Source organism: Schistocerca americana, chromosome 1 (assembly GCF_021461395.2).
Source record: "Schistocerca americana isolate TAMUIC-IGC-003095 chromosome 1, iqSchAmer2.1, whole genome shotgun sequence".
Classification (NCBI taxonomy): Eukaryota; Metazoa; Arthropoda; class Insecta; order Orthoptera; family Acrididae; genus Schistocerca; species Schistocerca americana.
Window position 1 is genome coordinate 181,679,672 of NC_060119.1, and position 72,089 is coordinate 181,751,760.

The window sequence follows — 72,089 nt, forward strand, 5'->3', positions numbered from 1 at the left end:
TGCACTCAAAACAACAGCAAATCTTGGACAAGACGGATCAGTAAGGTGACATGTTTTACATATTTTAATTTAGTAATGTTCTGCTTTCCAACATATTCATTTCTTAATGATTTTTTTTTTTTTGTGCACTGTCCACCTTAGTTCAAAAGGAACAATGTTGTATATAATTACAATACCAGAAGGAAAAATGACACACATTACTCCACAATGATGTTGGCTTCAGCACAAAAAAAAGTGCACGATGCTGTAACTAAATTCTTTTGTCACTTACGCAACGGTATAGAAGACTGACAGACAGAAAAGTAAAGTTTGAAACGAATTGAAAAGAATAACTACTTTTTCTATTCCATATAAGAATTTCTGTTATGGTAATGTGCAAAAGGTGGCTGGTAGGAATTACTAACTCAGACCTTCATATTAAAAGAAAACGAGATCAACGTTTAGCCACATTTAAAAATTAATTTGTTATGAGAATGTAAAATGACTCACTCCACATCATTATGATTTATCTTGCAAATGATCTGTGAAACATGAAAATAACTAACAATACTATATCATCCATATGCCTGAAGACATACAATTGAGGTCAATTTCAAATTCCTCATAGTGCTATAAAATCTTTATTTTCAAAATAATCGTCCGCTTCCGCAGTGATACGCGTTTCAAAAGATCTTGGAGTCTTTTTTACAATTAAATTTTGCAATTTATCAAAAATCCAATATTGTGCAACACTTTCGTGTGCACGTCTGAAGTTTCTGTATCCACTGTTGCTAATATTTAGCGTTGCAGTTTTGCCAGTGTTGTTGGAAGGGAAGGTAAATAACGGAGTGTTAGACGAGCTCCCACAAAAATGTATGGCCAAGCCATTGTGCTATGCGACATTAGTAAGCCCCCAAGGTCGATACCATTTAGTAAGAAATGTTCTGACGTTCAGGTACCAGCGAAGTGGTGTTCCGCGCTGTAGAAAAGCGAGGCACATTTTGTTGCAATTGTATCTCCATCTCACCTGTACAAAATTGGGTGAAGAGCGAGAATATGAGCTAGATGTAAAAGAGAGACTCCTTACCGGCAATCACATGGACCAGTAAATTAAAGCTGGCGCTAAGGTACTCAAGGTACCATCCGCCACACACCGTCAGGTGGCTTGCGGAGTATGGATGTAGGTGTAGATGTAGATGTTATAATTTCGGTGCGTAAGTTAAAATTCAGCCCAAATTTCTGTCTTCATTCGCGTACAGGATATGGTCTTGTAAAATCTGATTAATCTTTCTGAAACCCCTTATAGACTTATTCGCCAGAACATTATGACCACCTGCGTAATAGGGGTACGTCGAGTTTTGGCATGGATAACAGCGACGACTTGTTGTGGCGTGGTAGCCTTGGTCAGGTCGCTGCACGGATCTGACACCACATCTGCATACCTGTTGTTGTTGTGGTCTTCAGTCCTGAGACTGGTTTGATGCAGCTCCCCATGCAACTCTATCCTGTGCAAGCTTCTTCATCTCCCAGTACCTACTGCAGCCTACATCCTTCTGAATCTGCTTAGTGTATTCATCTCTTGGTCTCCCTCTACGATTTTTACCCTCCACGCTGCCCTCCAATACTAAACTGGTGATCCCTCGATGTCTCAGAACATGTCCTACCAACCGATACCTTCTTCTAGTCAAGTTGTGCCACAAGCTCCTCTTCTCTCCAATTCTGTTCAATATCTCCTCATTAGTTATGTGATGTACCCATCTAATCTTCAGCATTCTTCTGTAGCACCACATTTCGAAAGCTTCTATTCTCTTCTTGCCTAAACTATTTACCGTCCATGTTTCACTTCCATACATGGCTACACTCCATACAAATACTTTCAGAAACGACTTCCTGACACTTAAATCAATACTCGATGTTAACAAATTTCTCTTCATCAGAAACGCTTTCCTTGCCATTGCCAGTCTACATTTTATATCCTCTCTATTTCGACCATCATCAATTATTTTGCTCCCCACATAGCAAAACTCCTTTACTACTTTAAGTGTGTCATTTCCTAATCTAATTCCCTCAGCATCACCCGACTTAATTCGACTATATTCCACTATCCTCGTTTTGCTTTTGTTGATGTTCATCTTATACCCTCCTTTCAAGACACTGTCCATTCCGTTCAACTGCTCTTCCAAGTCCTTTGCTGTCTCTGACAGAATTTCAATGTCATCGGCGAACCTCAAAGTTTTTATTTCTTCTCCATGGATTTTAATACCTACTCCGAACTTTGCTTTTGTTTCCTTTACTGCTTGCTCATACAACTGCATACCTAATATTCGTGATTCAGGGGGTGGTGGGGAGGGGGGGGGGGAGGGGAAGATCCATGAGCTCTGACGCTATGTTCAATCACATCCAAGATCTTTTCGATCGGGTTCAGATCTGGAAAGTTGGGGGGCCAGCACTTCAATTAGAACTCGCCTCTGTGTTCGTTGAACCACTCCATCACACTACTGGCCTTGTGACATGGGGCATTATCTTGTTGCAAATACCACTGCACTAGGGAGACATAATCGTCAGGAAGGGGTGTACGTGGTCTGCAACTAGTGCACGAGCTCCACTGGACCCATGGATGCCCACGTGAATGTTCCCCAGAGCATAATGGAGCAGCCATCATCTTGTCTCCGCCCCACAGTACAGGTGTCAAGGAGCTGTTCCCCTGGAAGACGACGGATTCGCTTCCTTAGCCTGACGAAGAAGGTATCGGAATTCATCAGACCATGCAACGCTCAGTCACTGCGCCAACGTCCAGTGCCGATGGTTACGTGCCCATTTCCGTCGTAGTTTCGAAGTTGTGGTGTTAACATTGACACATGCTCTGATGTTAGTTCTGCCACGGTCAGCCACCTGACCTGTTTTACCAGTCGGCTCACTCTACGTCGCCCAATCCCGCTACGTCTGGACATGGTTTCACCTTGGTTTCGCCATGTGTTGAAAACTCACACCACAGCTCTCCTCAAGCACTCGACAAGAATGGTTCAAATGGCTCTGAGCACTATGGGACTTAACTTCTGAGGTCATCAGTCCCCTAGACTTAGAACTACTTAAACCCAACTAACCTAAGGACATCACACACATCCATGCCCGAGGCAGGATTCGAACCTGCGACCGTAGCGGTCGCGCGGTTCCAGACTGTAGCACCTAGAACCGCTCGGCCACCACGGCCGGCAAACACTTGACAAGTCGTGCATGTTTCGAAATGCTCGTGCTCAGCTCCCGGTCCATCACAATCTGCCTATCTGCCCTCGGTCAAACTCGAATACATCGCGCACCCTCCCCTTTTGCACACGGGCAGCTTGCTCACTGTTACTACATGCGTGTAATTGAGTAGTAATCATTACCCGCCAGGTGACTCTGCTGTTCACTGGGCAGGTTTATATCGATAGTAGGTCGGTGGTCAAAATATTCTGGCTGATCAGTTTATAATATTAAATCTTCGTGGCTTAATTCGGCCTTGTGTTCCGGTCTCGATGATTCAAAAATTCAAAAACTCGTTTCTTTTTTTGCATATTTTGACTCCTCATAGTCTTAATAATAATTGATCAAAAGCATTTACTCGCGAAGCTATTCTTTACACCCGAAAATAGCGTTACAATGTAAGCACGAATACGCTCACTCTAGACTCTCTCGGCGCCTGGGCTGTTTTCGACTGCGATCGATTTCCGTTTCCCTGTAAAGCTATTGTAACTATCTAGGTCGAAGAAAATATCGATATATCTGCTGTACGAGCCCACCAGACGTCTGGTGTATAAGCTTTCGCCAACAATGAGATGAAAAAATATGTTATGGGGATACGTAACCACAGGAGTTCAACGAACGGGACGATTGTTGTGAAAGTTGATGTAAATGGAAGCAAGCTGAGACGAACGGAGCACGGAGTACTTTTGATCATAAGTCACCACTGAGCAGTGACGTTATTGACGCTACTGCTGATGTGTACAAGCATCTGACTGATGAAAGTTTGATGGAGAGATGCCTTTGGGGCCTACACGCAGAACAACAACAAAGCACCGAATTCATTAACTTGGACTTACGCTCCAAAACAATCGTTTTTAGCGTAAAATTCATCCAAATTGCTAACATTCGAGTGTGCGTCAGTTTTAATTAGGAATTTACGAGTATCCTGCGTAACATAAACGTCAAGAGGGTCGTTATCGGCACCACGATTTGATTATTCTCCTCGAAAAGTGGCGAGAAACACCACAAGCGTTCGGGGCACGCTCGTTCCAGAGCAGAGTCGAGGCGAGAATTGCGGCTACAGAAACTGTCGCTTTAGAAAACGAGATCTCCGAAGAAGAAGAAGGTTTATTGTATGTCCCAAGAACAGCAGACTGATGGTATTGTAAGATGAAAAAAATTGAAGTTATATGTACAAAAATCGAACGCAAAATTTTAAATGCGTGTTTCTCGAAACATTGTTATTTAATCTGGTTCGCGTGATTAAAAAAAGTACTTAGTAAAATTGGATGCCATTCTGGAATTAATGAAAGAGATACTTGTAATTTCGGCGTGAATCTAAAAAAACGTACATTTTTGATAATGTTTGTTATTTAGTTATATTTGAAGGGAATAAAATAGGTAGGTTTTCAATACCTACGTCACAAGAATTTAATTCTGCCCCATGAACCATGGACCTTGCCCTTGGTGGGGATGCTTGCGTGCCTCAGCGATACAGATGGCCGTACCGTAGGTGCAACCACACCGGAGGGGTATCTGTTGAGAGGCCAGACAAACGTGTGGTTCCTGAAGAGGGGCAGCAGCCTTTTCAATAGTTGCAGGGGCAACAGTCTGGATGATTGACTGATCTGGATGTGTAACACTAACCAAAACGGCCTTGCTGTGCTGGTACTGCAAACAGCTGAAAGCAAGGGGAAACTGTAACCGAAATTTTTCCCGAGGGCACGCAGCTGTATTGTTAAATGATGATGGCGTCCTCTTGGGTAAAATATTACGGGGGTAAAATGGTTCCCTATTCGGGTCTGCGGGCGGGGACTACTCGGGAGGACATCGTTATCAGGAGAAAGAAAACTGGCGTTCTACGGATCGGAGCGTGGAATGTCAGATCTCTTAATCGGACAGATAGGTTAGAAAATTTAAAAAGGGAAATGGATAGGTTAAAGTTAGATATAGTGGGAATTAGTAAAGTTCGGTGGCAGGAGGAACAAGACATTTGGTCAGGTGTATACAGGGTTATAAATACAAACTCAAACAGGGGTAATGCAGGAGTAGGTTTAATAATGAATAGGAAAATAGGAGTGCGGGTAAGCTACTACAAACAGCATGGTGAACGCATTATTGTGGCCAAGGTAGACACGAAGCCCACGCCTACCACAGTATTACAAGTTTATATGCCAACTAGCTCCGCAGATGACGAAGAGATTGGTGAAATGTATGATGAGATAAAAGACATTATTCAGATATTGAAGGGAGACGAAAAGTTAATTGTTATGGGTGACTGGAATTCGACAGTAGGAAAAGGAAGAGAAGGAAAGGTAGTAGGTGAATATGAAATGGGGGTAAGAAATGAAAGAGGAAGCCGCCTGGTAGAATTTTGCACAAAGCATAATTTAATCATAGCTAACACTTGGTTCAAGAATCATAAAAGAACGTTGTATACATGGAAGAGGCCTGGAGATACTCGAAGGTTTTAGATAGATCATATAATGGTAAGACAGAGATATAGGAACCAGGTTTTAAATTTCCAGGGGCAGATGTGGACTCTGACCACAATCTATTGGTTATGAAGTGTAGATTAAAACTGAAGAAACTGCAAAAAGGTGGGAATTTAAGGAGATGGGATCTGTATAAACTGACAGAACCAGAGGTTGTACAGAGTTTCAGGGACAGGTTTAGGGAACGATTGACAGGAATGCTTCGAAAGCGGATTTTAAACCGTAAGTATGTTGTAAGGTTGCCATCACGACAAATCCCATGCTTGTCAACGAAATTTGTGCACAAAGAGAGAATTCCAAACAGCTGTAGAGGGAGATTATAAGTAAACTTTCGCTACTTGAGCCATTGCAGACGAAAAACTTATTAGCACGGGTACTCAACTTTGTAGGAATGATATTCAGATTGTGCGTCGCAGGATTTGCGTTTTTAGTAGTGTTAGTGTCACGAATCGCCTCTAGACGCTGGTATTGGTATGGCGGCATACACTATGTGATCAATAGTATCCAGACACTTGGCTGAAAATGACTTACAAGTTCGTGGCGCCCTCCATCGGTAATGCTGGAATTCAATATGGTGTTAGCCCACCCTTAGCCTTAATGACAGCTTCCATTCTCGCAAGCATACGTTCAATCAGGTGCTGGAAGCTTTCTTAGAGAATGGCAGCCCATTATTCACGGAGTAATGCAATGAGAAGAAGTATCGATTTCGGTTGCTGAGGCCTGGCACGAAGCCGGCGCTCCAAAACATCCCAGAGGTGTTCTGTAGGATTCAGGTCAGGACTCTGTGTAGGCCAGTCCATTACAGGGATCTTACTGTCGTGTAACCACTCCGCCACAGGTCGGGCATTATGGCCGAGCGGTTCTAGACGCTTCAGTCTGGAACCGCGCGACCACTAAGGTCGCAGGTTCGAATCTTGCCTCGGGCATGGATGTGTGTGATGACCTGAGATTAGTTAGGTTTAAGTAGTTCTAAGTTCTAGGGAACTGATGACCTCAAATGTTGAGTCCCATAGTGCTCAGAGCCATTTTTGAACCGGGCATTATGAACTGGCACTCGATCGTGTTGAAAGATGCAATGGCCATCCCCGAATTGTTCTTCAACAGTGGGAAGCAAGAAGGTGCTTAAAACATCAATGTAGGCCTGTGCTGTGATAGTGCCACGCGGAACAACAAGGGGTGCACACCATAACACCACCGCCTTCGAATTTTACTGTTGGCACTACACACGCTGGCAGATGACGTTCACTGGGCATTCACCATACCCACAGCCTGCCATCGGATGGCCACATTGTGTACCGTGATTCGTCACTCAGTTGGTTCAATGGCTCTAAGCACTATGGGAATTAACATCTGAGGTCATCAGTCCCCTAGAGGTAGAACTACTTAAACCTAACTAACCTAAGGACACCACACACATCCACGCCCGAGGCAGGATTCGAACCTGCGACCGTAGCAGCCGCGTGGTTCCGGACTGAAGCGCCTAGAACCGCTCGATCAGATTCGTTTTTCCACTGTTCAATCGCCCAATTTTTACGCTCCTTTCACCATGCGAGGCGTCGATTGGCATTTACCGGCGTGATGTGTGGCTTATGAGCAGATGCTCGACCATGAAATCCAAGTTTTCTCACTTCTCACCTAACTGACATGATGCTTGCAGTGGATCCTAATGCAGTTTGGAATTCCTGTGTGATGGTCTGGATAGATCTCTGCCTATTACATATTACGGCCCTCTTCAACTGTGTGTTTACTGACGGTCTCTGTCAGTAAACATCATTTTTGATTCAACGGCCATATACCTACACGACGTATAAGAGATACATTGATTTTTTTTCTTTTTAACTGTCTCATTCGATTATTGCTTAAGTATGATCTCATTCTGTGTCTGTTCCTGGGTACGCCACACATTACAGTAACTGTTTTAGGAATCTCTGCCTCTACATTATTTAATTCACCTGGAATCTTCCCATATCTCCAGGCCTTTTCCTAGTATACCTCCTCCTTTCGCGTTTCTTAAACAGTGTATTTGCTATTGCTAATTGAAATTTATTCCAGAAGCCAAAGAGCGTTTCTCCTGTTTCACTAATACTAATGGATTCATACTTCTCTCTTCCGTTCCTTCCCCTCCTGTAGTGTTCGAATCCATCATGATTCTAAGATTTTCGTCTTCGTTTACACAGTGAATTATCCGTTCAGTGCCTTCGTATACAATGTCTATTCATCTTCTTCTCAAGGCGTCGGTGAGTAAGTATGAGACACGTAAGACAGGTCTCTTGAATATGTCATCCATTTTTAGTCATAGACAAAAATTTGGCACCATATGATTTGTCAATATGTCCAGTGGGATGTACCTCTGCCAAGAAATCAAAATACGTTGCACTATTTAGGTTCCCATAAATAAAACAGGGACCAATAATTCGATTAATTAGAAGCCCACACCACGTGTTGACTGAACAAAGTCTTTGTTTGTCCACTTCTCTCAGCCACTGTGGCTTTTCAGAGATCAGGTAGAGCATGTTACGAAGATAAACGTACACATTGTTTGTAATTGATGTTTCATCAGTAAATAACATGTTGGTCAAGAACTTGTCAGTGAACATCATGTGATCCTCAAAGTCATGTGTGATGTCACTGATGATCTTTCGCTCACGACACAAGCAATCAATTAATCAATAACTGGAAACGAAAACTACCATTCCCCTCCCTAGTTCCCTCTTTCTGTTCCCCCTCCCCCCTCCCCAAAAAAAAGCTCCAGCCAATCATTATACAGTATTAAAATACCAAGAAGGTGGAAGTAGCCCAATTTCATACCCTTAAATTAGTCACAACACAGTACTCCTTAAAGCCAACCAATCACACTTTTTTCCGGGTTTTTTCTCACCTCCAGTTTAAACAGGGATCTAAAATAATGTATCACAAGAAAGAAAATAATTGGGGACAGGTGTTACACCTGCAGAATTATGTCTTGCTAAAAAACCTGCCATCAACTACAACCCCATCTAATATAAGCACCATTACACAAATCTAATTTTTATAGGGAAGAAACGAATAAGGTGTCCCTTTGTTAGGAAGGAAGAAACTGTTTTATTACCACATACAGCTTCAGCTGTTGAGCGACGTGGATTGCTTATACATAAACTCATCGCAGAAGACCAGATATGGTAACATGAGAAATGTGACATCTCCAAAGTCAGAGTCGATACCTCGGAAATAAATGAAACTATTTATCATTTATGATATGGTATGTGATATGTCTCACACTTTGCAAGCATAACGAAGCTTCAAATTAAATATTTCAGCCTCTAATTGGTTTGTATTACTTACTAAAATACTTGAAGGTACATTCTGGCACTACCAATAAAAAACTTTTGGATTAAGTTGCGCTCTCAAGAGTTAACAGGTGTGTTACACCTGGGTCTGATAATATAAAAAATGATCATCTTTCAACAATAGTGATATTTTTTCATAGTTCACACAGAGCAAAGATGCATATTAACAGTCCATTTATATGTCAAAACTGTTCGTTGATTCTGAATTTGTTGTGACAAATACGCTCGTACTGTAGATGGAGCATTATTCTGACCCACATTACATCAGTCAAGGGAAGACGCGCTTTAAATGCAGACATCAATATGTCTGTACAAGAAGAACAGTATTCCTCTTTCGTCCTGAAAACAAAATTTTACACAGGTGACCATTGTCAAAAGTCCTCAAAATCTTAGGGTAAGAGTTACATGTTTCCTTCATCACGGTTAGTAACACTGCCTTTAGTGCTTAAGCACACATATTTGATTCCCGGCATCTCCCAAGATTTTTCTGAGTTAGTGAGGTGCGGAACTTAGTTCCAAAAGCAGAGGTCTGTAACTTGGTTTCACAGGAGCTCCCGATGATTACAGCTGCAAAGATGCAACAGAAATTTTGAGATAATTTGATACAGTTTGAAGGGTCAGTGTGGTAAACTTTTAGGCAAGTTGATACAGTTTTGAGGTGTGAAATGGTGCACTTTTGTGCAAGTTGATTCACTTTTGGGGCAATCTGATACCCTTTTAGGGCAAGTTGATGCACTTTTGGAGCAAGCTGATACACTTTCAGTGCAAATTGATATGGTGTCAGTAGTAATTTGGTACACTTTTGGATCTAGTTGATACACTTTTGGGTCTAGTTGCTATACTTTTGTGTCTAGCTAATACACTTTTGGGGCAAGTTGATACAGTCTGAGTGGTAATTTGATATGCTTCTCATGTAAGTTGATACACTTTTGGGGCAACTTGATACAACTTGAGAAGTAATTTGAACAGTTGAGGTTAAGATGACACAGTTTATTAGTGCACACAACACCAAAAAAATTGCCTATAATATTTGTACACCTGCCTCATAATTATTTTTCTGATACATACACCTCATTAAATCTCTTCTTTTTCTTTTTAATGCTTATCTTAATGAGACAACAAACTATAATGTCTTGTCTTGATAAGTGTACATTTTCTTACATTTTTGCACCTGCAGAAATAAATCCCAACTCGCTTAGTGAGTATCATGCTGTTATCTACATATGCACATTGACATAGTCTCCAAGCATGTACAAAAAGGCGAGGTACTATTGTTGTGATTTGTTATAAAGGCAGCATGAGTAACTTCCAAAAGGAGACAAAGAGAGACACAGTACCAAAATGAACATATAGGAAAGCAGGAAATTTGTGGTAACTGGTTCTTCACTGAGGAAGCCCACTAATAAATAGGGAATACTTTTCATGACACTTCAGCAATGCTGTCGAAAAATTGAAACCGATTTTGCTGGTAATAATATTTTATATAAAGTAACTGAGCAAATGTATTAATTTTGTGTTATCCATAAGAAATACTGTGAATCAATAAGATATGTTCAGTTATTTGTAGAGACTCTTACCATCACTAAATGAAAATGTAATAATCTCAATTTTAGCTCTAATCTGACTGTACCAAATAATGGACGCAAAAACCCTCAACAAATTTTGGCAGAGCAGGAGAAGGTGTGAGCACTTGAACATCCCATGAAACTCGTGAGTGAAAATGTAAAGTAACAGTATTTAACTATTCTCCAACTAGTACTTAATGGGGATATTAATGATATATTGTTTTGAATTTCAGACCCTAATCCAACTTTTCCTTATTTTAAATGCAAGAAATCTCACCGAGTTTTGTCAAACGAGAAGCTGTAAGCACTTAAACTTCCCATCACAGGCAGTGAGTAAAAATTTAAAATAAGAGTATTTATATAGTCTCTTATCACTATTTATTCTCCTTTGCAGACCATGAAACAGTGGTACCTAAAAATCGCATTAGGTTTTGATAGGTGAGAGGACCATGTGGATTAAGATGACGTGTGCACTTCAACTTCCCATCACACCAGCTTCTCACAGATTAGGACAGCTATTCCAAAAGAAGACAGGCAAAGACGGTAAAAATTTGTTCATGAAAGCAGAAGAAGAACATGAATATAGTCGTGATGGAGGTGAAGAAGAAACAATCAGTCAATTCACGCCATCTGTTTTTGTTGAATGAACAAACAAAATGAACGATACTGTATACGGTATTAAGTTTGAACCAACAGCAATAGTGTGGATCATGGGTGATTCGTCTATAGCTGTCGATGGAGATGTTTTAATAATTCACAATGTTACATAGCTGAGACAATAGGATTATGTAAACTATTGTTTAAACTTTAACCTCCTGAAAAGAGTTAATCAGAACAAGATCTTTAAATCTGTGGTAAAAATCTCAAGGCTACCAGTGCTTATAAGCAAAGCTATCTCGCCTACATACAAGGAAATTCGAACAGATGTTATAAATATATGCATGTTGTTAAAGCTGCGTTAGACACAATTGGTGAATCGTTATTGATAATAATTATGACATACATATCAGCTTGGGAGAGAACGAAACTGTAGATGCGCCTAAAAAATCTCGCCAGGTTTTGCCACAGGATAAGCATTAACTTCAATCCACTCCAGAGAGATTGGGACATCTATGCCAAAAGGAGCAGCGCGTGATTAGCCGAGCGGTCTCAGGCGCTGCAGTCATGGACTGTGCGGCTGGTCCCGGCGGAGGTTCGAGTCCTCCCTTGGGCATGGGTGTGTGTGTTTGTCCTTAGGATAGTTTAGGCTAAGTAGTGTGTAAGCTTAGGAACTGATGACCTTAGCAGTTAAGTCCTATAAGATTTCACACACATTTGAACATTTTGCCAAAAGGAGACGAATGATGACGTTAAAAGCGTTGTATTTATGTAAGCATAAGGTGGAGAAGAAGAAGATGATTACGATGAGGACGACTACGATGTAGAAGAAGAGGATTATGACATTCACGTTTGGAAGACAGTCTCCAACAAACTGCTATCAGATATCAACCTGAATGAACTGGTAGAACGATTAGTATTCTTGTTGGCTTCAAAACTGGGGACGGTGGGAGGTAATAATTCACATGATAACGAGAATACTATTGAAGAGAAACTATGAGAAGCATCGTTTATCGTCTAAAGTTGGAAGATAAATAAAGTGAAGTTGCATTTAAGAGCGTAAAATCTATAGGATGATGAGGGAAATGTTTAACTCGCGCGCCTTCCCTATCCCTTTCCATGTACTGTGTATCAGAATCCTGTTTTAGCTACAGTAAGAGCATATTTGTTGCGAAAATTCATTATCTGCGAACAGTTTTGACACATAGAATGGATTATTAATTACATTTTTGCACTTTGTTAACTGTGAAAAATAAATCACTGTAAAGTGAAGAACAATCTTATGTTTTATACTAGCAGACATAGGTATGAAGAGAGCAAGTCCTTTGAACCGGCCTTTCTTTCTTTCTGTTAATTCACTCAAGCAGACACAAACAATTACGGTAGTTTCATTAACTTAGGAAGGACCTATGGTCAATAAGTCTGTTAAAGTGGGTTGACAGTGATTCTAAAATTCAATTGAGTGGCAGTTTGGTGCATGAAGTTATTAGAGTTGGTGAAGCTGAGCACTTGTTTTGTCAGGCAGCCACGTCTGTTCAAATGGTTCAAATGGCTCTGACCACTAAGGGACTTAACATCTGAGGTCATCATTCCCCTAGAACTCAGAGCTGCTTAAACCTAACTAACCTAAGGACGTCACACACATCGGTTCCCGAGGCAGGATTCGAACCTGCGACCGTAGCGGTCGCGCGGTTCCAGAATGAAGCGCCTAGAACCTCTCGGTCAAAGGCCGGCCGCCACGGCTGTGACAGGGGAGGTTTATTGGTGCCAATTAGGAGAAGATGGCATGACACGAAAGCATGTACCCACAGAGCGAAGGGAGACTCTGGCCGGCATTTTCGCACAGTGGAAGCCATAGCAGAGGCCAGGGCCACGGCCTAAAGGTCAGTTCACATTGGAAAACGCGTGACGTCATGTCATGTCCTCATGTCCCGTCAAACATTCTGCGATGCACTTCAAATGGCGGCATTCACAGCGGCCGTTCGGTTACGTCACGTCACGTCACCATCAATGTTTGCCAGGGAGAAAGTTCTGACAGCTGATGTCATCTGTCCATTGTTGATCAAGTGACACCCAAGCTTATTTCCTCCCGATACACAGCCATCGTTTTTGTTGTTGATATCAGTTGTTTGTTAGTTTTGTTATTCGCTATAAATTGTTTCATTTCGTTAATTCTTTTGTTAAAATTTGTAATTTTATAATAAATGACGATAGCTTAACTGAAGCTGTGAGGCAGCAATCTGAACTGTGCTATCTGAGCGTACTAAATTATTTTCCCTCTCTTACATTTATAAAGTGGATTTTTATACATATTGGTACCCTATTTAATATTTACAATGAGATGGATTGCAATATGGTTGCAGCTTGAAGTGAAAATGTACTGTGGGTAGAATCAGGTTGATTAGTAAGTGGATGATGCTTGTATACTGTCAGGCATTTGTGATATTTCATAAAGCAATGGACTGAAACCTTCAGACATTGCAACAGTGGCAAGATACTTTTTTATATAGTCGAGTATTAAAATTGTTTCTGTAAATGTGTGTTTGTGGCAGGCTTATTATTGTTAAGTAGCTCCCTTGATTGTGTGTGAAACAGTTTTGCAAGCATCAGCGGTCAACAGTTAGAGGGTTTTACTTGCTAACCTCAGTGCAAATAAGGCATTTGGATTACGAAAATCCAAATACAAGATGTAAAGAAAACATATAAATCTTGAATAGAAAGGTTTGAGGGAGATATGCCTAATGCAAAAAATTTGCGGTGGACTGACAACTAAACTTAACGTTAAACAAAGCAGCTGTTCGTGGGAGTAGATGGCAGCTCGTAACACTGTGTTCCTTTTAGCAATTATGGGTGCACTTTGACGTATAAAATGAAAAAAATTGGTGCTTCTACTTCCTAAAATACTTATAAAATGCAGAACTCTCTTTCTGGAGCTCCTTGTGTAGTGTGTGAAATTCCCTTTCTGTATCATGTAATGACATTTTTCGTTTGGTGGTTATCAGCTGTTTGGTGCGTACTCCATGTAGAGTGATTTGTGGCCACGCATGAAGTGTGAGGAATTGTTGACTCAGTGTTGTGACCTGGTAGAGATAGGTGAATTCAGTCGGGTGCCATGGAGCAGGGAAGAATTTGGTCAGGTGCTGTGGATTAGAGAAGCCGGATTCAGTCTTGTGCTGTGCTTCTACATGCACATCGTCATCATTTCGTAGTCCCGGCCACTGCACTGTACACTCTCAATAGCAACAATCGCTCTCCAATTTTTGTGCGTTGTGGTAGTATGTTCCGCTCAACAGTTCACAAAGCCTGGCAATCATTTTAGCAATAGTCATATATTCTATGATAGGAAAACGTTCGTTTGCCTTTGAATAGACCGCCACCAGCATTCGCAATAGGCTTTTTACAAATACTGAACTATTGTTTGAATGGCAGCCGTAACACATCAATTTTCACCTAATGCAGAGTGCTGGATCACCATTCGTCTTTAAATATGAAGTTTGAGTTTTACGTTAAAAAGAGCAATGTCCTTGATTGTACTATAAAACAAAAGTACTTTAATGCTGATGCTACCCATTTAGCAGACATGATGGTCGTCATTAGCTTTCAACACCTGTACTGCACGTGCACGAGCTTACGCTCACTTTCATTGGTTCGTGGTATCTAACACATTATGACGTTTGTGCAAATATTACTGGACTCTGACGTGAGCATACAACATTGCCGTTATGGAAATCTCAATATTCATTTCAACATACACTTTAAACTATTTATTTCAACCATTTTAAGTGGGAACCATTATCTGAATTTATACCAATGACGCATATTTTCAAACTACATTTAGGTGATAGTGACCTGCACACATACAGATGGCGGCAGTATCGTGTACACAATATATAAAAGATTAGTACATTGGCGGGGCTGCGATTTGTACTCCGGTGATTCATATGAAAAGGTTTTCGACGTGATTATGGCCGCACGTCGCGAATTAACAGACGTTGAAAGCGGAATGGCAGTCCGGACTAGACGCATGGTATATTCCATTTCGGGCATCGTTAGGGAACTCAATAATCTGAGATCCACAGTGTCAAGACTGTGCCGAGAATACCAGATTTCAGTTATTGCCTTTCACCATGGATAACGCAACGGCCGTCAGCCTCCACTTAACGACCTAGAGCAGAGTCGTTCGCGTAGAGTTGTCAGTGTTAACAGACAAGCAATAGCGCGTGAAATAAACCCAGAAACCAATGTGGGACGTACGACAAACGTGTCTGTTAAGACAGTGTGGCGAAATTTGCGCTATGGCAGCAGACGACGGACGCGAATGCCTTTGCTAATAGCACGACATCGCTGCAGCGCCTCTCCTGGGCTTGTGGTTATATCGATTGGACGCTAGAAGAAAACTTTGGCCTCATCCGATGAGCCCCCACTTCAGCTGGTAAGAGGCGGTGCTAGGGTTCGAGTGTGGTGCGGACTCTATGAAGACATGAACCCAAGTTTTCAACAAGACACTCAGAAAGCTGCTACTGACTCCATAATGGTTGTTGTTGTTGTTGTCTTCAGTCCTGAGACTGGTTTGATGCAGCTCTCCATGCTACTCTATCCTGTGAAAGCTGCTTCATCTCCCAGTACGTACTGCAGCTTAAATCCTTCTGAATCTGCTTAGTGTATTGGTCTCCCTCTACGATTTTTACTCTCCACACTGCCCTCCATTACTAAACTGGTGATCCCTTGATGCCTCAGAACATGTCCTACCAACCGATCCCTCATCTCCCCAATTCTGTTCAATACCTCCTCATTAGTTATGTGTTCTACCCACCTTATCTTCAGCATTCTTCTGTAGCACAACATATCGAAAGCTTCTATACTCTTCTTGTCCAAACCATTTATCGTCCATGTTTCACTTCCATTCATGGCTACACTCCATACAAATACTTTCAGAAACGACTCCCTGACACTTAAATCCATACTCGATGCTAACAAATTTCTGTTGTCACTAACGTTTTCCTTGCCATTGCCAGACTACATTTTATATCCTCTCTACTTCGACCATCATCAGTTATTTTGCTCCCCAAAAAGCAAAACTCCATTACTACTTTAAGTGTCTCATTTCCTAATCTAATTTCCTCAGCATCACCCGAGTTAACTCGAGTACATTCTATTATCCTCGTTTTGCTTTTGTTTATGTTCATCTTATATCCTCCTTTCAAGACACTGTCCATTCCGTTCAACTGCTCTTCCAAGTCGTTTGCTGTCTCTGACAGAATTACAATGTCATCGGCGAACCTTAAAGTTTTTATTTCTTCTCCACGGATTTTAATACCTACTCCGAATTTTTCTTTTGTTTCCTTTACTGCTTTCTCAATATACAGATCGAACAACATCGGGGAGAGGCTACAACCCTGTCTCACTTCCTTCCCAACCACTGCTTCCCTTTCATGTCCCTCGACTCTTATAACTGCCATCTGGTTTCTGTACAAAATGTAAATAGCCTTTCGCTCCCTGTATTTTACCCCTGCCACCTTCAGAATTTGAAAGAGAGTATTTCAGTCAACATTGTCAAAAGCTTTCTCTGTATCTACAAATGCTAGAAACATAGGTTTACCTTTTCGTAATCTAGCTTGTAAGATAAGTCGTAGGGTCAGTATTGCCTCACGTGTTCCAATACTTCTACGGAATCCAAACTGATCTTCCTCGAGGTCAGCTTCTACCAATTTTTCCATTCGTCTGTAAAGAATTCGCGTTAGCATTTTGCAGCCGTGACTTATTAAACTGATAGTTCGGTAATTTTCACATCTGTCAACACCTGCTTTCTTTGGGATTTGAATTATTATATTCTTCTATATTATATATTCCATAATGGTATCAGCTGTGTTTACATGGAATGAACTGAGTCTCTGACCCATCTGAACCGATCACTGACAGGAAATGGTTATGTTCCGCTACTTGGGGACCTTGGATTTCATGTTCCCAAACAACGACAGAAGTTTTATGGATCACAATGAGTCATGTCAGAACATTCTGGACAATTCTAGAGTATGATACTTCCACCCATATCGCCCAACATGAATCCAATCGGACATTTATGGAACATATAAAATCACAAAATCCTACACTAGCAACACTTTCGTAATTATGGACGACTATAGAGGCAGCATGGTTCAGTATTTTGCACGGGACTTCCAACGACTTTGTTGAGTCCGTGCCATGTCGAGTTGCTCCACTCCCCAGGGCCAATAGTCCCACTCGATATTAGGAGGCATCCCGTGACTTTTGTCACCTGATTGTAAAGAGGATATAAGTTGAGGCTCTAATGTCCCGTGAAGGGCATGAGCGTTAGAGACAATACACTGCCTTCTACCAAGGAAATAGTGGGATATAAATCGCCTCTGTTGTTTTCAGTGGATCATGATGGCACACGCGATTTAAGGACACCACAGAAAATGTAAATCTGGTTGCTGAGGGGTGGATTTCAACATCCATCCCGCAAAAGGAGGCGCACACTTTCCATCTCCGTACTGACATCCGTCTTAACAACGGTTGCCTGCTGTACATATTTCCCAACTCTGCGTACTTCGTGCCACGTGTGTCTCGTTGGCTCTCCGTTATCACCTTGTCGGAATTTATACATTGATGTCTGACTTTAAGCAATAGATAAGTTTTACTTTAAAACTTTTACGAAAATACTTGTAACTTATCTGTAATTCATAAAAATTCTAAAAAACGTTTAGAGATATCTCTTGCTTATGGACATTAGCTGCTTACTTTATGATGGCCCAAATGATAATAATTCAGATCCTCTTCTGACACAGCAACATAGCATTCTAGACAGGATTTTAATTACCACTCCTCGCTTGTCAGTCAGTACAGTGCTCGGATTTTTAATCCGGATTTGATAGAAAACAAGCAAATACTTATCTGTGTCCTTTATACCGTTACAGAACTTCCGAGCGTCGTTTGGTTTGGTACAAACACGAAATCAAACTAATTTACTCGTTTGTTTACAGATTATCTCCACTAGTCTTTTGAAAGGCGATTAATCACTGTCAGTCAGTAACAACGGCGCATACACGTGGCAGTATAAATGATTGATTGACAGAACGAATATCGTTATATTGTCATCAATTATGAATCCTCTTCAGAAGCAAAATCGTGCTTGACAACATGAAACACAAATAAGCTACTTACACTCACAGTCTATGAAATCAACGTATCCGACATGAAAGCAGCACTTTCTTATCGTTCACATGTGACATCGCTATTTATGAAAATGTATTTTGATAATAGCCGTCTTCTTAAGGTATGTTACTGATGTTTACTAGTTCGTAATGGTTTGTTCTGTGGTAACAGCGGTCTAAGGCACTGCAGTCATGGACTGTGCGGCTGGTCCCGGCGGAGGTTCGAGTCCTCCCTCGGGTATGGATGTGTGTGTGTTTGTCCTTCGGATAATTTGGGGTAAGTAGTGTGTAAGCTGAGGGACTGATGACCTTAGCAGTTAAGTCCCATAAGATTTCACACACATTTGAAGTTTTTTTTTTTTTTTTTTTTTTTTTTCAGGTAACATGTTTTTATTTCGAAGACTGCTGTACTGAAGAATAATACGCCGTAATTTCAAATTACAGCTTAGTTATTTTCAGACAACCGATTTCAGGTTCATTTTTTGGCGGTATGTGGTCAGTGGTTTGCAGTCATTGAGACAAAGTTAATCGCAATGACCATTCATTCTTCCGCAGACTTCTTGGCACGTTGTCAAGCAGCCAATTGCACTGCAGGATGTAGTGTTTAAAATCACAGGTCCCCACGTCGTAACGATTCACCTCATTTGACACGTAAAAAGTCGTGACGTGCTCCGAAGATGAAGTCATTTGTAATGAAAATGCATGGCAGGTGGAAATGGCATGCTTCGTCTGTGTTCGAAAATTGCTTTCTATTTATCCATTCCACTGAACATTTCGCTGTAAGGAATTAACTTAGGTGTACAGCTAGTGGCTTTTTCCTTCCACTGTCTCTGTGATTTCATCTTAGTAAAATGGTGTATGCCAAGTTTTTGTGAAAAACTATGTGGCAAACTGGTCCCTGCCGCGTGCGCGGACAGTTTAAATTAATGACCATTCGTTGCGAAAGCCAGAGTACCAAAACTGAAACTCCTTAACAACCCCGCTTATATCTTTCACGATGGTGGCAGTTCAGCTAAGTAATTACTTCATACAAAAGTTGGTAATAAAAGTTTTTATCCGAGATCACTGTAGGTAATTAATCAGTAAGACAGTATCTTCCATCATTCAGAACAATCTCCTTAATCAGGAGGCTGCTTACTTACATTCTTCAAGTAATCTTAATGTTTGTAGTTGAACAAATTGTTTGTCAAGTCAAGTTTGTAAATCTTTCTTGTTGTTAGAGCAACTCCATCCAATTCTCTTGAATACAAAACGATGATGGTGGACCCTTGAACAGGGAGGGGCAAACTGGGAGACGACTGATGGTGTCGAAATACCTGCAAAACGAATTCTTGGCCACATGCTTTAATCACACAGTCGGAGTCCGGGAGTGCTTTGTGGTGGCGCAGCAGTATTTAACGAATTTTTCGTGCTTTTTGTTCTTCAAATATTGCCATAAATAACGGTTACACTGCTGGGAAGCACTTCCTTGATCATGTCGCCTCCTGCGTCTGATACGCCTTTCAGACGCCAAACATCCACGAACATCATAAACTTTTGTACAGTATTTGTTGTTCATTACACTTAGGTTTAGATTTTGGGCAACATTAATAAAATGGGATGGCAATAGTCTATGGTATTGACTATATTAGGAACTATGTCACAAAATGTGGTGGAATTTTGCTCACTCCAGAACGATAAGGTTGGCTCTGAGCACTATGGGACTTAACTGCTGTGGTCATCAGTCCCCTAGAACTTAGAACTACTTAAACCTAACTAACCTAAGGACATCACACACATCCATGCCCGAGGCAGGATTCGAACCTGCGACCGTCGCGGTCACGCGGTTCCAGACTGAAGCGCCTAGAACCGCACGGCCACACAGGCCGGCAACGATAAGGAAAGAGCTTATTAGAATATGTCAACAAAACTCATATAATGCAATATTATGTGAGCCTCACTGCCCTTTTTTTTAACTAATTTGTGCCTGATTTTGTTCTGAGCTACTCAGTAATGTATGTAAATACGGTAAATGTAAATAAATGTGATTCAAAAAGCACTTGAAGTGAAGCGCAGCTGGACAGCAAGAAACTCTTTAGCGAGCAGTCCCCGCAACGATAGTAGTTGTGAATGGACTCAAAAAAAAAAAAAAAAAAATTTATTTAGTCTGTATCTTGTGGAAAGAGGGCGTGTTGCTAATTTAATGAAAATTGATATTTTAGTGATAAAACCGAGTAACGTATGTGTAAGAGTTGCCAAACACTTCGGTACACAAATTTTCTGGGAGTGAAGAATAGAAATATCTTGTTTTTGGAAACGGAGGTGAACTTCATCGTCGTCGCCGTCTATCAATCGACAGAATTGTAAGTGTACAAAGCTCACTAAAGTACAGAAAAAGAAATGCATTCTCTATACTTTTCACTCAGTAAGTAACAATATCTCATAATTTCTTAATTACAGTTATTGGATTATGTTCTTGTACAATAGTATGCTGCTGAACTCCACTGACCAATTTTGATGCAGCAGGACGTGTAGTTTGAAGGAAGCTTTCATGCTTTTCTCACGAAAAGCAGATTGCTGTTTGATCTTTTTTACTTACAACAGTGGTCCCTCAGGTATGGAAAGCTAAGAAAACTTGGGCTCAGAGCTATCCGCAATACGGCCAAGTAACTAAACCTTAAAGAACAATAACTTCCTCCAAATTGTAATACGTCAGCAACTGGTGCAGAAGCTGATCATTCAAGGAGACAGCAACCAAAATTCAGGTACCAGTTACGACTTAAAGTAAAAATATCTATCAAAAATGAAGCTCGCTCTCTCTCTCTCTCCAAACATATATATATATATTCTTAAGATAAAAGTCATTTTATACACGCAATATGTCACTCAGTTCACCTCAACCGAAAAACTTAGCTCAGTTGACCATGGCACTGGAGTCAGCGTCAGTAGCTGTCAATACCTGTCAGTACCTTCTAGATCTAGAACCTCACTGACTCTCTTCGTGCACAAATCAGCAGCAGTCAGAATCGCAAGAGGTGGTTATTGATGTGACTATGCAGTTTAGTTAAGACGACGAACGCAATTCAAATGACGCGATGTGATCGATCCATTTTGTATTGCGGCGTTTATCAGCAGGCAGCAAGGTAGAGCACTACGTTTACCCGTTGTGGTGTGGGGACTCGGGCGGCAGTCTGGCATTTCGCCCTGTTAACTCCTCACCCACGCCCAGCCTGGCCAAGCACGCAGTCGAGAACGATTTCATCGCACCTGGTGTTAACCTGTCCCTTACTCACTTGCTTCGTTACATTTAAGGGTTTGGTCGCTAAACTGTAAATGCGCCTGTTCACAGCCTGAAGAGTCTGCCGACACGTCAGCCGATCCGCTCGTTGACCCATTTGACTGCAAGTCGACACCAGCTGCTGCTTGTCGGACCCTCCCTGCCTTCACTGATGGAGTGTGAGCTGGAAGGCAGCATTCGGGGCAAGCAAGCAGAGATACGCCGCTTGAATCGACGGACACAGACCATGGACTCGACTGCGTGCCTGTCATCCAAATGCGGGTGAACTGGTTGCGACACACCTGCTTGGCGTATGGGTCTGCGGACGTCTCCGCCTGTGTATGAGGGCCCTAAGGAGCAAGATACGGTGAGTTACTCAAGTCAGTTCCCGGGTGACGGATTTGGATACTGATTTTCAGAGAAAGTGATATGAAAAAGTATGTGGGATGGGTATTGGGAAGGGTAAACTTATGGAAAGCAAATGCATAGAATTTTATGGCCCCAATAATTCCCATTAAATTCTACTTAGTTGTTGATTGCGTCATAACTAAAATGTTCAGCCGGCCTCTGTGGCCGAGTGGTTCTAGGCGCTTCAGTCTGGAACCGCGCGACCACTATGGTCGCAGGTTCGAATCCTGCCTCGGGCATGGATGTGTGTGATGTCCTTAGGTTAGTTAGGTTTAAGTAGTTCTAAGTTCTATGGGACTAATGACATCAGATGTTAAGTCCGATAGTGCTCAGAACCATTTGAACCATTTTTTTAAACATGTTCAGCTGCTGTTGTGTAATATGTGAGAGATTGTAGGGCACTCTCCCTTCTGATACTGTGTTATGCTTCTTAATGTTCTTAGGCAAGATGATTTTCATTACTTGGTTGCTATACTGGATACGATCTGACTTCACTCATATGCAGAAATGGTTGGCAGTAATTAACGCTCTTGCTTTTGTGCTCTAGTGAAGGAATAGTGGTAAGCTTTACCTGTGTTCAATGGAAGAGGGTGCCGATTCAAACGATTGCAGTAAAAGCGCACGGCGGCTTAGGGCCGAGGGGAGCGTTTTTTCTAAGGAACGTGGGCGAAAACGTTGCGGACTGCCCACTTCCTCAGTCTCATTGTGCAGACACGCTGGATGGCGCCGGTCGGTCGGCGGCCGCGTCCAGTTACGCTGACTAGCGCCGAGGAGTCGCTGCTGCTATGGGCAGAGCATTGATGACCGGCAATAAAGCAGAGGGTGGGCCTCGTTAGGGAGGAAGCCGATGAGACGACGGTGTGTTTCTGTGAAATTCCATGGGACAGGTCAGTGGCACCCAGATGTCCAGTCTCTGCTACAAAACATATTTGTGAAGGCATGAGGCTTTTAGGGAGTTTACGGCTGTTCTTTGGAAAGTTCGAAATGGACGCAACAGGGGAGATACGAATTTTTTATGGAGGGCTATGGTTCCATCCAGGTCATACTTTTAGCAAAGACACGGCGTAAACGCATGAGAGAGAGGCCGGGAAGCTGAATCTTTTTTCCTTTTCTCCCAATTAATTTTTAAAGTCGCTGGTTGGTCAAATCTATGCCTGCAGAGCAAGGGGCGGTCTCCGAGCTTCGAATGCCGTGCTCCAGCTCGAGATTGGCTTGTGCTAAAGTGGGAATAGTCTAAGATGAAATGTGCTATGGTATCGAGCTGGTGAGGAAAGCTGAGAGAAAGAGAAGCGGACACTCTTGTTCTGGAGCTTCGCTAGTATATAACTGCAGGTCTTTACCTAAATGGTGATGCCGGCCGCGTGGCCGTGCGGTTCTAGGCGCTACAGTCTGGAACTGCGTGACCGCTACGGTCGCAGGTTCGAATCCTCCCTCGGGCGTGGATGTGTGTGATGTCCTTAGGTTAGTTAGGTTTAAGTAGTTCTAAGTTCTAGGGGACTGATGACCTTAGAAATTAAGTCCCATAGTGCTCAGAGCCATTTGAGCCATTTTTGAACCTAAACGGTGAGACTTGTCTCCTATGCTAGTGTGCCACTTAGAGCATGTGTCAGTCACCATCTGAACCGTCAGAGGTACTGCTCCTAGCATCACGCACACAATGAGTGATGCGTGGGTGTACTTATGTGTCTTGAGTTGCCCGTCTAAACATATGACATATTTCGCCACGCATAGTCGTCTCATGGAGTCAAACTGGTTTGGCAGACTAGCAAACGGGTCCATCTGCACACTGGAATCCACCAGCGTTTCAGAGGCTCATAGGGAAGTACCTGCCTTCCGAATTAGGCAAACGCAAGACTGCGTACTTGCATCTTTCGGGCGCGCGCCATTAAGAACAGATTGCTGCCGTCCATGACTCCAGTCGCCGAGCGCATCGTGGTGTGCTGCCCTGACGCGCAGAAGGTTAAAGTATTGCTACGGCATAGGACTCCAATATATGCTTCTCAGCACCCTGTTCTTTGGAACCATATTTTTCTTTGTGGAATAGTAGAGTATAGGTGCTTGATAGTAGCGTTGTTTTGGGCCATACCATGGATTCACATGTATGAAGTGAGGTAAAGCTATTAGTTCTGGTTAGTGTCGTGTATTGATCCCCAACTGGTCACTGTTCACCATCGAGCGCATATCACTGAAAGCGTTTTTCCAATTAAAAAATGTATGTGTGCTGTTTCTTTAGCCATTTTTTTGTCTTGTGATGTTAAGAATGAATAAATCTATCGTTATATAGATCAGAACTCCTGACAGTGTTCTGATTGACATTACCTATGCCATTTTCATTAAAGTCTTGACTACAATTGAAAGTTTAAGCTTACAAATACACACCTTGATGATGGCCTCCATCGACGGTAGCGGCTGAAACGTAGATCATTTTACAGCATGACAAGCCAGAGGAATTTTATTCAAAGCGATGGGTTAAAACTGAAGGATGCGGGTAGGACTGCAGTTATGATCGTCATTGACCTTGGGCCCTCTTTACAAGGATACAGATATGATTCATACGAAACACGTGCAACAGACAACAACTGCAGCATTTGTCGTAACCTACTTTGATTATCAGACTGTCTACAAATTCATTTAGTTCCTTGAAAATGGCCTATGACCGAAATCGTACGATAGCACTGAAACTAAACCAAATTGACAGCTGCAGTAGGGATGCAATCATATAGAAAGGAATACTCTTATGCTGGGAAGTATGTTTTTAGGCTTTTATTTGTAGTGGAAGACATCGAGTAGCTTACGGTTTACAGGCTGGGTATATTTAAGTAATGATTTCGTGGTCTGGGAGGAGAAGGCAGTTAGAATTACCCTGGGAATGACACAGACTGAAGATCTAAGGAAGGTGGATGTGGTGACAGTCAGGAGGCCTGGGTGCTCGGTCTTGAGGTGAACTGCCAGGTGTTGGTAATAGACTTGTCGTGAAACGAAGGACTGGCGTTGGCACGAGGGGCATTTGAAAAGTCCGTGCAAAGTCCGAGAATAGCACCACCGGCGCGTATCGAGGTCATGTTTAGTTATTAGCATCTTTGGAAAGAATGCACACCAAGTTTCAGTCATATTGGTCTATTTCTTTGTGTTTGGCATTCGTGTGAATCAAGGAAGTCGAGTGATTGTCAAAATATTGACTAAAAAAAATTTCGTGTGGTGATTAAACATTACTTTATGAATGGTAAAACGCCTCAGGAGACTAAAGAGAAACTTGATAAACATTACGCTGACTCTGCACCTTCGATTGGAGCAGTTTACAAGTGGTTTCAAAATTTTCGGAGTGGTCATATGCTGAACGTTCTGGACGTCATGTGGAGGTTACGACCCCAGAAATCATTGATAAAATGCATGATATGGTGATGGATGACAGAAGAGTTAAGGTGCGTGAGATTGCTAGTGCTGTGGGCATCTAGAATGAACGGGTACATAATATTTTTCATAAACATTTGGAAATGAGAAAGCTGTCCGCAAGATGGGTTCCGCGATTGCTCACTCTTGACCAAAAACGGAATCACGTGAAGTGTTGCAAGGATGGTTTGCAGCTGTTCAGGAAGAATCCGCAGGACTTTAAGCGTCGTTTCGTCACTGTGGATGAAACATGGATACATTACTATACTCCTCAGACCAGACAACAATCTAAAGAATGGGTTGCCAACGGAGAATCTGCACCAAAAATGGTGACGACTGTTCCTTCGGCCGGAAAGGTTATGGCGACTCTCTTTTGGGATTCGCAAGGGATAATCCGCATCGACTATGTAGAAAAGGATACAACTATTACAGGTGCACATTATTCATCGTTATTGGGCCGTTTGAAAACCGAGTTGCAAGAAGAACGCCAGCGATTGGACCGCCAAAAGTCCTTTTCCATCACGACAATGCACAGCACATACCTCAGCAGTTGTGGTCGCAAAATTCTTGGAAATTGACTTCCAACTCGTTTCACATCCCCTCTATTTTCCAGACTTAGTTCCCTCGGACTACTATTTGTTCTCCAACTTGAAGAAATGGCTGGCGGGACAAAGATTTTGTTCAAACGAAGAGGTGATTGCAGCAACTAGTAGCTATTTTCAGACATGGACAATTCCTTTTATTCCGATCATCATCATCATCATTTAAGACTGATTATGCCTTTCAGCTTTCAGTCTGGAGCATAGTCCCCCTTATAAAATTCCTGCATGATCCCCTATTCAGTGCTAACATTGGTGCCTCTTCTGATGTTAAGCCTATTCATTCAAAATCATTCTTAACCAAATCCAGGTACCTTCTCCTTGGTCTACCCCGACTCCTCCTGCCCTCTACTGCTGAATCCATGAGTCTCTTGGGTAACCTTGCTTCTCCCATGCGTGTAGCATGACCCCACCATCTAATCCTGTTCGCCCTGACTGCTACATCTATGGAGTTCATTCCCAGTTTTTCTTTGATTTCCTCATTGTGGACACCCTCCTGCCATTGTTCCCATCTACTAGTACCTGCAATCATCCTAGCTACTTTCATATCCGTAACCTCAACATTATTGATAAGGTAACCTGAATCGACCCAGCTTTCGCTCACATGCAACAAAGTTGGTCGAAAGATTGAACGGTGCACAGATAACTTAGTCCTGGTACTGACTTCCTTCTTGCAGGTGAGAGTAGATCGTAGCTGAGCGCTCACTGCATTAGCTTTGCTACATCTCGCTTCCAGTTCTTTCACTATGTTGCCATCCTGTGAGAATATGCATCCTAAGTACTTGAAACCGTCCACCTGTTCTAACTTTGTTCCTCCTATTTGGCACTCCATCCGTTTATACCTCTTTCTCACTGACATTACTTTCGTTTTGGAGATGCTAATCTTCATACCATAGTCCTTACATTTCTGAACTAGCTCTGAAATATTACTTTGCAAACTTTCATCGAATCTGCCATCACAACTAAGTCATCCGCATATGCGAGACTGCTTATTTTGTGTTCACATATCTTAATCTCACCCAGCCAGTCTATTGCTTTCAACATATGATCCATAAATAATATGAACAACAGTGGAGACAGCCTTGTCTTACCCCTGAAACTACACTGAACCATGAACTCAATTTACCGTCAACTCTAACTGCTGCCTGACTATCTATGTAAAGACCTTTAATTGCTTGCAAAAGTTTGCCTCCTATTCCATAATCACGTAGAACAGACAATAACTTTAATCCGAGAGGATCAACAAATTAGAACAGCAATGGACGAAGTGTATCAGTCTAAAAGGTGACTACGTCGAAAAATAAAAAAGGTTTAACCCAAACACGTAAGTAGTTTTTATTTTTGTACGGACTTTTCAAACGCTCCTCGTATTATACGTGCTGGAGAATGTGTGGAGAAATTGACAGCTGCTACAAGATAAGGGTAGAAGAGAGTAAACGTCTATATTCAGGGAGATGGAAGCTGAGGTCTACGTTGGGATGGGCTGCGATCGACACAATTTGTGTAACTTACGATGGAACGTGCATTACTTGATCAAGGGAATCCGGACATCCCCATGTAGTGCTGAATTCACTACTAGGTGTCACGAGAGGCGGACCCGTCAATAGAAAATGAGGTGGGGAGTATTGTGTAGCCAGTAGAGGAGAGGTAACAGTAGAGTGGGTCGGTCTCGAGAACCCAGTGACTTCGGACACATAGCCTAATCACGCAATGTCACCTGAGTAACAAATCCTCCAGGGGCTTTCAGCCCTTCCAAAGCTGCACAAATTGGCTGTTGGTGACATGACTATGAAAACGCGAAGGAACATAAACAGCTAATAGAAGACCAGGCGGGCCTCACGTACTGATAGACAGGGACCGTCAAGCATTACGAAGGGGGAGTGGCCGAGCGGTTCTAGGCGCTTCAGTCTGGAATCGCGCGACCGCTACGGTCGCAGGTTCGAATCCTGCCTCGGGCTTGGATGTGTGTGATGTCCTTAGGTTAGTTAGGATTAAGTAGTTCTAAGTTCTAGGGCACTGATGACCTCAGAAGTTAAGTCCCATAGCGCCTAGAACCGCTCGGCCACTCCGACCAGCGATATGAACACATCCATACCACATAGAGTAGACGAACAGATCGAAGACGATGATTATGTTGTATCAGCACGACGGTGCACCAAGTCGTAAAGCAAAATCTGTGAGGCGACGCTTTCTGCTCAGTGAAATGGACTGGTCTGCCCTGTGTCCCGACCTGAACCCTGTGGAAACCTTCGGGATGAGTTGCAACTGGAACGTACACTGCGATCCAGACTCCTGCGTCCAACGTCCCACTTTCTCAGGATTCAGTTGTAGAGAAAGAATGGGCTGTACTTCCCCTCAGATATTCAGACATCTCTCTGAAAGTGTCCCTAGCAGAGTTCAAGCCGTAGTAAAGAGGAAGGGTGGCAAACCCCATATTACACTACTGGCCATTAAAATTGCTACACCAAGAAGAAATGCAGATGATAAACGGGTATTCATTGGACAAATATATTATACTAGAACTGACATGTGATTACATTTTCACGCAATTTGGGTGCAGAGATCCTGAGAAATCAGTACCCAGAACGACCACCTCTGGCCATAATAACGGTATCGATACACCTGAGCATAGAGTCAAACAGAGCTTGGATGGCGTGTACAGGTACAGCTGCCTACGCAGCTTCAACACGATACCACAGTTCATCAAGAGTAGTGACTGGCGTGTTGTGACGAGCCAGTTGCTCGGCCAACATTGACCAGACGTTTTCAATTGGTGTCAGATCTGGTGAATGTGCTGGCCAGGGCAGCTGTCGAACATTTTCTGTATCAGAAAGGCCCGTATAGGACCTTCAACATGCGGTCGTGCATTATTCTACTGAAATGCAGGGTTTCGCAGGGATCTAATGAAGGGTAGAGTTCCGCGCGGGATTAGCTGAGCGGTCTAAGGCGCTACAGTCATCGACTGTGCGGCTGGTCCCGGCAGAGGTTCGAGTCCCCCCCTCGGCCATGGATGTGTGTGTTTGTCCTTAGGATAATCTAGTTTAAGTAGCGTGTAAGCTTAGGGATTGATGACCTTAGCAGTTAAGTCCCATAAGATTTCACACACATTTGAACATTTTTGAAGGGTAGAGCCACAGGTCATAGAACATATGAAATGAAACGTCCACTGTTCAAAGTGCCGTCAATGCGAACAAGAGGTGACCGAGACGTGTAACCAATGGCACCCCATACCATCACGCCGGGTGATACGCCAATATGGCGATGACGAATACACGCTTCCAATGTGCGTTCACCGCGATGTCGCCAAACATGGATGCGACCATCATGATGGTGTAAACAGAACCTGGATTTAACCGAAAAAATGACGTTTTGCCATTCGTGCCCCCAGATTCGTCGTTGAGTACACCACCGATTCCATATTCTGCTAACAGTCATTGGATCTCGACCAACGCGAGCAGCATTGTCACGATACGATAAACCGCAGTCGCGATAGGCTACAATCCGACCTTTATCAAAGTCGGAACGTGATGGTACGAATTTCTCCTCCTTACACGAGGCATCACAACAACGTTTCACCAGGGTACGCCGGTCAACTGCTGTTTGTGTATGAGAAATCGGTTGGAAAGTTTCTTCATGGCAGCACGTTGTAGGTGTCGCCACGGGCGCCAGCTTTGTGTCAATGCTCTGAAAAGCTAATCATTCGCATATAACAGCATCTTCTTCCCGTCGGTTAAATTTCGCGTCTGTAGCACGTCATCTTCGTGGTGTAGCAATTTTAATGCCCAGTAGTGTAATATCCACTTATAAGTGTCCAGATATTTTTGACGAAATAGTGTATGAGATTTTTGGTATGTATGATAGTCTATGGATTTAGACCCTGAGCATGATGAGTAAATAATTTCAGTAGATTGTGGATTTACCCTCGGATGGTTAACAGGTTAGGCTTCTAAGCTAGTTTTTTTTTCGAGTGTTCAAATGGTTCAAATGGGTCTGAGCACTACGGGACTTAACTTCTGAGGTCATCAGTCCCCTAGAACCTAGAACTACTTAAACCTAACTAACCTAAGGACATCACACACATCCATGTCCGAGGCAGGATTCCTGACTGTATCGCCTAGAACCGCACGGCCACCTCGGCCGGGTTTTCGAGTGTTAGTCTATGGTATTTTAGTATTGAAGTTGGATGGACTACATGTTTATGGATTGTTAGGTAGGGTTATTAGGAATGGAATGCACAGGTGCTTTTATTTATAGTTCATGATTGTGTTTTTTGCATGGTTGTTCGCGAGGTACCCTTTAAACTCAAGAGATGAAATCACTGAGTTAGAGTACGAGGGACTGTTACGAAGAATGATAAGTGGCAGGAAAAGCAATGCTGTCAGCATACTGAAGTACATGCATGAAGGGAGATGACTTAGGAACATGGGCTGTGTAGAGCACAGGAGGAACGATGAAAAGACGATAGTCCTTCAGATGAGTGGAGGACGCGCCTTCAGATGAATGGAGTATAGTAGTTATTGAGGAGTACAATGGTTTGCATCGGAATGCAGTCCTGTTACGAGTGTACAGTGGTGGGGGAGGGGGAGGCGACGTGGGAGTATAATTGGGAAAAGCAGCCGTTGTGCGGAGCGTACACACGCAGGGCACAGACAAAGCCGGCCTCTAGGTCAGCGGGAGCCGCAGCGTAACGGAGGACGTCGCAGAGAATAGGTTTTCGCGGGAATTGCTTATGCCTGCCCGGCAGCTGCAGCTGTCCCCCGTTATCTGAGTTCGCTCCACTTCTCCCCGGCTGCACGCTGTGAAATTGCCGGCAAACAGTGCACCGCATTCCTGGAGACGACACGCGAGGAATCCACACAGCGAGCGAGCGTGCCGTTGGTTGCCTTCCTGCGCAGCTGCTTGCGGTGGGGACATCTCCACCGATAACGTCCCTGCAGGAAATTGTTTTGATTCGGCTTGATGTGACACTTCATTTTAACGCTTTCGCCTTATTCCGCCAGGCAGCGCTGTCGCAGCGGTAGCTTTTTCTGTCGTCGAGGAGGGCTGAGGGAACGTACTTGGACCTTTAGAATATTTGTAAATGTACGTTAAGAGAAGAGCAGGGCACTATCAGTAACAAGGTAAGCAGCAAGGTACCCAGAAATTTGGTTTTTATGAAGGTAAATCCTAATTAAAGACATGTTAAGATCGAAACAACGAGTGCTGCTATTTAGTGGCGCAGTAAGTGATGATTGGCAAAATCTAATGAAAAGAAGAGGCGGACTGACTAAACAAGACATGAGCAATAATAGTAATTTACTGACAAAAAAACAGGTTGGCTTAGGAGTACCGATGAAAGTTACCATAGAAATAAAAGTTTTTAACGATGAACTTTAAGGAAACAGGAAAGTTACCACTGTTCATATAGTTAAAAGCAGGAAAGTGGATTTAGAGAAGGCAGAGGAACAAGAGAAACAACTTTGACCTTGTGCGTGTTGCTGGAGACAAAGATGGATAAAAATAGAAGAACTTACCTTGCCTTCGTTGACCTACAAAAAGCTTTTGACAATGTGAACTGGTATCTACTCTTTAGAACCATGAAAAATATAGGACTCGACTGAAAGGATGCAAGGATGATTAATCAACTGCATCAGAACAAAGGTACGACAGTAAACACCGGTAGCATAGGGAAAGACGGCAAGATTAGAAAAGGAATTAGACAGGGATTTTCCCTATTCCCATATTTATTTAATGTGATGACTGAAAATGCTATTCAGGTCATGAAAGAGAAAACAAAGGGAATAAAAGCTAATGGTGAAAGGATTCGTTGTATTAGATTTGCTGATGTCGTCGTAACAGACTCCGTAAAAGAAATTGGCAGAACATTGGAAGTACTTGAATAATGATAATTGAAACCAGCAGTTGTATTGTAGCCCAAAGTCGTTTATTCAAAACACGCTACCAGTTTCGACGCCAAAAAGCGTTATCTTCAGGCGCCAAGCGTAATCTGCCGTCAAAGTGTGCTCCCTGCCGCCGTTGGATAAGCAGCTGCAGCAGCAAGTCGTATACCCCTAGCTTACTTACTTGTTACATAGTTTAATTCTTAATTTCTTTGAGTGTTTTTGGGTACTTGCATTGTTTAATTCATAAATTTCGGGCGTATTATAGTATTTGAGAGTTGTAGCATCGCGCTTTAGTGTTTACTTCGTAGATTCTTACTTAAATTGTGTGTGAGTTTCGTATAGGAGGTGTAATTTCGAGTTTTAGTTGCTGTAATGGTAAATTCAGGCAGATTGTAGCGCAGTCGTTAGACATTTGTACAGGTTAGTTAATACATTCTTTGCGTGTTTCCCTTGCGTTATCTAGGCACGGACTCGTGTTTCGGTAACTGTTGTTCAACATCGATTGGAATGGACAGGGAGTGTGATTGCTGTGTTCGGATGAGGGCTGAGTTGGCATCCCTTCGCTCACAGCTGCAAGCGGCGCTGACTTCGGTCGCGCAGCTTGAGGCTGTTGCCAATGGGCACCACTATGGGGAGCCGGACTTGGGTATCACGGGGATGTCAACCGCGTCCCGACTGTCCCCAGATCGGTCTGCCGCTGTGGTTGCCCCGGTTGCTGCCCGCAGTGGGGCTGAGCCCTCGCCTGTGGTTGATTGGGAGGTCGTTCCAAGGCGTGGCAGGCAGCGAAAGACGTCCCCGGAGGCTGATCAGAAAGCCTCCCCGGTGCATCTAACAAACAGGTTTCAGGCACTGTCTCTGGCTGAGCCAGATGCAGCTGCCTGCCCTGTTTCAGAGGATGATTCTCAGCCTTCAAGGTCCGGGCAATCACAGAGGGTGGGCTTATTGGTAGTTGGGAGCTCCAATGTTAGGCGCGTAATGGGGCCCCTTAGGGATATGGCGGCTAAGGAGGGGAAGAAATCCAGTGTGCACTCCGTTTGCATTCCGGGTGGAGTCATTCCTGATGTGGAAAGGGTCCTTCCGGATGCCATGAAGAGCACAAGGTGCAGCCCGCTGCAGGTGGTGGCACATGTCGGCACTAATGACGTGTGTCGCTTTGGATCTGAGGAAATTCTCTCTGGATTCCAGCGGCTATCTGATTTGGTGAAGGCTGCCGGTCTTGCTTACGAGATGAAGGGAGAGCTCACCATCTGCAGCATCGTTGACAGAATCGACTGCGGACCTTTGGTGCAGAGCCAGGTGGACAGTCTAAATCAGAGGCTCAGACGGTTTTGCGACCGCGTTGGCTCCAGATTCCTTGACTTGCGCCATAGGGTGGTGAGGTTTCGGGTTCCGCTGAATAAGTCAGGAGTTCACTACACTCAGCTGGCGGCTACACGGGTAGCGGAGGCTGTGTGGCGTGGACTGGGCGGTTTTTTAGGTTAGAAGGCCTCGGAAAGTACGGGGTGGGCTGCAATCTCAAAGGGTGCATGGCAAATACAGGACGTGCTTGGATCAAGGAAAAGTCGGAATTGTAGTTGCAAATTGTTATAGTTGTATTGGAAAAGTCCCTGAACTTCAAGCGCTAATAGAAAGCACAAAGCTGAAATCGTTATAGGTACAGAAAGCTGGCTAAAGCCTGAAATAAGTTCTGCAGAAATTTTTACGAAGTCTCAGACGGTGTTCAGGAAAGATAGATTAGGCAGAATTGGTGGTGGAGTGTTTGTGTCTGTCAGTAGTGGTTTATCTTGTAGTGAAGTCGAAGTAGATAATCCGTGCGAATTGGTATGGGTGGAGGTTATACTTAACAGCCGGACTAAGTTAATAATTGGCTCTTTCTACCGACCCCCAGACCGATGATATAGTTGCTGAACAGTTCAGAGAAAATTTGAGTCTCGTAACAAATAAATACCCCACTCATACGGTTATAGTTGGTGGGGACTTCAACCTTCTCTCGATATGTTGGCAAAAATGCTTGTTCAAGACCGGTGGTAGGCAGAGAATATCTTCCGAGATTGTCCTAAATGCTTTCTCCGAAAATTATTTCGAGCAGTTAGTCCACGAACCCACGCGAATTGTAAATGGTTGCGAAAACACACTTGACCTCTTAGCCACAAACAATCCTGAGCTGATAGAGAGCATCATGACTGATACAGGGATTAGTGATCACAAGGTCGTTGTAGCTAGGCTCAATACCGTTTCTTCCAGATCCCCCAGAAGCAAACGCAAAATAATTTTATTTAAAAAAGCGGATAAAGTGTCACTAGAAGCCTTCCTAAGAGACAATCTCCATTCCTTCCGAACTGACTATGCAAATGTAGACGAGATGTGGCTCAAATTCAAAGATATAGTAGCAACAGCAATTGAGAGATTCATACCTCATAAATTGGTAAGAGATGGAACTGATCCCCCGTGGTACACAAAACAGGTCCGTACGCTGTTGCAGAGGCAACGGAAAAAGCATGCGAAGTTCAGAAGAACGCGAAATCCCGAAGATTGGCTAAAATTTACAGACGCGCGAAATTTGGCACGGACTTCAATGCGAGATGCCTTTAATAGGTTCCACAACGAAACATTGTCTTGAAATTTGCTAGAAAATCCGAAGAAATTCTGGTCGTATGTAAATTACACAAGCGGCAAGACGCAGTCAACGCCTTCGCTGCGCAGTGCCGATGGTACTGTTACCGACGACTGTGCCGCTAAAGCGGAGTTATTGAACGCAGTTTTCCGAAATTCCTTCACCAGGGAAGACGAATGGAATATTCCAGAATTTTAAACACGAGCAGCTGCTGGCATGAGTTTCTTAGAAGTAGATACCTTAGGGGTTGCGAAGCAACTCAAATCGCTTGATACGGGCAAGTCTTCAGGTCCAGATTGTATACCGATTAGGTTCCTTTCGGATTATGCTGATACAATAGCTCCCTACTTAGCAATCATATACAACCGCTCGCTCACCGATAGATCTGTACCTACAGATTGGAAAATTGCGCAGGTCGCACCAGTGTTTAAGAAGGGTAGTAGGAGTAATCCAGCGAACTACAGACCGATATCATTGACGTCGATTTGCAGTAGGGTTTTGGAACATATACTGTATTCAAACATTATGAATCACTTCGAAGGGAACGATCTATTGATACGTAATCAGCATGGTTTCAGGAAACATCGTTCTTGTGCAACGCACCTAGCTCTTTATTCGCACGAAGTAATGGCCGCTATCGGCTGGGGATCTCAAGTTGATTCCGTATTTCTAGATTTCCGGAAAGCTTTTGACACCGTTCCTCACAAGCGACTTCTAATCAAGCTGCGGGCCTATGGGGTATCATCTCAGCTGTGCGACTGCATTCGTGATTTCCTGTCAGGAAGGTCGCAGTTCGTAGTAATAGACGGCAAATCATCGAGTAAAACTGAAGTGATATCAGGTGTTCCCCAGGGACCTCTGCTGTTCCTGATCTATATAAATGACCTGGGTGACAATCTGAGCAGTTCTCTTAGGTTGTTCGCAGATGATGCTGTAATTTACCGTCTAGTAAGGTCATCCGAAGACCAGTATCAGTTGCAAAGCGATTTAGAAAAGATTGCTGTATGGTGTGGCAGGTGGCAGTTGACGCTAAATAACGAAATCCACACGAGTTCCAAAAGAAATCCGTTGGAATTCGATTACTCGATAAATAGTACAATTATCAAGGCTGTCAATTCAACTAAGTACCTGGGTGTTAAAATTACGAACAACTTCAGTTGGAAAGACCACATAGATAATATTGTGGGGAAACCGAGCCAAAGGTTGTGTTTCATTGGCAGGACACTTACAAGATGCAACAAGTCCACTAAAGAGACAGCTTACACTACACTCGTTCGTCCTCTGTTAGAATATTGCTGCGCGGTGTGGGATCCTTACCGGGTGGGATTGACGGAGGACATTGAAAGGGTGCAAAAAAGGACAGCTCGTATTGTATTATCACGTAATAGGGGAGAGAGTGTGGCAGATATGATACGCGAATTGGGATGGGAGTCATTAAAGCAAAGACGTTTTTCGTCGCGGCGAGATCTATTTACGAAACTTCAGTCACCAACTTTCTCTTCCGAATGCGAAAATATTTTGTTGAGCCCAACCTACATAGGTAGGAATGATCATCAAAAAAGGACAGCTCGTATTGTATTATCACGTAATAGGGGAGAGAGTGTGGCAGATATGATACGCGAATTGGGATGGGAGTCATTAAAGCAAAGACGTTTTTCGTCGCGGCGAGATCTATTTACGAAACTTCAGTCACCAACTTTCTCTTCCGAATGCGAAAATATTTTGTTGAGCCCAACCTACATAGGTAGGAATGATCATCAAAATAAAATAAGAGAAATCAGAGCTCGAACAGAAAGGTTTAGGTGTTCGTTTTTCCCGCGCGCTGTTCGGAAGTGGAATGGTAGAGAGATAGTATGATTGTGGTTCGATGAACCCTCTGCCAAGCACTTAAATGTGAATTGCAGAGTAGTCATGTAGATGTAGATCTAGATAAAAGTGTGAACTGCAGTGACAAAGACCAACTTAGTACCCAAATGGAAACAGTACAACCTATTAAGCATGTTAACGCAAGCATTTGCAACCAACAAAGTCGAGCGTAGCTGTCAAAATCAACTGGCTTCCGCATCTTCATGGCAGAACAAGCCCGCCAGTGATTAGACCATTGGTGGGTTGTGATAGTTGGTGCACTTGTTACTGACACGAAGATACGGAAGCCAGATAATTGAGAAAGTGAAACAATTTTGTTATCTTGTCATTATAATCACAGAGGACAATAGATGTTTATGGAAGTGGAGAAAAGGACAGCGTTGGCAAAGCAAGTCTTTATCGGTAAGGAAAACGTTTTAACAAGCAAACATACGAGTACAAATATCAGAAAATTCGTTGCAAAAACATTTTAATGGAGTGCACTGTTCTGTGTAAGTGAAAGTTGGATTCTGGGTAAATTGCAGTGGAATCACCTTGAAGCTGCTGAAATGTGAATGTGGCGGAGATTGACAACAGAGAGCTGTGCAGAAAGAAAACTAACACAAGTCTTGATGGAAGTCAACGAAGAGCGAAGATTATAAAGGAATTGGAAATTTATTTGACATGTCGTCAAACACAAGAGATTCATAATTAATATTCTTCGAGGGAAAGGGCTGGGAAAGAAACGATGAGGACGGCCTATGATGGAGCATTTGGAAGCCATCGAGAAGAGCAAAGGCTGTGAGAAACACATGGAACTAAAACGATCAGCCAATGACAGAAGGGAGTGGTTCCTTCGACAAGGCATTAGTCTTTATAATATGTCCGTAACCATAAAATAAAAACTAAATTACGATCTCCAACTGCATACACACTCTGCAAACTACTGAAGTGCATGGCAGATGGTACTTAGCAGTGTACCACATGTTAGGGTTTCTTCCTGTCCATATAAGGTGTGAAGTGTGGGAATAATGTTCAACTGGCTCTGTGCGTGTTGTAATGAGTCTCATTCTCAACGGAGACAAGGCTTCGTACGTAATAATATCGTCGGGCACACCACAACGGACTATTATAGGGAAATTACTTCCCACAATATACGGGCTTAACATTAATAAAACCGAGAAACTGCAGGGACGGATTCCTGACTGGAAATGGAGGAAAAATGGCCTTATGAACATGTCTCCAGAACTGCATCGTTTCCATGGCAGATGGCGCTGACGAATGAAAGTATCTCTGACCATGTGCCACGTGTTCCTTGAGTTTTGCAGCCTGTGTGATTGACGTAGCATATTGAAAGCAGCAGAATGGTCCGGTATTCATGTCGGGAACAAGCCGAGATGGTTTTTTGTACGACCAAGCAGATGAAAAAAGGTCGAGAGGCATAACCTGGTCCTCCAAATCTCGTACACGCACAGTCCGTCACCTCTCTGCACGTTCGTCTGTCTGAAAGGATCCATGATCACACAGACACCCAAAAACGGCTTGAAATGTGGTGTAACGTGGTTGGTGTCTGTGATGGTACTTGGTTTGGCACAGCCATGCACAGGACCTTTTACCAAGCATTTCCAGTCAGCAATCTGTCCATGAAGTTTGTCGGATTTATTAATGTTTGTCCTGTGTATAAATTATGTAGTAGACAACGTCGGAAGTTCGAAGAGGCTGTTCGCGGCTGATGCTGTTGTACATCGAGAAGTCGCCATGCCAGAAAACTGAAGACAAATGCAGGAATACCCAACAGAGGATCGATGCTTGGTGGAGGGTGCGCCTGACTCGCAACATAACAAAACGAAACACATAGAGGGTACCATTATTGAATGGTTACACGGTTGCAGAACACCAGTGGAAGCAGCTACATCCATAGAATGTTTGCAAGTGTGCATATGGGGCGATTTAAGGTGGAATGACCACATAAAACTATTCGCTCGTAAGGTAGATGACAGACTGAAATTCAGGAAATGTAATCCACCAACAATGGAGGTAGCTTACAAAACCGTCGTTTCACCAGTACTTGTATATCACTCGTCAGTACCAGACCTGACTGCTGGAAATGGTACAAAGAAGAGCATCGCGTTTCCTTATACGAGATGCGACAATAAAGTAATGAGCCTGAGTTTCTTTGCAAGATGTGGCAACCCTGCAGGCTTGCGTAGCCACAATATCTTTGACCTTGGTCTCTAAGCTGCTTCTAGTCCAAGCGGCACATCGATGCAACTGCTCAGTTGTGTGTTGTGCTGTAATAAGTTAACACATGTATGTTTGAGTCTCTCGTCACGGAAATGGAACTGCATAATATTGCGCAACGGTATACCACTTCTTTTTGCGTTAAATAGGGTGAAAACGCGGCGACAAATTACAGTAAGCTTCAGAAGCCTTTTGGAGAGGAGGTTATGTCAAGAGCTTAATTTTTTTGTTGGCATAAAATGTTTAGTGAAGGCAGAACAAATGTTGAAGATGAAGACCGCAGTGGATGGCCATGCATGCTTGTGTGCTTCTTTGATTCATAAAGAGTGGGTGCCTCCTGGAAAAACAGTTAACCATTATTACTACAAAGAAAATTTAGAAAGCCATCGTAAAAGAGTTCTGCATGTCCGTGCCAACATTTCTGATTATTGGATTCTGAATCATGATAATGGGCCATCCCATACTGTTCTGTCAGTACAGCGATTTTTAACCTCCAAACAAATTTCAGTACTACCACAGCCACTTTATTCACCAGATAATGCTCCGTGCGGCTTTTTTCTATTATCAAGGGTCAATACGGCGGTCAAGGGATACCATTTTCAAGTAACACAAGATGTCCAAAATGCTGTAACGAGGGTCTTGGAGGATATTACAGAAGATGAGTTCCAAAAATGTTACCATCAATGGCAAAAGCGCTGGAAAAAGTGTGTGCAATCGGAAGAGAACTACACTCCTGGAAATTGAAATAAGAACACCGTGAATTCATTGTCCCAGGAAGGGGAAACTTTATTGACACATTCCTGGGGTCAGATACATCACATGATCACACTGACAGAACCACAGGCACATAGACACAGGCAACAGAGCATGCACAATGTCGGCACTAGTACAGTGTATATCCACCTTTCGCAGCAATGCAGGCTGCTATTCTCCCATGGAGACGATCGTAGAGATGCTCGATGTAGTCCTGTGGAACGGCTTGCCATGCCATTTCCACCTGGCGCCTCAGTTGGACCAGCGTTCGTGCTGGACGTGCAGACCGCGTGAGACGACGCTTCATCCAGTCCCAAACATGCTCAATGGGGGACAGATCCGGAGATCTTGCTGGCCAGGGTAGTTGACTTACACCTTATAGAGCACGTTGGGTGGCACGGGATACATGCGGACGTGCATTGTCCTGTTGGAACAGCAAGTTCCCTTGCCGGTCTAGGAATGGTAGAACGATGGGTTCGATGACGGTTTGGATGTACCGTGCACTATTCAGTGTCCCCTCGACGATCACCAGTGGTGTACGGCCAGTGTAGGAGATCGCTCCCCACACCATGATGCCAGGTGTTGGCCCTGTGTGCCTCGGTCGTATGCAGTCCTGATTGTGGCGCTCACCTGCACGGCGCCAAACACGCATACGACCATCATTGGCACCAAGGCAGAAGCGACTCTCATCGCTGAAGACGACACGTCTCCATTCGTCCCTCCATTCACGCCTGTCGCGACACCACTGGAGGCGGGCTGCACGATGTTGGGGCGTGAGCGGAAGACGGCCTAACGGTGTGCGGGGCCGTAGCCCAGCTTCATGGAGACGGTTGCGAATGGTCCTCGCCGATACCCCAGGAGCAACAGCGTCCCTAATTTGCTGGGAAGTGGCGGTGCGGTCCCCTACGGCACTGCGTAGGATCCTACGGTCTTGGCGTGCATCCGTGCGTCGCTGCGGTCCGGTCCCAGGTCGACGGGCACGTGCACTTTCCGCCGACCACTGGCGACAATATCGATGTACTGTGGAGACCTCACGACCCACGTGTTGAGCAATTCGGCGGTACGTCCACCCGGCCTCCCGCATGCCCACTATACGCCCTCGCTCAAAGTCCGTCAACTGCACATACGGTTCACGTCCACGCTGTCGCGGCATGCTACCAGTGTTAAAGACTGCGACGGAGCTCCGTATGCCACGGCAAACTGGCTGACACTGACGGCGGCGGTGCACAAATGCTGCGCAGCTAGCGCCATTCGACGGCCAACACCGCGGGTCCTGGTGTGTCCGCTGTGCCGTGCGTGTGATCATTGCTTGTACAGCCCTCTCGCAGTGTCCGGAGCAAGTATGGTGGGTCTGACACACCGGTGTCAATGTGTTCTTTTTTCCATTTCCAGGAGTGTACTTTGAAGGAGACATCACTAAACTTGACTAAATCGGTAAGCAACATTTTTTTTTTTTTTCATATCAGTCTCATTACTTTATTGTCACACCGCGTAGATCATTTCGTAAGCATGAAAGCGTCATGGACATGCTCAGCCAACTTCAGTGGCAGACACTGCAAGAGAGGCATTTCCATCATGTTGTGATTTACTATTAAAGTTCCAAGAGCGCACGCTCCTAGAAGAATGAACCAACTTTTCGCTTCCTCCTACGCACATATCACGAAAAGGGCTTACAGGCAAAATTAGAGATTCGCGCTCAGCCGGAGACTTCCCAGTAATTGTTCAAATGGTTCAAATGGCTCTGAGCACTATGGGATTTAACTTCTGAGGTCATCAGTCCCCTAGAACTTAGAACTACTTAAACCTAAATAACCTAAGGACATCACACACACCCATGCCCGAGGCAGGATTCGAACCTGCGACGGCAGCGGTCGCGCGGTTCCAGACTGTAGCGCCTAGAACCGCTCGGCCAACCCTGGGCGGCCAGTAATTGTTCTCCCCGCGAATCAGTCATTACTGATATAGGAAAAGGGTAAAATGATAATATTGGTCATTACCAATATTTCAAACATAAAGCCCTGGCTACAGCTCGTTTGGTACTTGAAGAGTTGCTACGCACGTTGAATAAAAATCACCGCTGCAGCTGTATGGTTACCGTATTTCAAAAGCCTTACCTGTTTCGTAACGAATATCTTGAAAAAACTACTGGTTTCATTCAAGGCGCGTCTTCACATACGCTCTCGTCTTAATTTCCTCCTTTTGAAGGAGTTATTGGTTTTTCTGCAGATATCTTAGTCCAATTTTTATCGAATTTACGTTTATTTAGTGGGTACTGTGGTCACTCATTTCCGCCATGGCCGCTAATCCATTTCCCTCTCCACTCCAACGGCGAAGCGCGCCAAGTTTTCTTAGTCCACGTGCTGCACCGCCAGATTATCTGCTGATCCCCTGCAGCAGTGGTGTTCCTCACACGGTCACCGACTCCGAAATATACTCCTGGAAACTGAAATAAGAACACCGTGAATTCATTGTCCCAGGAAGGGGAAACTTTATTGACACATTCCTGGGGTCAGATACATCACATGATCACACTGACAGAACCACAGGCACATAGACACAGGCAACAGAGCATGCACAATGTCGGCACTAGTACGGTGTATATCCACCTTTCGCAGCAATGCAGGCTGCTATTCTCCCATGGAGACGATCGTAGAGATGCTGGATGTGGTCCTGTGGAACGGCTTGCCATGCCATTTCCACCTGGCGCCTCAGTTGGACCAGCGTTCGTGCTGGACGTGCAGACCGCGTGAGACGACGCTTCATCCAGTCCCAAACATGCTCAATGGGGGACAGATCCGGAGATCTTGCTGGCCAGGGTAGTTGACTTACACCTTCCAGAGAACGTTGGGTGGCACGGGATACATGCGGACGTGCATTGTCCTGTTGGAACAGCAAGTTCCCTTGCCGGTCTAGGAATGGTAGAACGATGGGTTCGATGACGGTTTGGATGTACCGTGCACTATTCAGTGTCCCCTCGACGATCACCAGTGGTGTACGGCCAGTGTAGGAGATCGCTTTCCACACCATGATGCCGGGTGTTGGCCCTGTGTGCCTCGGTCGTATGCAGTCCTGATTGTGGCGCTCACCTGCACGGCGCCAAACACGCATACGACCATCATTGGCACCAAGGCAGAAGCGACTCTCATCGCTGAAGACGACACGTCTCCATTCGTCCCTCCATTCACGCCTGTCGCGACACCACTGGAGGCGGGCTGCACGATGTTGGGGCGTAAGCGGAAGACGGCCCAACGGTGTGCGGGACCGTAGCCCAGCTTCATGGAGACGGTTGCGAATGGTCCTCGCCGATACCCCAGGAGCAACAGTGTCCCTAATTTGCTGGGAAGTGGCGGTGCGGTCCCCTACGGCACTGCGTAGGATCCTACGGTCTTGGCGTGCATCCGTGCGTCGCTGCGGTCCGGTCCCAGGTCGACGGGCACGTGCACCTTCCGCCGACCACTGGCGACAACATCGATGTACTGTGGAGACCTCACGCCCTACGTGTTGAGCAATTCGGCGGTACGTCCACCCGGCCTCCCGCATGCCCACTATACGCCCTTGCTCAAAGTCCGTCAACTGCACATACGGTTCACGTCCACGCTGTCGCGGCATGCTACCAGTGTTAAAGACTGCGATGGAGCTCCGTATGCCACGGCAAACTGGCTGACACTGACGGCGGCGGTGCACAAATGCTGCGCAGCTAGCGCCATTCGACGGCCAACTCCGCGGTTCCTGGTGTGTCCGCTGTGCCGTGCGTGTGATCATTGCTTGTACAGCCCTCTCGCAGTGTCCGGAGCAAGTATGGTGGGTCTGACACACCGGTGTCAATGTGTTCTTTTTTCCATTTCCAGGAGTGTATTTAACTGCCTGCTGAGCTGGCAAGCGGACAGCACGAACTTCCCCTCACTGATTTGATTCATACCGACAGGGTGTGTATGGAACGACTACGAGTTCAACATATGTAAACAGGAAGACTTAACCGTTTTCGAGAAAATCGAGATTGAAAATTCTAGGCGTGCTTATACTTGTATATTTCTTATTGCCCCCAGCATTCAAGGAGTCCGCAACCAAGCGAGTAAGTACTTAATTTGACAATCTCGAGGGCCTGCATCCAATCTCGCCTCCGGCACCCTTTCTTTTATTCCCCGTAATTTTAACAGCGGATGTGAGAGGTAAGGGACGACTGTGTGACGACACAGAGCCGTTTATGAAATTAAAACAGGTTTGTTTTGTAATAGACACACTGAAAAAACCATGCACATTCAAAAATTTGGCTTTCATTACATGTGCTGTATGTTGCAATAACTGTTTATCATGTTGCTATAATCCAGTATCTATCTGATTCGTGTAGTGCCCCACAGATTACAAATACACTTTTCGCAAATTTTGATACATTGATAAATAGCTGATGTAATTGAAATCCTGCTTTCATAGTCAATCTCCTTAGAAAAAGAAATTTGTTCTCCTTTTTTCAAGATAAAGATTATGAAAATGCTCATTAAACATTCATAATTTGCATAATCTAAATAAATATTATGTTAGAGTTACGTGGGATTCGATCCAGAGATACTGTGCTTTTGAAAGTAATGACTAAGTTGTTTCTCATTTTTATTATTTTTTTCATTCCTCAATGCTGCGAAACAAGTAAAACATCTGCCTTTTTAACTATCCCGAGGCCTGGCGACGATACCTCCCCCTCTCATCGCTGAATTGCACCCTCGCACGGCTCATTTTCTTCACATTGGAAAAACAAAACTGTTCCACCCGTCCGGAACCCCGAAAACCTCGCAAGGCGATAAAGGATTGCAGGCTGACAGAGTCCAAAAGGTAGGCGTGTCACGTTTCGCTCCGAATCTGGCGGGCGCCTACCACGCCGGGAACATGCCAACTTAGTTCACCTGGCTGCGGTCTGGTGGACAATCATAAAAAGTATACCAGGGCGCCTCAAATTCTCTAACCCGACTTTCTCGACAACTGTTGAGAGTTGCTTCTTCCTGTTTGCCTATGTTGAAGTCCTAGTCACGGCCTATACATCCTACCAATATAAATCAACTCGGTGAGGGGAAGTTCGTGAGGTCCACTGTTAAGTGAAACGTGTTGCCGCCATCTGCTGGTGTGCTCTAAGACGCTGAGCGCGGCCGGCACGCCCCCTCAGCTGTCAAAGACTCACGCGCTCAGTGACGCCTCCTTTCCCTGTCACAATATGATGCCCGCACCAGCCACGTCTGCTTTATAAGGATCGCGCGGAATCCTCACAAAATACATCTACATCTAGCCTGCGCAGGCTACTTTACAGTACTTCGTTTTTGGAACACAATCTACGACCAGCTTAGAGACATAAGTGATGACACTTCCTGTGGCACCTGACCATCATTTTGCAGGACAATGCTCAAGCACGTACAGTGCAAGCTGTTACTGATTTGTTTGACTGGCGGGACTGCTAAGTGCTGTACCATATACTGCACTCCCCTGACTTCAGTCCTCGTGAGTTCAACTCGATTTATAAACTGAAGGAAACACTTCACGGCATTCGCTTCAGACCTGCCACAAATTCGTCAAGCAATAAACCGCGCCGCTCGAACTATCAACACAACTGGCACTGCTAAGAGTATCCTACAACTTCCACATCGCTGGCAACAGGTTACACACAATGCTGGTGACTAGTTTGAAGGTCAGTGAATCTTTTAAACACGTATCTATTTTGTACGAGCTGTAAATAAATAGTTGCCACTATTAAAGTTCCTACCCTCATATGTGGTAACATCAATACTTACGGGATACTGTTATCTGTTCCAGTCGCGAATGTTCCGTGGGAGGAGCGGGAGGTGGGGTGGGACCAGCGATGTTAGGCTTCAGGATGAGCTGTAATGTCTCTGAATTCTCACAGCTATAATTCTGCAAGATGTATGTGGGGGGAAATAAAGTGTGTTTGAAAAAGAACTCCCTAGTTTTAATGTATCGTAGAATCCACATACACTATTCTAGTTTATGGTGTTTGATTCATCAACTTTCCAAGTTTGGCTCCTCTGCAGTTGGCAGGTCTGCTTGACCTTGAGACGGCACCAGTTCTATTTTTCCTCTGATCCCTCAGTTCAGTCCAGGTGTGCGTGCAGTGCAGCGCACAGCAACTCAGCAACAATGTGTACTCCGCAAGAGAAAGCGCAGTGTGGTATTTTGGCTTGTGAAAACTGAGTCAGTTATATAACAGTGCAATGTAATTTTAGACGTCAGTATGGTGGTGGCTAAAGCCTTCTAAGGAAACGGGTAGTGTTTTAAAAGCAAAATCATCGGGTAACCGATAACTTCTGAAGATGGTGTTGAACAGATCCTTGTTTCATGTGTTCGAAGCCCAAAGAAGTCGCTGGCCTGACGTAGTCTACAATTAGGAGTGCTTCGAGGTACTGCGTATGATGTTGTGCCTAAAAGACTTAAGTTGTGCGCCTACAAATTGCAACTGTTACATGAAATAAAACCTCTTGATAAAATCGAAAGGTATGAGTTTGACTTTCTACACAGAATTGATGATGATATTTTTTAAAAAATATTCTCTTTTCTGATGAGGCTACATTTCATGTCAGTGGAACAGTTAATCGTCATAACTGCAGAATTTTGGGGGCAGAGCATCCACATAAAGTTATTCATCATCAACATGACTCTCCCAAAGTTAACGTCTGGTGCGGTTTGATGGAAGATCGTGTGATTGGTCCTTTCCTTTTTGTAGAAAAAAAAACAGTAAAAGGGGACGACTACTGTGACATGTTGACAGAGTACATCTTTCCCCAAATGGACGATAATGAGGCGGAAAAAGGGCCCCCCCCCCCTCATTATAGTAACCATGTGCGTGCGGCTCTTTGAAACTCGCTTTCCAGGAAGGTGTTAGGCAGCGGTGGCCCAATGCCTTAGCCACCACGAAGCCCAGACTTAACCCCACTGGACTTTTCTTTTGGGGCCACATAAAAAATGTTGTGTATTCTGAAAAGATCAGAGACATCAGTCATTTACGGGAAAGAATCGTCGCGGCGGTTGGGACAGTTACACCTGAAATCTTGGTGAATATGTGTCCAGAAGTGGAATGTTGTCTCGACGAGTGGAGGGCAACAAATGGTTCCCACATTGAAGCCTATTAACATTAAACAGAACTTGAAGGAATTCTATTTCATGATATGTACCGATGGATGTAATTTTTCGTTAATTTCCCCATTAAATTTATACTTAAAACTAGGGAGTTCTTTTTGAAACACCCTGTATTAGGTTATTCCACAGTCTCCGAATTTCAACAATAAACTTCTGTCATGCCTCTCTTGTAGCGTCTGCCGCTGGGGTTTGATGAGCATCTCTGTATCACTCTCGCACTTTCTAAACGGTCCCCACGCGTAGTGCATTGTTTTTCGTTTATCTGAAGTACCTCCAAAATTACTTTTACATTTCTCAATTTCTTCCTAGAGTCTTATACGCTGGGAAGATCGCAGTCCATTCGAGAATCTGGTTAGATACATAATAAATGGACTCTCGCCATAATTAAGGATAAATTAAAAAGAACTAATAGTATTGCAAAATTAATGGAACGTTTTAATCAAATCATCCACTGCATTTAAAAAGAGCCTTATAAATTCCGTACTTTTGGTTCACCAGTGGTACCTAAATGTTTATCTACATCGTATAAACTAAAAGAAAGAGCAAACTGACTTTATTTCAGTAAAGTAGACCTATCCTCGTGCGGCATGAAAGGGCGGAGTTGGCTCCGCTTGGGAATATTACACCGCAATCGTCAGTTCTTCCAGCCTTGCCTTTCTGTTTCAGCACAACTCTTCAATACTTTTGCGAATAGTTTCAACGCCAACACTGACAATAATTATTCACTAAAGCGCCAAAGAAACTGCTATAGTCATGCGTATTCAAATACAGAGATATGAAAACATGCAGAATACGGTGCTGCAGTCGGCAACGTCTATATACCTGTAAGACAACAAGTGTCTGGCGCAGTTGCTAGTTCGGTTGTTGGTGCTACAATGGCAAGCTATAAAGATTTAAGTGAGTTTGAACGTGGTGTTATAGTCACCGCACGAGCTATGAGACACAGCATCTCCGAGGTAGCGATGAAGTGGGGTCTTTCCCGTCTGAACATTTCGCGAGTGTACCGTGAACATCAGGAATCCGATAAAACATCAAATCTCCGACATCGCTGCGGCTGGAAAAAGTTCCAGTAAGAACGGGACCAGCGACGACTGAAGAGAATCGTTCAACGTGACAGAAGTGCAACACCTTCGCAAATTGCTGCAGATTTCAATGCAGAGACATCAACAAGTGTCAACGTGCGAACCTTTCAATGAAACGTCATCGATATGCACGACACAAAGCTTTACGCCTCGCCTGGGCCCGTCAACACCGACACTGGACTGTTGAAGACTGGAAACATGTTGCCTGGTCGGACGAGTCAAATTGTATCGAGTGGATGGGCGTGGACGGGTATGGAGACAATTTTTCTTTAAAACTGCGTCTCCATTTTCTTCTACGCAATATGTTTTCAGCCAGATTTTGTGGGCGAACTGAAATGTGTAAATTACAGCTACAAAAAACGGGGGAATTAAAGTCGAGTTTAGAATTTCTAAGTGGAAAGCGCTACTAAATTAGTAAAACAGTTTTTTGTCCAGAATGTTTTAATTTATGTCGTTAATTTGAAGTTATTTTGGTAGTTTATTTTGGGCGCAACCACTACATATACATCTACGTGATTACTCTACTATTCACAATAAAGTGCCTGGCCGAGGTTTCCACCTTCAAGCTGTCTCTCCACTGTTCCACTCTCGACAGGCGCGCGGGAAAAACCAGCACTTAAATTTTTCTGTGCGAGCCCTGATTTCTCTTATTTTATCGTGACGATCATTTCTACCTATGTAAGTGGGTGCAAACAGAATGATTTCGCAATCGGAGGGGAAAACTGGTTATTGAAATTTCAGGAGAAGATCCCGTCGCAACGAAAAACGCCCTTTTTTAAATGATTGCCACTCCAATTCACGTATCATGTCTGTGGCGCTATCTCCCCTATTTCGCGACAATAGAAAACGAGCTGCCCTTCTTTGTACTTTTTCGATGTCATCTGTCTGTCCCACCTGATGCAGATCCCACGCCGCACAGCAGTACTCCAGAATAGGGCGAACAAGCGTGGTGTAGGCAGTCTCTTTAATAGACCTGTTGCAGTTTCTAAGTATTCTGCCAATAAATCGCTGTCTTTGGTTTGCTCTATCCACAGCATTACCATGTAGTCGTTCGAATTTAGGTTATTTGTAGTTGTAATCTCTAAGTATTTAGTTGAATTTACAGCCTTCATATTTGTGTGACTTATCGCGTAATCGAAATTTAGCGGATTTTTTTTAGTACTCACAGTTTCCTTTATTCAGGGTCAATTGCCACTTTTCGCACCATACAGATATCTTCTCTAAATCATTTTGCAACTCGTTTTGGTCATCTGATGACTTTACAAGACGGTAATGACAGCATCGTCTGCAAACAATCTAAGACGGCTATTAAGATTGTCTCCTATATCGTTAATATAGATCAGAAACAGTAGAGGGCCTATAACACATTCTTTGGGAAAGTTGGATATTACTTCTGTTGTACTCGATGACTTTCCGTCTATTACTACGAACTGTGACCTTTCTGACAGGAAATCACAAATCCAGTCTCACAACTGAGGCAATATTCCATAGGTACGCAGTTTGGTTAGAACACGCTTGTGAGGAACGGTGTCTAAAGCCTTCTGGAAATCTAAAAATATGGAATCAATTTGACAACCCCTGTCGATAGCACTCATTATTTCATGAGTACGAGGGGCGTTTGAGAAGTCCGTGGAAAGTCCGAGAGATGGCACCATCGGTGCATATCGAGGTCATGTTTAGTTAGTAGCATCTTTGGAAAGAACGCCCACCAAGTGTCAGCCATATTGGTCTATTTCTTTGTGTTTGGCATTCGTGTGAATCAAGGAAGTCGAGTGATTGTCAAAAAATGGACGAAAAAGAATTTCGTGCGGTGATTAAACCTTACTTTATGAAAGGAAAAACGCCTCAGGAGACTAAAGAGAAGCTTGATAAACATTATGGTGACTCTGTACCTTCGATTGGAGCAGTTTACAAGTGGTTTCAAAATTTTCGGAGTGGTCATATGCTGAACGTTCTGGACGCCATGGGGAGGTTACGATCCCAGAAATCATTGATAAAATGCATGATATGGTGATGGATGACAGAAGAGTTAAGGTGAGTGAGATTACTAGTGCTGTGGACATCTCGAATGAACGGGTACATAATATTTTGGATAAACATTTGGACATGAGAAAGCTATCTGCAAGATGGGTTCCGCGATTGCTCACGCTTGACCAAAAACGGAATCGTGTGAAGTGTTGTAAGGATGGTTTGCAACTGTTCAGGAAGAATCCGCAGGACTTTAAGCGTCATTTCGTCACTGTGGATGGAACATGGATACATTACTATACTCCTGAGACCAAACAACAATCTAAATAATGGGCTACGAAGGGAGAATCTGCACCAAGAAAGGCGGAGACCATTCCTTGGGCCGAAAAGGTTATGGCGACTGTCTTTTTGGATTCGCAAAGGATAATCCCCATCAACTATCTGGCAAAGGGTAAAACTACTACAGGTGCATATTATTCATCGTTACTGAGCCGCTTGAAAACAGAGCTGCAAAAAAAACGCCGGTTATTGGACCGCAATAAAGTCCTTTTCCATCATGACAATGCATCAGCACACACCTCAGCATTTGTGGTCGCAAAATTATTAGAAAGAGGATTTCAACTCGTTTCACATCTCCCATATTCTCCAGACTTGGCTCCCTCGGACTACTAATTGTTCCCCAATTTGGAGAAGTGGCTGGTGGGACAAAGATTTTATTTAAGAACCTTCAATACAAATGGTCGCTCACTTACACGCTCGACCCGCTACCTATGCACATGCGCAAGACAAGGCAAGGCAAGTTACTTGAATGCGCATGCGAATTTTCTTTTGTTACGTGTATACAATACAAGTGGGGAAGTAGAGTCATAAGCAGATTTACCAAAGTCTTTATTAGCAATTTCAAACATATGGTAGGTACGATAGGCAATTACATCTCTATCATTAAAACTTTCAAGTCCAGGTACACTAGACACTCCACTACCACTTCTTACAATAGCAACGGTGAACCATCCATTTCCATGTGAAAATGTGTCATTTATATCCAAGCTAAAATTAAGAGAACATCCAAAAAATACACAAGGTCCATCGACGAGGGCGTGGGCTGCAACACTCTTCACTGGGATACGATTCTTCTTGTCTGCTGCTGTTGTAAGTTCGATGTTTTCTATATTTTTGTAGACTGTTGTACGACGACGACGTCGATATCTCCTGTAGGGCAGATTTTATTCAAACGAAAAGGTCACTGCAGCAACTAATACGTATTTTGCAGAGTTGGACAATTCCTATTATTCGGAAGGGATCAACAAATTAGAACAGCGTTGGACGAAGTGTATAAGTCTAAAAGGAGACTATGTCGATAAATATAAAAGGTTTACCCCAAACACGTAAGTAGTTTTTATTTTTGCACGGACTTTTCAAATGTCCCTCGTATAAAGAGCTGGTTGTGGTTCACGAGAACGATATTTTCTGAAACCCTTCTGACTATGTATCACTAAATCGTTTTCTTCTATGACGTTGTTTGACGTTGAGAAAAAGAGAGGGCGCGCAGTGTAGTGATCCCGCGGCCACAAGTGTATGTATGGCCTGGACACGCTAGGTGGCGTGGCGCGCGCCATTCTCGCAGCTTCGGGCTCCGTTAATGAATAGCAGCGGCTGGCCTGGGCTAAGCAGTGCAGCCGCACGCATAGCGCGCCTCCACTGCGCCCTCGACGGCCTAATTACCGGACGCGGTGCATGTTCGTTTGCCACCGGCAAACGTTCCACAGCGGCGGAAGCTGCCTGGCTTGTGGACATATCTCGCTCATTACGCTGATAAGCTGAGTGTGTTTTTCCTTCGCAAAATGTCAGAGTGAGTCGGCTTCAAAGATCAACACAAGTTCTAAAATGAAATTCGTGGGCAAAATACAAGAAGTGACGGAAAGGGCCCTATTATCGAGTAACGTTTTTGAATTTAAATTTGCACTAAGCTGGCCTTCTGTAAACTACGGAAAATACGCTGTACTGTCACTGTGGAATATTCAAGTACTACCCTTGTGAAAACCTTCCGGATGTTTCCTCATTCAGTAACAGCAGAACATGGAATTAAAACGTGTAACTTTTTCCTTCTAAAACTATGGTTCCAAATTTCGAATTTTCATTTCTTCTAATTACGAACTAGAAACGAACACTGAAACTTAATGAATGAGTAGCATGGCTTTTATTCGCACCTAATGTTTGTTTCAGTAGTCAAAAAAGTGCTGCATAATTGTTGGTTACTCTGCAGAGGTTTCATTCACAACAAGAAAAATATGAAGTCTTTGTGCGTTTTGATACAGAAGCCACATTTAAATTCTTCACAAATATCGTCGCCGATACCTGCATAAAGCTCATGATACCAACGAAAGCAAGTCATGCCTCAGCAGAGGGATCAGTTGACCACAGTCGGCCGCAGTAAACGCACTCCTCATTCTCTTCATATGCTCATTATGAATTATTTCACCATGGTTTCATTGATGCTTGAATCCGAGTCTTCCTCATTATAATCCCCCAGTTTCGCGGCTCTCTCAGCTTTCTTTTGCTAGCCCCAGATCTTGAAACCCTGTCAGATGCACCCAAAGAAGCTCCGGGAGTAGCTTTTGTTGAAGATGGCATGGTTCCTGTAGTCTTGGTACTTTCTTCCTTTCTTCGTTCAGCCTGAGGCTGGTTCAAAGCCTTTTTCAGAGACGACGTGAACACTGATGTTTTATCCGTTCATGGAGTTGGGTTTGATGGTGGAAGTAGAGACGCCGGTCTTATATCAATAGTAGAAATCAAAAACATTGTTCAAATGGCTCTGAGCACTATGGTACTTAACACCTGAGGTCATCAGTCCCCTAGAACTTAGAACTAATAACCTAACTAACCTAAGGACATAACACACATCCATGCCCGAGGCAGGATTCGAACCTACGACCGTAGCAGTCGCGCGGTTCCAGACTGAAGCGCCTAGAACCGCTCGGCCACACAGGCCGGCAATAGTAGAAATCGCTGTTTCTTCCATTCCTCCAATGTCGCTTTATTGGAGGCATCTGGAATAAAACTCGGAATATTTGATTGTATAAACTGATGCCAAATTTCAGATAACCAAAATAGACTAAACTGTTATTACCCGCTATTAGGGGCCATCTCCCATATACTACTCAGGCACAATTTAACCCTTAAGTGAACAGCGGACGTGTGGTTTATCAGTTAGATAAAAATGGGTATGCTGCAGACTACTGTTTCACATGAAATACGTTGAAACTACGTCTCACCGGGCTTGAGGAATGACTTCAAACTGAACTCGGTAGAAAATGTTTATCTTGAACATAATGCACAAATAGCTGTTGATAACGAACCGTTCACAGCATCGGCACCAAATTCGCATTGGCCTGTCAGAATGATCTTCGCTACTGGTTGTCGGAGCGAGCTGCAAAGTGCGGAAGCAACCAAGGTAGATGTTCAGCTACCAGGAATCAGGCAACTACCCGACATATTGGCGCTTTAACCGACTCATCGACTTTTATTGATCAGCTTGAAAAAAATCGACGTGCGACGATGTCATTTGGTGAGGAGTTACTCTTTCTCCATGCATTCACCCTTCAGTGCAACACAGTTTCCATGATGACGGATGATTTGGCGAAGACAGTTCCAGAAGCCGGTATTTTGGCTATTCAGGAAGAGGTCATTTTCTGCAATGTCAGAATGAAGGGGGCCGGCCTGGGTGGCCGATCGGTTCTAGGCGCTACAGTGTGGAACCGCACCACCGCTACGGTCGCAGGTTCGAATCCTGCCTCGGGCATGGATGTGTGTGATGTCCTTAGGTTAGTTAGGTTTAAGTAGTTCTGAGTTCTAGGGGACTGATGACCTCAGAAGTTAAGTCCCATAGTGCTCAGAGCCATTTGAACCATTTGAGAATGATAGGCATTGTGAGCCCAAAGAAGCAGCATTGGTGTCTATGACCTGAGCAGAATAAACTGGGACGTTGTTGCTGAGGGAAAGCACCGCTTCTTCTCGGCAGTCTCTTGAAATCTCTTCAGTAGTACGATCCTGGGACTGTTTGCCCCTTACGAACGTAATGTGTTAACACCACGCCATGGCAGTCAGTAGCAACACTCAGCATCATCTTGTCCAATAACAGTCCGGTCTTCATCTTTTTCGGTGGAGGTAAGTCCACCACCTTGCACTACCTGCATTGCTCTTTTGTGTTGAGGTCCCAGTGATAGGTAGTTGTAGACGAAATCTCGAAGGGTCAAACACAGCTGTTTCGCCGCTGCCTGAGTTTGGCTTTCATTTCCAGTGTGCGTGAGCAGTCGAGGAACGCATGCAGGGTAGTGCAAGGTGGTGAAAACTGATCCAAGACTGATTTTCATTTTTCCGCTACTGCATCAATTATCATACGGAGATCATCGAGCACCAAGGCCTCCACTTGTCTAGCGATTACTGGTTTACCACTTTGGCGCCCTTCGTCATTCATTTTGTTTTGACCAGACTCGATGGGTCCAACAGTTCAGGACAGGTTGCTGCTGTGTTGTTTCCCTTCAAATCCAGAAAAAAAAATACGGCACGATAATTTTTCTATAGTTAGTGCCATGTGTTTAGCTCCTCTGGCGGTGTGCTACAGTACTGTGACATGGGGATTTCCGTGTGTACCAGGTCTGCAGCCATTTACCCCCAAACAAACAAAAAATAATTATGTAACTACAAACATCAAAAAATTCTTACATTACCTCTTTGTTTCGAAATTCAAGGCACAGAAAACAAGAATTGCCTCTGAGGAGCGCTTATAGATTCATTTGCAGTGTGTTCAGATCATTAAATAGTAGTTTTTTTAAAATTGTTTACCGAGAAAACTGTATGTTTCCAATATGCGTTTTTTACAGCAGTCCTGAGCATCATCAGCAATAAGTGGTGGGACGTCCCCTTGTTCGGATGCAGGCTTGAATGTGTTGTGGTTTGCCATCGATGAGATCATCAGCCGTGGTCCAAATTGCCCCACTCTTCAATTGCGATTCAGTCGCACAGAGTACATCGTAGTTGTGACGTCCAAGAAGCATGTTTTAATCGATCCCACACACGTTCGATTGTGTTCTTGTCCGGGGAACAGGCAGGCCACTCCGTTCTGATGATCCTAGCCTGCTGATGGAAAGTGTGTTTACGAGAACAACACGAAGAGCGCGCGAGTAATCATCCATCAAGATAAAACGGTCACCAATTTTCTGGCGATATGGCCCTATTATTGGTTGCAGAATCTCGTTCCTGCATCGTAGAGCAGTAAGATTGCTCTCAACAAGCACTAGAAGTGTACAATGGCCCTCTGTAACGCCACACCAGAATATCACTCCATCCCAACCTTGTACATGTGAGACACAATGTTGGCAGCTTTCGATATTATCACGTTGTCTGCGATTATCATGGTGCAAACAAATCGGAGCTTCTTTCGTGGCCCTCTGTAACGCCACTACAGAATATCACTCCATCCCAACCTTGTACTTGTGAGACACAATGTTGGCAGCGTTCGATATTATCACGTTGTCTGCGATTATCATGGTGCAAACAAATCGGAGCTTCTTTCGTAAAAACACCCAACATCGATCCTTGGGCGTCCTTTCTGCGTGATTTCTTGCCACCTGTAAAGGAGTCCATGGTGTTGCGGCGTACCATGTCATGCTCGCCATAACCGTCGGAAATGGAGATATCACTTCATACAATCGTCTCCTAATAGTACGATGCCATACATGACGCCTTCGAACGCCGAATTCAGTTCTGGAGCACTCAACATGCGTTTACTTCCACCCAAAAGTCGTACACATTGATCATGCCGTCCACCTTTTGGACATGGGCGAATTGTGGAACCGATTCCATGTCCGCACCACCGAGCGAGGTGGCGCAGTGGCTAGCACACTGGACTCGCATTCGGGAGGACGACGGTTCAAACCCGTCTGCGGCCATCCTGATTTAGGTTTTCCGTGATTTCCCTAAATCGTTCCAGGCAAATGCGGGGTAGTTCCTTTGAGAGGGCAAGGCCGATTTTCTTCCCCATGCTTCCCTAATCCGAGTTTGTGCTCCATCTCTAATGACCTCGTTGTCGACGGGACGTTAAACATTAATCTCCTCCATGTCTCCATCACATCATTTTGACTCCACTGCACACGTAGAGTAACATCGATGGTTGAAAAGCCTCATGCGTCGTATAGCTTCTGACCCAATCATTGGTTTGCGATGATGATACCTACGCTACTCCACATATGCCTCTAATGTGTCCCTACTCGTTCTTCACTTTCAACCCAAACGCTGCAACCCATTCCCCCCGTCGTTTTACACGTAGGTAGCGTTCATGCTAACTACGTTTATGTTTACAAACGTCAGCGGTGACCTTCCCATCGACACAAGAACAGCCACAATAGCAAAACACTTGCGTGAAATATCAGGGTGATACAACACTTTATTGATGTGCGTATTTTTTTCAGGTGATCATTAAAACATACAGGGTGGCGGTCTGTCTCCATTCCTGTTTAACATCTCTCTGGAAAAATCATCCGAGACTGGGAAAAAGGAATGCAAATTGAAAACTACGGAAGCCCACTCTACTAGAAAGACGATATTAAAATTCTATGTCTAACCTTTGCAGAAAGCTTAGCCAAGCTAGCAAATAACGGAAACACTGTGTACAGAAAAATTCAAAGAATGTGCTGAAATGATAGACTTACAAATTTTCTTCGACGGTAGCTCGCATCATATAGTCAAAATTCGCCTCCCAGAAATTTCCTACAAAATATGGTCAAATCGTGAGTGTCATATTTCAAGTAAGCCTTAGAGATCATGGTATCTACTGGAAGAGAAAATGTTTCACAGAGAATTCAGCTACAGGGGCTCAAGAAGACTAAAGTACAACTCACGACAGCTACAACGAAAAGGTCTTTCCACCCACATAAATATTTTGCACGACATCCCAGTAATCAAATCAAAAATCCTGCATGCCAGCTAAACTCTCACACATCTCGTAGAAAGCGACATGGAACGCATCCTGAAAGGGAAACACAAAATTATGTGAAAGATGCTCGGCCCAAAGTAAACGTAAAATGGCTACATACTAGAATCCTGAAAAACAAGAGAAACATTTTCCAACCTTGTAGCCGACACCCCAAATTTTATGGACACATCAACAGAGGCCCAGGAACAAAACTTACCAACAAAATTTTAAAGTGGGCAGAATGGCTGAATGCCTGCACCTTGATTCGACAACTCAAAACATCTAGGTCAGATCAGTTCCTTGGAAGCTTTAGAGGAAATTTGTACCGACAAAAAAATGACAAGAGAGAGAAGTGCAGCCGGAGAACAAAACTGCCAAGAAAGTATGATACCGTAGGTGTGACCTCATCGGAGGGCTGCGTGTGGACTGGCCAGATTGACATATGGTTCCTCAAGAGGGACAGCTGCCTTTTCAGTAGTAATAAAGTGATAAAACATTCACTTGTTTCACGCATTTGATATAATTAAACTGTATGAGACTTCTGGATGTTTTACGTGCGTATTATTTAAAACGGCGGCTGTGATCTTGGAAGACAATTTCTGCTTTCGTTATGCTTTTTTCATTATTTTCAGGAGAAAGAGTGTGTATGACTCACTGATTTGGTCTTGTAACACTTAGACAATATAGTCTCGCTATGCTGCTACCGCTAACCGCTGAAAGCATGGAAAATAAGAGTAGATGTTAACCAACTCACCTTCTTGGATGAAATATTCCAGAGGTATTTTAGGATAATTAGTTTTTTTTATTTATGTTTTGATCAGACAATAGCAATCTTAGAACTCTGTCCAGAATAGAGTTGTAAAGGACATGTTTCTAAGTGATCGGATGGCATGACTGTATATGATAAAATTTTACAGGCTTACATTTTGACTGGATTGTAAAATGTTGTATATTATTACATTTATCAGTCCTGCTGCTCTTTCACTTTATATGTACTTTAGTTAGGTTTTCATATAACGTCAATTTGTGACTTTGAAGTTCTTTGGCTTACATTTCTATACAGTACGAATTGTCATTTTCGACTTTGAATTTCGTCGACGTGTATTGTTATACATCACATGTTGTCCGCCTTTGTAGTGCAGCGGTAGTGTTGCCGCCTACCACGCAAGGGCGCCCGGGTTCGATTCATGGCAGGTGACTGGGTGTTGTGTGTCCATCATCATTTCATCATCATTGACACACAAGTCGCCGCAGTGGCGTCAACTAAAAAGACTTGCAATACGGCGGCCGAACCCTGAAGGGGATATCCCAGCTAATAAATGCCATACAATCATTTCTCATTTATGTTGGCGATTGTGATTTTCAGATATAACATATGTCGATGCATGTATGACATGCGATAAGTTTTGTGAGCGTTTCCATTGTTTCAACTGGTTCTTTTTATTTTTTTGATCTTATTTCGTTTCGATTTGTATGTTGTACAGCTGCCGTTGAAGATGGTTTAACACCGAAACCGGCATGAGAATAAATATCATTTTCACAGACAGCACAGTGTAATGCATTTTGTTAAATTCGTACATGCTATTGACCAGCGCCTAAACAAGATGTTCAGCTCATAGCACAGCTTAAAATCAAGACTTTTGGCACAAATGGCAGGGCTGTAAAAGTTAACTCGAATATTTCGGCCACGCTTGATTGTTAAACGTTTAACAGTAAGACCTCTACCACAGACGTTAGGTAACATGGTAAGTAGATGCGTTTTCCAAGCAGCTTCCCTTTCTGTCAGGTTCAGGAGAGACAGCCTACCGCAGTGAAAGAAGCTACACGCTTCCAGTTTTCACGGGGCCGGCTAGAAATCACTCCGCCTCATGCGTCTTACTTCAGTTTGTTGAATGTGTGAGTCAAATAGAGGCCTGCAAGAGCCCTACCGGGATGTACTTAGCGAAAAAGGGCATGGCGTTGGATAAAAATTCTCTGTAAACGGCCCCTTTGTGTCACTGCTATTGTTTAAATGTGCTTAAGGATTGTACTCTAAATAAAATATCTATTTCTGGAACCAGAATGATATAGTAAATCATGTACACAAGTGTTTGTTTATCTCCTGCTTCGTCATAAACTTCGCAGCACAGACTTTGCCCGTTTCCACCATTGTTTTAAAATGCTATGTTGTTTATTTCCCAGCCGTCAATTCTATATCGAACAATGATTATAGTAAATCAATAAATATTCAGTGGTTTTCATTCACATATCGCTTGTTACGGACAAGGTAGTAGCGAATGGCATCGCCTCCTTCTGTGAAGCTGCTGAAGAGAAAACAGGAAACAAATTTAAATATATTGCAAAAGTTTACCGTATTCACACCTTTCATTATTACTTGTTGTTCCCTATTAATGTGATACTTACAACATATATAAAATTTGTTGGTTCTGAAAAACACCGGCAGCTGACGTGTTATTTTGTGGACGTTCTACAACCTAAACTTTGTAACTAGTGGTGAGGTTCTGCCTGCATACACCACTGAGCCAGAAGGAGCTTTGATTGAAACAGCGTATTCGTACTCAGGAAAGGGTGATGTATTTATTTACAATTTCTGCTGATCCTCTTATTCAACTGGGTAGAACAGTAGGTTGGTAGCATAGACAAGATACGGCCACGCCCTTCGCCTAAACTTCTAACAAATAATGAGGGCTCCTTTTTCAGTATACATTTTATTTTCATTAATTGCTTTGATGCGTCGCGTCAAGAATTCCTCTCCTGTGCCAACTGCCAACCTTTTCATCTCAGAGAAGCACTTCTTCCATTATTTGCTGGATATACTGTTTTCCAATTTCAGTCTTCCTCTCTAGTTTCTACCCTCTACAGCTCCCTGTAGTACCTTGGAAGATAGTCACGACGTCATCGCATATGTGCTATAATCCTGTCCCTTCTTTAAGTAATTTTCGGGTTTGCAGTTGGATCCCATCAATATTCTGCCACGATATTTCCGGCCCAGAGACTTCCGGCCATCCTCAGGTGAGTAGACGGAGTACTGAAGAGCCCTGTTGCAGGCATGGGATTTACTGCGAATTCCGCGCATGCGAATCGTACTGGCGGTTTATGGCGCATGCATAGGAGGTGACACGCGCGAGGCAGCCATGGTGTGTGTGCTGCCCTCAGTGGTGAAGTACGAACCATCTAATCACTGAGTATCGCCTGAGCATGTCGATTCCGTTGTGACCGCATAATTTTAATAACTGGATTCCAATTTTTATCTAGCTGAGAGCCGCTATCACGATTCATTAAATTATCAGCAAGAGGTGTTTCCACGGATTCTTTAATTACACAATCCCAGAAGCTGTAAACCGGCGCTAAAATTTCGGTATTATTGTATTCCATTAAATGTCCCCTGGAAACGCGATGTTCCGCTACTGCTGATTTGAAAGGCTGCCTCAGGCGGGAGTGTGTTTCGTGTTCTACACAGCGTTCTTGGACCGTTCGTGTCGTCTGTCCTATACATGTAGAGCCACACTCACAGGGAATTTTATAAACACCCGCCTTTCTCAATTGTAAATCGCCTTTAACGGATCTGACTAAGGCCCTGTACTTTGCTGGTGGACAGAAGATGAGAATATTATTCTTCCTAAGCAATCTGCCTATTTTAGAAGACATGTTCCCGACAAAAGGAAGGAACGCAGTTGATTTATAGTGTTCATCAGTCTCCTCAGAGCGTTGCTTCTTGTTATAATAATTGTGCATGGCCTTCCGTATTTGATGCGAACCTGCTCCAGATGCACTAATTCTTCGTGAAGGCTATCAGCATCCGATATTACATGCGCCACATGAATTAAAGTACTAAGAACACCAGCGGTTTGTGCGGAGTGATGGCAGCTGGACGCCTGAAGATATAGATCTGTATATGTGGGTCTTCTGTACACCGAATGTCCCAAAGACACATCATTCTTACGGCGTACTAATACGTCTAGGAAGGGTAAAGTCCCATCTTTGTAAATCTACATAATAAACTTGATGTTCTCATGTAAACAGTTTAAATGACGAAGGAATTTTCCAGTTCTTGTCTGCCATGAGGCCATACAACGAAAGTATCATCTACGTAACGCCAGGAAACCGTAGGCTTTAAGACGGCAGACTCAAGAGCTTTCTCCTCAAAGTCTTCCATAAAAAGATTGGCCACCACAGGGGACAAGAGACTCCCCTTTGCGACACCGTCAGTTTGCTCACAAAATTCGTTACTAAACAAAAAATAAGTTGAGGAGAGAGTATGTTCAAACAAAGCCGTCAAATCATCACTGAGCATATTACCAATAAGATGTAGCGAGTCAACTTATTTATTTAATGGCGGCGAATACTCTGCCTATGTTTTGAAAAATCGGAGAAAGTGCAGTGTCATGTGACCATAGGTCACGAAATCAGCTCGTTCACTGGGCCAACAACATACGAGAAAGCTCCACGACATTAGAACCGTACGTTACATACGAAAAATGTGATATATACTCCTTTGCGTTTGTAAATGCATAATAAACAGAAAAATAAAAATTACGTTTTCCTGTTTGCAGATGAGAAGTTGTAGACTGTGTAGCAAAATATCTACCAAAACAAATGTCCAATAGCTTCATGTAAGGTATGCAAACTAATGCATACATCCACTCTTCTTGCCAATTAAGCTATAAATAGGATTTCGACATAATGTTATAAACAACACACTGTGCATCAGGTCGTCAACTTTGAACTATGAACAAACGATGTATAATATTTTACAACAATTATTCATTCACAATTGTTAATGTGATGTAACAAAACTTTCGCTAAATGTTAATATGTCACAACAATTTTTACAGTAAGAAAATAAAATAATAACTCACTCAAGATAGCACAAAATTGCTGAAACATGTACGGGTGAAACAAAACAGAAAAAAGTCGGAATTCCTCGTCCTATTTTCGGAGCAAGTACGGACATAACAAGAAGAACTGCAACATCACAAGATGATTATGGATTATTTTGCTGCCTAGGTAGCAGAATTCCTTAACTTCATCTACTTTGTGATCACTAATTTCGATGTTAAGTTGCTTGCTGTTCTAATTTCTACAACTTCTCATAACCGTCTTTCATAAGGGTCTTTAAATATATTGTTGCTCGGTGAACACTTGACATGGGTCAACAGTAACATTAAGGAATACAGTTTAGTAACATTAAGGAATTATATATATATATATATATATTACTGTTAACCCATGTCAAGCGTTCACCCAGCAACAATATATTTAAAGATCCATATGAAAGACGAAGGTAATGAGAAGTTGTAGAAATTAGGACAGCAAGCAACTTAACATCGAAATTGGTGATCACAAAGTAGATCAAGTTAAGGAATTCTGCTACTTAGGCAGCAAAATAACTCAATCATCTGGCGGTATTGCAGTTCTTCTTGTTATGTCCGCGCTCGCTCCGAAAACAGGACGAGGAATTCCGCCTTATATATATACCTCTAAAAACGCCATTCTGTGATAGAGTCTGAAGACAGAACTCTACTGCAGATATGATGCTATGAATATTGTGTTTCTTTCGTAAGGAAAACATAGATATACAAGTTACACAGTTTCATGTTAGACGAGTAAGGGCGTGGTCTATTATGTTCCTACCGCATCTCTTCGGTTATGTTTGTCACTAAACGTATGCAAATGATAAACGAGACGAGAGACAGGAATCTCCCTGACTTCAAGAGCTCCTATGTGCTTTGCCTAATACAGGGCACAGCTCCAGCCAAAGGCTGTTATCGCGCAACTTTCAAAATGTATCCAGGTGATGTTGATCTGTTACAGCAGGAAGAGGCCCCCCGTTGCACGCCTTAATAACAGTTTTATTCTGATTTTGACATGCTCATATCCAAGTCACAATAGCCCAGTGTAGCAGAGCTATGCCATCACAAGTCTCTCGCAGTGCCTTGTCGATTTGACATTAGGTGTCGTCACACACTGCTTCAAACACGAGAATTCGTAGCTATTGCTGCATAGACCTCTTGAGGTTGACCAAGCACACTTGCATTACGCTATTTGCCCCTACTGCATTGATTCATTTTAGCTTCACGTACATAAGCAAGTTTATAGAACTGTCAGCAAAGTAAAACGTTCGTCATCCGTTACATATAAAATTTACTTCATCCATAATATTGGTTGCTGAGCACAGGGGCTGTGCATCAAACCATTCGAAGCAATACCACCGCTTCTTGGCTGCCATGTTTCTTCGTGTGATGTACAGGATTTTCTAACAGTGCTTTTATTCAAAGATTTTTGTCCATCTAGCTATGAAACATGTAGCATTTAATACCGATGACATAGACACTGCTACATATCCTGCACCGATCATGCACTTCGCCCATTTACTATTTGTATATGGTTTCCAGAGCACAATAGTGTGAGGAACTGAGGAAATTATGTCACCACAAGCAAGACTGTTATGGAGAAAAACTGGCTACTACAAGAAGAGAGCTTTGGGGATGGTATGTGCCACACCCCATCCATGCATTCCTTGCAAAATACGGACTATTTTTTTTTTTTTTTTTTTGGAACGATTATCGAATTCAAAATAGCCTACACAGGTGACTTAATTCAAAATGTTTCATATAAACTAAACCGTCGGAATACACAAATGCAGCACTGAGAAATGATGCCTAACGTTTAATAATAAGGGCACTGCGATTGCTGATGTGCTATCACATAGTTTGCCTATGAAGAATAGGAACATCTGAAACCCTTACATCGCTTGCCCGAAGCCGTCTGACTGCCGTTGATTCAGAACTAGAAGTCAACACCCAAATATAAAGAGAACAATACAGTTTTGTCGAAAACTGAGATAGAAAGAACATGACTGCGTAGAAATAAAGATTAGTTCTCATAAAACAGCAACGATACGTTTTATGAAAATACTTAGTTGTATGTGTGGTGCTCACACTTTCTGCATCTTCGAAGTTAAGAAAGACGTTGACTCTTCTCTACCACTTTGCAGTAATATGAACTTTTTCAAAAGTAGTTGGCAGTGTTTTATGAAAACAAAGGGTTTTAGGTGTTAACACCAGGACAAGGAACTCACGCCACATGTAATTTTTAAAGTGAACAATTGCTTGAGGACAAACTTCTCGGTTCACTACCATTACGGCTCTCGTATAATTGGAGTTGTTGCTTATGGTAAGTAAGTTTTTTTAAAGATTTAACCTGGAAAGTGAACGGGATTTTCTGCTGAAAGTTCTCTCCGTAGCAGGATCTTCTTCCAGAAAACAAGATTATGCTGTGGGCGACAGTCAGTGTCTCAGGCCGCCCGTGATTTCAAAAGTCTTAGATGCGTCACTCTGCTTCCCTACGACTCGAATGAGGTGAACGATACTGAATATCTAGCCTGGGCTTCATTTGACGTGCAAATATAAACCAAAGAAAGTCGGGTAACACAACATTCAAGTGTCTATTTCAAATTTATTGATGCTTAACTTTTGTCCAGACTAGTTTTCTAGTTTTGCAACACATAACCTTACACGTATCAGCTGAGCTGCAGTTACGTAGCACAATGAATTACGACACCGTTCCTCCTCGCTGCCTCACTCATGACGTTCACAGTGGAAATTCACCTCGTAAATCATTCCTCAGCACGGCAGCGCAGTACAAAAATTCTCTATAACAGCGCAGAAGAAAGAAAATGAAAAATATTTTAGGAGGAAACGCCTAAAGCATTTAGACAGCGGTGAACACATAATGTAATATTTCATAAAAAGCACTAAATTCACAATATTAACATGTAATAAGTAGTACAAGAAATGATGAAAATCATACACTATTTTCAGTTCTGTCAATACTAACAGAGGTGGGATCAAATACCTGCATCAGTCTAATTCGTGAAAGTATAATATGAATTTCACATCGGAGTTTGAAGGTCAGAAGACAAACGTAGCAGTTCCAAAGAAAAGGTTAAAATTCTGGTCGGAGAAATAGCGCGAAAATAGAAGGGAAAATATTATAGACTGGTTTCGACGTTAAATGAATATTCTTAACGTGACCCGTGGGAGGTATCATTTTTAATGATTTGTTGAATTTTTTCGACGTGATTAACCTGGTTTGTAGCACAGACCTTATATCAACGTATGAGATACATGTCAGAACAAGAGAATACTTTTCTTTAACTCATATTTAAGATTTTGAAATGCTTGACATTTGCGCCGGCTGGCAAGAAACGAATAATTCACACTGTTACGCGATCTGTCGTATGTTCCAGCCCAATGTTAGGAGTCAAGAGGATTATTCATGAGCATCCATGTTGTTTCCATACAGGTATAAACGCGCGGTTTAACATTATATTGCGGCAATACCGAGTTTCTTGAGAACTATTTAAAGAAAATACGTTATATTAATCTTCATATCTATACTGTTTCTTATATATCACTGAATCTGTTCGCAAATAGCACGTTATTTCTACTTATGTATCCAGCTGCTCAAGTTAAATTTGGACACTTTAAGTCTTCCTAACCGGCTATTTTCTGACTGTAGAAGTTGAAGATTTCAGACATGAACTCTAGCGACAGATTATAAGAAAATGTTCGAAGATATTGATTTTTGTTTTTATTCCATCCTTTATTTTTTCAGCTGTGACTGTGTCGTTGAATTTAACCAGAATTAAAACCTGCTTTATGATAATGCATTTCCGAGCACTTCAAACATGGAACGCATAATATTCGTGACTACAGACAATTTTCCTGCCATGCGCTGCTTACATCGCGTTTAGTTATATGCGAGCGATAACAGTTATTTAACTTTGATCCCTGGAATTTATTCATAACTCTACACAGTGACCCATAAAAAGGATTTGCTGAACTACAGAAGTCATCTGGACACAGGTACCTAATGCTATCCGTACGATCTAAGGCGCTGCAGTCCTGGACAGTACGGCTGGTCCCGGCGGAGGTTCGAGTCCTCCCTCGGGCATGGGGGTGTGTGTGTGTGTGTGTGTGTGTGTGTGTGTGTGTGTGTGTGTGTGTGTGTGTGTTTGTCCTTAGGATAATTTAGGTTAGGTAGTGTGTAAGCTTAGGGACTGATAACCTCAGCAGTTAAGTCCCATAATATTTCACACACATTTTTTTACCATTTGGTTATCTGTGGGCAGGCAGTCCCAACTTCCATATGTCGTCAGCCATGCGTCTACGACCTGTACTCGTACATCCATTATGTATATTCCTGTGCGTATTTTAAAGTCGCTTGCCAGGTACCGGCATGCATGTCCAAAGGAACTTTGCATTGTAATCAATAGAGACTTGATTATATGCATTTGAATGTTGCGTATGCATTTGCATATTTGGTTCCTTTTCACCAGTTGTTGCATATTTTAACTAAAAACTAGTGACGATGAATATTTTCGGTCTATGTTTACAATATTTTAAAAATTCAGACGGATGGTCTCTAGCTCGATCGAGTTTTGATGTCTCAGATTGACTGCGACCTAACCGAGAAGCCACTGCCCAGTGAAATCATTACAAAAGAGGAACAGGATAGGGCAGACAGAGTCGATGCTCCTGCAACCGCGCCCCTCGTTTAATCTCCTCCGGTGTCATGTCTTAGGCGACGGCAACAATTAAATTTAATGAAATGATAATTAAATCAAGACCCCAAGCTGCCGACAGGCGTTGATGTACGTCAGAGGGGACAGTTGAAAATGTATGCCCCGAGTAGGACTCGAACCAAGGATCTCCTGCTTAAGTAGCAGACGCTCTATCCATCTGAGCCACCGAGGGCACCCAGGATAGTGCGACTGCAAGGATTTATCCCTTGCACGCTCCCCGTGAGACTCACATTCCCAACTTAATGTCCACACACTACATTCGTAGTGCCCCTGCCCATTACACTCATTACTCGCGGCAGACATCTTGTCGAGTCCCGTCAGAGTTCGGGCAACGCGTCTGCATCCAGCGCACAAGAAGGAGGTCAATGGCCGATTAGCCTTAACTATATGAAGATGGTAACTGTTCTTTCGGACATGTCCAACAGAACAGATATCATCTTCATATAATTAAATTTAACTACGCAATTTTTTAGTCGCACGTCCATTGTTTCAGTTTAGCTTTCTATTTACTTGTACACAGTTGAACGCGTTTACGACGTGTAGTGTGTAACTTGTCGAGCGCCATGCCGCCCGAAAAAAAAGTCATTTCGTGGATATCAGACCATTCTGGAACATTTACATACGACGGAATTGTTTTATATTGCCGATCTTTCGAGAAAAACGTTTTGTGCAAAAAAAAGTTTTAAATAGACCGGCATGTCAGGACAAGTCTTCACATCGCAGGAATGGGGAAGAAACGCCCACGACAACACCTTACAACAAGTTTCAGAAGCAGGGATTTGTCCAAAGGTAATGAAAAAAGCGATATTCCTCTTCACATACTCATAAATCCTATTCTCAGAGGCTTCCTGTGAAAATATTGCTTAAATAAAAATATACCACATGAATCAACACTGCGTAAAAATTACATAATGACAATTTACGTAAATGTTCTGGAAGAAATACGCAGTGAACTTAAGGACAGCATTTTCTGGATTTAAATTGACAAACCAAAGACACTTGTGGCCGTTACACTGAAAATTTAACTGTTGGTGCTTTAAAAGAAGAGCCTTCTTCCTACTAAATGGCCTGCAAAGAACTTGAAAAAGTAAACCTTTCTACGATCACCAGATTTGTGAATGAGAGTCTAATGACCCTCCCTTTGCCACTAGAAAAATTATTAAGTATTCCTGACAAGAGCAAAAAAGAACAGACAGGCAATATCGAAACTTTCCGCTGCAAAATTGATAAAACTACTATTCCCTGCTCTTACCAGGTCCTCTTTCTTCCATAGTACTAAATTATTTAAATAAATATGTCCTTTGGTGTTACTTTTGGAAATGAAAATTGAAATTGACCTTTTCATCAAAAATCTCCAGAATGCAATCTAGCGCACCCAGGGTTAAATTTCTTCTTAGCAGCCAGAGAAAGAAACAGCTTTTCAAGATCTGCGTCGTAATGTAGCTCTGAAAAATTCTTCACGCCGTTATAGAAGAGCAAGTCAGATGGATACGATTCTGAATAACTGATCTGTGTCGGTGGGGCAAGTTCCACAAATTTCCGCTTTTCACAAAAGAGAATCTGTTCATGCCAAACGACCGTGTTATTCAACAGGGATCGCACAGACCTAACAATCAAAATCCTAGGTCTGCTGCTTACTTGCACTTTGTATCGTAATTATTAGGAGAGGAAAAATGAGCATAATATTCACTTCAGAAATGAGAAAAATTTTACCTTTTAAGATAACAATTACTAATTCATAAAAAGTTCTTCTCAGTGTTCAACTATTACAGTGTACATTCAGCTTCTTACAAGAGCGTATATTTACAAAAAAAAATAATATTTCCGTTTCTTTTTTTTAACAATAGAAGTACACCTCCTTTGAAAATACGTTCTTCGGTAGTCAAGTCTACTCTCAGAAAAAAAATCATCAGTTAAGTCACGGAATACACAAGTTTGTTAAAAATCGCGGAACGCTAACAAGCCAACGATATTTTACAATGCTGCGCTTTCGCAGGCGAAAACGACAATTCAGTCTATTTACTTCTGAGGGTTTTCCCCATTGCGTTTGTGTCACAAAGTTCCGCGAAACAATTAACATACACCACCAAATGGAGCACCCCTACAATACCCTACCAGTAAATAAGTAGAACTTTGTTAGTGGAAAATGTCTCTCGAGCCGCCGCAGTACTCAGTATTTAGACTCGTGTCACAGTCCGCTTCACCCTCTATGAAGCGATATTACGAGGGTATTAGAAAATATTTCCAGAATCTTCTGCAGATGAAAGGGTGTTTGTGATTATTTCAGATGCTGTTCTACCCAATTTCATTAATGTGACGTGCTTTGCTCATGGAGTACATAGGCTTGCTGAAGCAGTACGTTGCACGTTTGTGGATGTAAATAAGCTGATTTCATCCACAAAGAAAGTGTTTCTAAACGCTCCTGCTCGCATCAAGACCTATAAACAAAAACTACCAAATGTGCCTTAACCTCCCGAACCAGTGGTAACTCGTTGGGGTACGTGGGTCGAAGCTGTGATGCTTTACAGTGAACATATTGAGTCCGTTAGAGGGTTAGTAAATGACGTCGATAGTGCAGAGGCTTTGGCAGTTCGACAGTGCAAGGAAGCCTTTAATGGTTCCGGTATTAAAAAATAATTTGCTGTGATTAGTACTCATTTTTCCCATGTGCCTGCAAGTATTGATAAGCTTGAAACTCAAGGTGTGGCATTAAATGAATCTATTCAGTTAATGGATGTAATTATTCTAGTGAACTCCTCATTGCCGGGGGTATTCCCAAGAAAACTTAAAGAAAAGTTTGAAAACATTTTAAAAAATAACTCAGGCATTGAACCCTCGTGCCAAATTGGTAGTTTTACCAATGGGACAGGTGAAATTTTACCAGAAAGAATAAGTGTCAACATAGCACCCAAATTCAAATACTGCCCAATTACCTCAGTTGATGTAGAACTGTCTTTTCTGCTTATAAAAATGTTTAGAATAATTGAAGACACAATCTTGCTACCAAACATTTTGTACAGTACTTGATTGTTTATGTTTACAGTAGTAGAAAAATGTAAAATAAATTGTAAATGATGAATGTTCAAAAAAATTCATGATTGTGTGTTGTTTTTTAAACAAAATATTACCGAGCAATTTAGCACATTCCTCTGCGTGCAATATGTCTCGAAGTTCGTCTTGTACCTATCGACTGTTTCGCTGCGACTCACTCGCATCGTATCCGCGTGTTACAACAACAGTAGCTAAGATGAAACAATTCTTGAAACACGCTATGCATCCCCTGTTGTGGATTGGCCAGAGCGCCAACCCACAATAGAGGAAGCCGAAAGGCATGCGTTTGAGCTCACGCAGGCTGGCGTGAGGTCTGGAATAGTTAAAGGAGTTGAGTCTAGTAAAAAAAGTACGTAGCTTCTGGAATACTTAACTTTAATCCATAATTGGTGAACATCGTTCGTGACGGTACATGCCTCACAAGATAAATAGCAAATGATAATGGCGCCTTGCTAGGTCGTAGCATATGACGTAGCTGAAGGTTATGCTAACTATCGTCTCGGCAAATGAGAGCGTAATTTGTCAGTGAACCATCGCTAGCAAAGTCGGCTGTACAACTGGGGCGAGTGCTAGGAAGACTCTCTAGACCTGCCGCGTGGCGGCGCTCGGTCTGCAATCACTGATAGTGGCGACACGCGGGTCCTACGTATACTAACGGACCGCGGCCGATTTAAAGGCTACCACCTAGCAAGTGTGGTGTCTGGCGGTGACACCACATCCCCTTCTTGCAAATTTTTAGAAAATAATCCCAGAAAGGCCCCCTTCCTAACATCTACCAGAAAGTATTCAGAAAATGATATCAGCGTTCTAATTGTACCGATTTTTCGCGTGGCCGGTGCTGTTCCCCGGAATTAGTATGCACAGGTTCGACTTTGAGGTATAATGCACACAGTAACTACCATGTTTTTTACTGTTAGATCTCGCATGTTTCGATACTTTTCATGCATATTTAAGCATTTTTCATGCATGCATATTTGAAGGTTTTTATGATGCATATAATCCGGTCTCTAGTAATCAGAATAACGACGGCACTGCAATATCAAATTCATCTGCCGATGCGGGACAAGCGACTTTCAAGTACAACGTCTGACTTGTACAGGAATATACATAATAGATGTACGAGTACAGGTCGTAGACGCATGGAAGTTTGGTCTGTAGGTCTTGCACGGATAGCCAAATGGTGCCGGCACGGTAGCTCGGCATGTTCGGTCAGAGGGTTGCTCGCCTTCTGTAATAAAAAGAACTGAGTAAAGGAATCAACGGTCAACTTGAACGGATGTCTTGTGACGTTCGCCCAGACCAAACGCACCGAACAATACCGAACAAAATGCAAAAAAAGAAAACAATTATAAGGCGACCTCTAGCGATAAGTGGGAAATCCAGGTTTGATTCCTCGTTCGGTACAATTTTTCATTGACGTTATTCCGTTCAACAGCTGACGGTTATCCTTATTCGCAGTGGCGAATTAATTTAAAGTTTACGACTAGGTCGCTACAGACGGAGCACAAACTCTATCCACCAAGGGAAAAAGCACTCCGTCTTCAGGCCACAAGTTGCCCATCGGGACCATCCAACCGCCGTGTCATCCTCAGGTGAGGATGTGGACAGGGGGGCGTGTGGTCAGCATACCACTCTCCCGGTCGTTATGATGGTTGTCTTTGACCGGAAAGGGAACAGGAGAAAGGAATATGGCCATGTTCTCATCAAAGTACCCATTTTGATGTTTGTCGTAAGCGTTATTGGGAAACCACGGTAAACGTAATTTGGATGTGCGGATGACGATATGCAGCACTGCCCCTCCAAATTCGAGTCCAGTGCATTCAGCACTTCGCTTGATATGCATTTCAGAAGCTGTGGAATGGACATCAGATACTTTCCCCTACTGCAACGCTCTTACAGTACGTTGTAGTTTTCATTTTTTTTAGCTGTGTCTTAGGAATGTGTATTTCTGTCACAGGATTTACAACTTCATACCACCGGAACCGTAAAGGTGATGTAACATTACGGATGAGAAGAGTATTGTTATTTTAGCTCATAAAAACTGGAGGGAATACGAACTACAGTCTTGAGAGACTTACGCTTTACTGCTGCAAAAGCCGGCCAGAGTGGCCGTGCGGTTCTGGGCGCTGCAGTCTGGAACCGCGAGACCGCTACGGTCGCAGGTTCGGATCCTGCCTCGGGCATGGATGTGTGTGATGTCCTTAGGTTAGTTAGGTTTAAGTAGTTCTAAGTTCAACGGGACTGATGACTTCAGTAGTTAAGTCCCATAGTGCTCAGAGCCATTTGAACCATTTGTACTGCTGCAAAAAATGTCAAGTCATTGTGTGACAGTGCAACTCCGCCCCACCAATTGCCGAGAAGCGTAATTATCGGGAGACCTATTTTTGACGTCATGTGCGGTCACTCGGATGCCAAATGAACGCTGGGACGCGACCGTCTCACCCTCAATCTTCTCATTTGGACATCGGTAGCTGCAGTTGGACGGTACGCTTGGAACACTCTAACGAGTATTGCATTCGCCTCCGGGTACTTTACAAATTTCCTGTTTTTTAATTCGGACAGAAATGCTAAATGACGTGCGCGATAAACCGTTTCAGCGCGCCATCAGCAACAGTTTGGGTCAGGAGCTTTGTAGCAGCCGAGCGCTGGAAGTCGCCGGCATACTCAGTGTCGCCTCGGCCGAGTTCCCGTGAGTGCCACTGGTTTATCTCGGAACCTTTCGCCAACTGTGTCTACAGCGCAGAGATTAAATTTAGCTTCTACAGTAATGGCGCTATACCCACCACCCTGCTAACACTACCTGTTTATTAGTCACAGGAAATTATAAGCGCCACAGACATATTAAGTCTCAGCTTCACCTACGACAATGGATACAGACCGAAGCAATACATTAAAATTAGTTCTAATGTCGCAGGGCCAGGGTGGCACTATGTTTAGCGCATCTGCCTATTAAG